Source organism: Triticum aestivum, chromosome 5A (assembly GCF_018294505.1).
Source record: "Triticum aestivum cultivar Chinese Spring chromosome 5A, IWGSC CS RefSeq v2.1, whole genome shotgun sequence".
Classification (NCBI taxonomy): domain Eukaryota; kingdom Viridiplantae; phylum Streptophyta; class Magnoliopsida; order Poales; family Poaceae; genus Triticum; species Triticum aestivum.
The window spans coordinates 615173035-615243522 of NC_057806.1; the positions used below are offsets into that span (position 1 = coordinate 615173035).

Consider the following 70488-nt stretch of genomic DNA (forward strand, 5'->3'; position numbering starts at 1 on the left):
TCATCTCAAAACCCTAGTTCATCTCTTGTATCCAATTCTTGTCTCCAAGTCCGGGATTGGTGCTAGTAGGTTGCTAGTAATGTTAATTACTCCTTGTAGTTGATGCTTGTTGGTTTAATTGGTGGAAGATCATATGTTCAGATCCTTTATGCATATTATTACCCCTCTGATTATGAACATGAATATGCTTTGTGAGTAGTTGTGTTTATTCCTGAGGACAAGGGAGAAGTCTTGCTATTAGTAGTCATGTGAATTTGGTATTCGTTCGATATTTTGATGAGATGTATGTTGTCTAGCCTCTAGTGGTGTTATGTGAACGTCGACTACATAACAATTCACCATTATTTGGGCCTAGAGGAAGGCATTGGGAAGTAATAAGTAGATGATGGTTTGCTAGAGTGATAGAAGCTTAAACCCTAGTTTATGCATTGCTTCGTAAGGGGCTGATTTGGATCCATGTGTTTCATGCTATGGTTAGGTTTACCTTAATACTTTTGTTGTAGTTGTGGATGCTTGCAACAGAGGTTAATCATAAGTGGGATGCTTGTTCAAGTAAGAACAACACCCAAGCACCGGTCCACCCACATGTCAAATTATCAAAGTACCGAACGTGAATCATATGAACGTGATGAAAACTAGCTTCACAATATTCCCATGTGTCCTCGGGAGCACTTTTCCTTATATAAGAGTTTGTCCAGGCTTATCCTTTGCTACAAAAAGGATTGGGCCACCTTGCTGCACTTTATTTACTTTTGTTACTTGTTGCTCGTTACAAATTATCTTATCACAAAACTATCTGTTACCACTTATTTGAGTACTTGCAGAGAATACCTTGCTGAAAACCGCTTATCATTTCCTTCTGCTCCTCATTGGGTTCGACACTCTAACTTATCGAAAGGACTACGATAGATCCCCTATACTTGTGGGTCATCAATGTGCAAGGGAAATCAAGTCATCACAATTTTTGGACACGATTCGATCATGAAACAATTTGCATTTGATATTTAAATGACCATGTTCATTGCAAAGTTCACAAGTATGGCTAAGAAATTTTAAATTTTTAGCACTAACATTTAGCCTTTCTTGCAACCATTTAGTTTCTAAATGCTTATGCCTCTTGCAATATCTATCTTCCCTATTTGGTGTGTGCTTGCAAACCCAATGCACTTCACAAAAATTTACATGTTTATAGGAGACATTTTCATCATAACTAGTGCAATTATCATTAGTACTATGGTTATTCAAGGAGTTCAAACTAACAACATTGCAATAATGCTCATCATTCATAGATTTAGTGCCAAACACTTTAATGCATTCTTCTTCTAACACTTTGGCACAATTTTCCTTCCCATCATACTCACGAAAGATATTAAAAAGATGAAGCGTATCAGGCAAACTCAATTCCATTTTTTGTAGTTTTCTTTTATAAACTAAACTACTGATAAAACAAGAAACAAAAAGATTCGGTTGCAAGATCTAAAGATATACCTTCAAGCGCTAACCTCCCTGGCAACGGCGCTAGAAAAGAGCTTGATGTCTACTGCACAACCTTATTCTTGTAGACGTTGTTGGGTCTCCAAGTGTAGAGGTTTGTAGGACAGTAGCAAATTTCCCTCAAGTGGATGACCTAAGGTTTATCAAGCCGTGGGAGGCGTAGGATGAAGATGGTCTCTCTCAAGCAACCCTGCAACCAAATAGCAAAGAGTCTCATGTGTCCCCAACACACCCAATACAATGGTAAATTGTATAGGTGCACTAGTTCAGCGAAGAGATGGTGATACAAGTGCAATATGGATTTTAGATAAAGGTTTTTGTAATCTGAAAATATAAAAACAGCAAGGTAATTAATGACAAAAGTGAGCGTAAACGGTATTGCAATGCGTTGAAACAAGGCCTAGGGTTCATACTTTCACTAGTGCAAGTCCTCTCAACAATAATAACATAATTGGATCATATAACTATCCCTCAACATGCAACAAAGAGTCACTCCAAAGTCACTAATAGCGGAGAACAAACGAAGAGATTATGGTAGGGTACGAAATCACCTCAAAGTTATCCTTTCCGATCGATCTATTCAAGAGTCCGTAGTAAAATAACATGAAGCTATTCTTACCGTTCAATCTATCATAGAGTTCATACTAGAATAACACCTTAAGACACAAATCAACCAAAACCCTAATGTCACCTAGATACTCCAATGTCACCTCAAGTATCTGTGGGTATGATTATACGATAAGCATCACACAATCTCAGATTCATCTATTCAAACCAACACAAAGAACTTCAAAGAGTGCCCAGAGTTTCTATGGGAGAGTCAAGACGAAAACGTGTGCCAACCCCTATGCATAGGTTCATGGGAGGAACCCGCAAGTTGATCATCAAAACATACATCAAGTGGATCAATAGAATACCCCATTGTCACCACGGGTATCCCACACAAGACATACATCAAGTGTTCTCAAATCCTTAAAGACTCAATCCGATAAGATAACTTCAAAGGAAAACTCAATCCATTACAAGAGAGTAGAGGGGGAGAAACATCACAAGATCCAACTATAATAGCAAAGCTCGCGATACATCAAGATCGTATCACCTTAAGAACATGAGAGAGGGAGATCAAACACATAGCTACTGGTACATACCCTCGGCCCCGAGGGTGAACTACTCCCTCCTCGTCATGGAGAGCGCCAGGATGATGAAGATCGCCACCAGAGAGGGATTCCCCCCTCTGGTAGGGTGCCGGAACGGGTCTAGATTGGTTTTCGGTGGCTATAGAGGCTTCTGGCGGCGGAACTCCCGATCTATTGTGCTCCCCGATGGTTTTAGGGTTTATTGGTATATATAGGAGGAAGAAATACGTCGGGGGGGCACGAGGGTGGAGGGCGCGCCCAGGGGGGTGGGCGCGCCCCCTGCCTCGTGCCTTCCTCATTGCTTCCCTTACGTACACCCCAAGTCTTATGGATTGCTTCTGTTCGAAAAATAAGTTCCGTGAAGTTTCAGGTCAATTGGACTCCGTTTGATTTTCCTTTTCTGCGGTACTCTAAAACAAGGAAAAAACAGAAACTGGCACTGGGCTCTGGGTTAATAGGTTAGTCCCAAAAATAATATGAAAGTGCATAATAAAGCCCATAAACATCCAAAACAGATAATATAATAGCATGGAACAATCAAAAATTATAGATACGTTGGAGACATATCAATCCGCACTCCAATGACCCAGTAGTGACAAAGACCCTAAGAACGCTCATAATTGACCTGCCTTACATGTTTGAAGGATCTATGTTTTTTTGCAGGGAACTATGGTTATATATGTATCCTACAAAAAACAAAAGAGTTATAAACATAATTGTCGGTGTACTAGAGTAGGGGTACCCTAGTATCCCGAACTTGTGCACGGGCAGTTGCAGCGCCGCGCGGCAAGGCTTGCCGGACGACCGCCAGAGTCCTCTGTGGGTTCCTTTGGAGCCATTCAAGAACAAAGCATTCAAGATGAAGAGACAAGGCCCCGGCAAGAGGATCTTGCCGGGAAGAGACAAGGCCCCGGCAAGAGGAGCTTGCCGGGAAGGCCAACCACGGCACTTCAAGAAACTTGCCGCGATGCACCGCACGTCCCGGCAAGGTCCGGTGAGCGACAAGCTTCTGGACTCGACAAGACGACGACCCCGACAAGGTACTCGCCGGGGGCCCGCTGCCACTCTGTACCCACGCTCCAGCGCACCCACCCGCGTGTCGCCATGAGGCTTCCTCAGGGGCGCGTGGCGGGAGCCTGTGCAGCCAGGGGTACGCGGTGGCAAGCGGAGATGAAGAGAAGGCCATCGTGGCAAACGGTGGCGCTCCTAACGGTCACTTTTTGCACTGTTTAGGCAACTCAGACGGGCATTCAATGACCTTGTCCCCTGCCGTCAGAGTTAGGTAGGGTGCACTGTGTCCACAGTAGCGGTAGCTGCACCTACCGCATCCTTTTCCATTTTTACCCTTCTAGTCTACGTTGCCACCTGTCGGTGACCCCTTGAAAGTATAAAAGGAGGCCCAAGCGCAACGTAGAAGGGGTTCGGCTCATTCGAAACATCAGGAACACTCTCACGCTCGGTCTGGCAGCGTCCATCGCTCCTGAGCAAGAATTCAATACACACAAACAAGCAGCAGTAGGGTTTTACGCATCCGTGCGGCCCGAAGCTGGGTAAAACTGCTCGCGTGTACTGCCTCGATCCGCTCTTTGTGCGGCCTCCGCCCCCCTCCGAACCGAAAGGGGCCCGGTCCCCATAGGTGTTGGTGGATCAGTTTCCCCGACATCTTTGGCGCGCCAGGTAGGGGGCGTCGAGATTGTGCGAACCCGATCCGGCATGCACGCGAGCTAAATCTTCATCGTCTTCATCGACATGCCACCGAAGAAGAAGGATTCGGAGGCAGCTGTTCCGTCTGCGTCGCTTTCACCGCCTCCGGAGCAAACGGGTGGTGGAGTGGACGCCGGCGGAAGAATGGGCGTCGACGAGGGAGCCCTCAGTGCGGCCAAGTCCAAGGACAAGGCGGCACAGACCTCGGCGTCCATGCGCGCACCGCGCCCCTCTCAGGAGGCGCGGGACCAGCAGCGTCATGGCGTTCGCAGCGCCATACGTCCGCTGGGCCAAGATCAAGCTGGTGGTTCTCGTGGCGCTCAAGACCAACATGCACGTCAACATGCTGGCTCGAGCGAAGTACGGTCGCCTGGACGGGGCACTGCTCCTTCTAACGTGGTTAGGAGTCCGAGCACGCCCCACTCCTCGCACCGTTCACCTCCGCCGCCCACCACTCCAGCAGAAGCCTTGGCGCGAGCTCAACTGCTCCTAGACTATCCTCCGACGGCGGACAAGACCGACGAATGGAGGGCCACTATCCAGAGCCTCATCGGCTTCGCCAACGGCGACACTGCGCGGCAACCAAGCACCTCGCTGCCGCGGCAGGACAGCCGGACGCGAGCCGATGGCAACAAGACCGGGGGAGGTGCGACTTCCATGCACTCTCCACTACGAAGGCCAAAATCGCCGACTCGCCGGGTCCACCCCGACAGCGGCTCCACCGCGTCGTCGGACCCACGAGCTCGTCGCGACCAGCGCCAAGTTCTCCATGAACGACAACAAGAAGACGCTCGAACCCGCATCGAGCGCCGAAGAGAAGCGCGACGTCAATCCGACAAGCGCGCTGGGCCCTCTGTTGACATGCATGCGCCAGGGGAACCAGGCGATCTGCCGTACGCGGTAGGTTGTCCTGCGTTCACCCGTGAGCTGCGGCAAGTCCAGTGGCCCAGCACAAAGAATTTCAAACCAGACGTACCAGAGAAGTACGACGGCAAGACGCATCCGTCGGAGTTTCTCAGCATCTACACCATCGCGGTGCAGGCTGCCGGGGGACGGGACGACAAGATCCTTGCCAACTACTTCCCGCTGGTACTCAAGCCCAACGTCAGGTCCTGGCTCATGCACTTGCCGGACAATTCCATCTCCTCTTGGGCAGATTTATGCCATCAGTTTGTCGGCGCCTTTACAGGCGGCCACAAGCCACATGGCCAAGAGAGCGATCTTCATCTGCTCGCCCAGAAGGAAGGAGAGCCACTGCGCAAGTACATTCAGAGATTCAGCCGTGTACAGCACAACATCCCAGACGTCCACCCCGCCGCGATCATCAGCGCGTTCCATCAGAACGTGCGAAACCGAAGGATGAGGGAGGAGATGGCGATGTGTAAGATCAGAGACGTCAGCGAGCTTTACGCCCTGGCCGACAAGTGTGCACGCGCTGAAGAGGGGAGGAGGCTCCCCGGAGAGAGTACAGGAGCAGGAGGATCCGACAGTGAGGATGCCGCCCCGACAAGGAAAGGCCGGCGGCGGAACAACAGAAGGAAAAAGGGCAAGGAAGTGTGAGCTGTCGAGCAGACCGGCAACGGAGGTGGCGCCAAGGAAGCTAAAGCTGGTGGCTCCGACAAGGAGGCCCAGCCTGTGGCGGCCGCCGACAAGCAGGACAGCTCCGGCAAGCAGTATTGTAAGATTCACCGCACCAAAGGTCACGATCTCCAGAACTGCAAGAAAGTCGAACAGCTTGTTGAGCAACAGAAAGCTGAGTACGAGCGGCGCGACAAGGAGAAGGCCCAGGAAGGAACTGGTGGATCCGGCAAGAAATGTCCCGGCCGAGGAGGACGCCGCGGCAAGGAGACAGACCTCCCCGCGGCCGTGACAAGGATGAAGATGACGACGACGACGAAGACATGGATGATGACGAGGCCGACGAGCAGGAATTTCAGAAAGCCACAGAGGTCCTGTGCATTAACGGTGGCGCCTCTCTGCATACTTCGCACCGCCAACTCAAGCAGTGGATGCGGGAAGTGAATGCAGCAGAGCCATCCATAGAGTCACGCAAGCCCCTGAAATGGTCCAGCACGCCTATCATCTTCGACATTGAGGATCACCCTGATCGCGTAACTGCGGTCGGGTGCTTGCCGATGTTGGTTTCACCAACTATCCGCAACCTCAAGGTCACGAAGATGCTAGTTGACGGCGGGGCCGGCTTGAATCTGATATCCTCTGCGGTCCTCAGAAACTCCAGATCCCTGACAGCGAGCTCGAAGAGACCGGCACATTCCAAGGAATCAGCCCGGGAAGAAGCAAGCCGAAGGGAAAGATCACGCTGCCGGTCACATTTGGCAGCAAACTGAACTTCAGGACTAAGAGGGTCACGTTTGACGTTGCCGACTTTCCATTACCTTACAATGGAATCCTTGGCCGTCCGGCACTCGCCAAGTTCATGGCAGCATCTCACTATGCGTACAACATACTGAAAATGCCAGGCCCAATAAGTGTCATCTCTGTCCCTGGCGACAAGAAGGATGCTCTTATCTGTGCCGACAAGATCTACCGGGAAGCGGCAGCCGCAGCAGAGCGCAAGACACTTGCCGCTGAAGCTCCGGGAGGGAAGAAGAATACCAAGTCCGGCAAGAGCTTTGATGCCTACTCCGGCAAGCGCACCTCTTCGGAGTGCTGCGCTACCGTCGAGGACGCACCATCGAGCTCCACCGGCAAGTGTAAGAAGGCAATGGCAGCTCCACCTGAGACTAAGAAGGTGTCCGCCAAGGAGGATGGCACTGGTGGTACCTTCACCATCAGCGCCACTCTTGACCCCAAATAGGAAAGCGCGCTCGTTGCTTTCCTGCGGGCGAATGTCGACGTGTTTGCATGGCAACCGTCTGATATCCCCGGTGTTCCCAGGAAAGTAATCGAGCACCACCTTGCCGTCTGTCCTCATGCGCGGCCCGTCAAGCAGAGAGTCAGGAAGCAGGCAGTGGAGCGCCAAGAATTCGTCGCAGAAGAAATCAAGAAGTTGGAAGCAGCAGGCCTTGTCAGAGGAGTGCTCCATCCCACGTGGTTGGCCAATCCTGTTGTTGTGCGCAAGGCTAACGGAAAATGGAGACTTTGTATTGACTTCACTGATGTTAATAAAGCTTGTCCCAAAGACCCATTTCCCTTGCCGCGTATTGACCAGATTGTTGACTCCACAGCCGGATGTGATTTGCTTTCATTTCTTGATGCATACTCAGGATACCATCAGATCTTCATGGCAGAAGAGGATGAAGAGAAAACCGCATTTATCACCCCATGTGGCACGTACTGCTTCATACGGATGCCTTTCGGTTTGAAGAATGCTGGATCAACATTCGCAAGGGTAGTCCACCGTGCTTTTGAGCCGCAAATGCACAGAAATGTGGAAGCCTACATGGATGATATAGTGGTCAAGAGCAAAAACAAGGCTACTCTGATTCAAGATCTAGATGAAACTTTTGCAAATCTGCGCAGGATCAACCTCAAGCTCAATCCCGAGAAGTGCGTGTTCGGAGTCCCTTCCGGCAAGCTTCTCGGGTTCTTTGTGTCACAGCGGGGGATTGAAGCCAATCCCGACAAGATCAAAGCCATCGAGCAGATTGAAGCACCAAAGCGCGTCAAGGATGTACGAAAGCTTGCCGGTTGCGTGGCTGCTCTCAGCAGATTTATCTCTAAGTCCGCAGAGCGCGCCTTGCCGTTTTTCAAAATATTGAAAAAGGCAGGTCCGATGAAATGGACTCCAGAAGCGGAGGCCGCGCTACAGGACTTGAAGAGGTACCTGTCCTCCACTCCAATACTTGTCGCACCTAAGCCACAAGAGAAGTTGCTGCTATATCTGGCAGCAACCAATCAAGTGGTTAGTGCTGCGTTAGTAGCAGAGAGGGAGGCGGACGATGAGCCAGCAACCGCGGCAAGTGAATCCAGCGACAAGCAGGGGGCTTCTCCGACAAGCTCTGGCCCCGACAAAGTTGAGTCTGCGCAGGCATGCAAGGAGGTGCAGAGGAAAATGGTGCAGCGCCCAGTTTACTTTGTCAGTTCCCTTCTACAGGGGGCTAGATCAAGGTATTCTGGCGTACAGAAATTGCTTTTCGGCCTTCTCATGGCCTCGAGAAAGCTGCGCCATTACTTCCAGGCACATGAGATAACAGTTGTCACTCGCTTTCCGTTGAAGAGGATACTGCAAAATCCAGAAGCAACCGGCAGGATTGTCGAGTGGGCACTGGAACTGTCAAGCTTTGGCCTCAAGTTTGAGAGTACTTCCACTATACAGAGCAGAGCATTGGCAGAATTCATAGCGGAATGGACGCCGACACCAGACGAAGAAACTCCAGAAACAAGCATCCCCGTCAAAGAGGCAAGCAAAGAGTGGCTGATGTACTTTGATGGTGCCTTCTCGCTGCAAGGCGCCGGCGCAGGCGTGCTGCTTATCGCACCCACCGGAGAGCACCTCAAGTACGTAGTTCAGATGCATTTTCCCAAGGAGCAAGCAACGAACAATACCGCAGAGTATGAAGGTTTGCTTGCCGGACTCAGAATCGCGGCAGACCTTGGGATCAACAAGCTCATTGTCAGGGGTGACTCGCAGTTGGTAGTCCGCCAAGTAAACAAAAGCTATCAGAGTCCGTTGATGGAAGCATATGTTGATGAAGTAAGGAAGCTAGAAGCACACTTTGACGGCCTGCAAATGGAACACGTTCCACGAGCTCAGAACGATATTGCTGACGGCCTGTCAAAGTGCGCAGCACTAAAGTTACCTGTGGAACCAGGGATTTTTGTGCTCAAGCTGACTCAACCATCCGTAACACCGTCGACTGGACAGAGAAAGAAGAGGAAGTTGGTTTCTGATGACTACTTTCCGGCAGAGCTTCCCGAAGCCGCCGCCAAGAAGGTCCCCAAGATCGACGCCAAGAGTGCTGAGGAGCAGTCTGCTCCGGCGAACCTCTTGGTTTGTTCCGTTGAAGCAGACGCTCCCGACAAGTTTTGCTCCGGCAAGCTTGCCGGGGAATATCACGCTCCGGCCGAACCGCAGGTTCTTGCCGTAGAAGCGGATGTTCCCACAGCAACAGATATGCCTTTAGCCCTTGTTGTCGAGCCGCAAGCTCCAGCATGGGCGCAGCAGATCGTCCGTTTCCTTCAGACAGGAGAGCTTCCCGAAGAGCAAGAAGAAGCGGAAAGAGTAGCCCGGCAGTCAAGTATGTACAAGTTTGTCGACAACACACTGTACAGAATAAGACTCAACGGTGTGAAATTGAAGTGCATTCGCCGGGAAGATGGACAACAGCTGTTGGCAGAGATACATGGAGGCATATGTGGTCACCACATTGGCGCAAGAGCACTTGCCGGCAAAGCATTCCGACAAGGTTTCTTCTGGCCGACAGCCCTCCAGGATGCAACTGCACAAGTAACCAAGTGTGAAGCGTGCCAGTTCCATTCCAAACAGATACACCAGCCAGCTCAAGCTCTCCAGACGATCCCTTTATCCTGGCCATTTTCGGTCTGGGGGCTCGACATCCTCGGCCCCTTTCCCCGAGCTGTCGGGGGCTTTGAGTTCTTGTACGTCGCCATCGACAAGTTCACAAAGTGGCCGGAAGTGGAACCAGTGAGGAAGGTGACAGCACAGTCAGCAGCCAAGTTCTTCAGGTCGATTGTTTGCCGTTTCGGGATCCCTAACAGGATCATCACCGACAACGGCACGCAATTTACGAGCCGCACCTTCATGCAGTACGTCCAAGATCTTGGCGCCAAGGTCTGCTTCGCTTCTGTTGCTCATCCGAGAAGCAACGGTCAAGCGGAGAGGGCAAATGCTGAAGTGCTGCGAGGCCTCAAGACCAGAACTTTCGACAGGCTGCACAAGTGCGGAAGAAACTGGATCGAGGAGCTGCCGGTGGTTCTTTGGTCGATCAGGACGACGCCAAATCGAGCCACTGGCCAGACACCCTTCGCTCTAGTCTACGGAGCAGAGGCAGTTCTCCCCACGGAACTCGTTTACGGGTCACCTCGAGTGCTCGCTTATGATGAGCTCGAGCAAGAGCAGTTGCGCCAAGATGACGCGCTGCTCCTTGAGGAAGACCGTCTTCAGGCTGCTGTGCGAGCCGCTCGCTACCAGCAAGCTTTGCGTCGCTACCATAGCCGCAAAGTTAAAGCCAGGAGCTTCGAGGAAGGCGACCTTGTTCTTCGGCGTGTTCAGTCCGCCAAGAATTCCAACAAGTTGACGCCGAAGTGGGAAGGCCCTTATCGGGTGAAACGAGTCACTAGGCCCGGCGCTGTCCGCCTTGAGACCGAAGATGGCATTCCGGTGAGCAACTCCTGGAACATTGAACATCTTCGTAAGTTTTACCCGTAGGGCGCGGTTGCCGGAAGCTTTTCCGGCAACCACCTTTTGTACAAGTCTTGCCGCTGTTGCATGTAATCCTTTGTACAAAGCCGGGCGCAGACCCCGTGCACCAGTAAAGTTCATGTGCCCCGCACATCTTGTCAGTTTTTTTATGCTATAATCCTTTTTCGCATATGTTATCTGACACTTTGTGCAGCACCAGACCCCGGTAAGCGATAACGAGCCCAAGGCTCCATATCATTACTTTATTTCTCTGTTTCTTTCTCAAAAGAAGGAAGGTTCCCTCGCCCACAAGGTTTACCGGGGGGGGAAGGAGAAGATAATGGTGTGGACCAGGCCGTTCAAGAAAGTTTCTCCTTGCCGGGAAGCAGACGACAGAAAAGCTAAGTTGCTAAAGTTTGAGCAATCAGTTTTTTAAGTTTTTGAGTTATTTTCCTTGAACGACCGTGCTTTGTATGGAAAACCTGTGCGCGGAGGAACCAACTCGTAGCTAGCTGCGCCCTTACTTTGTTTCGAGTCCGCTCAACAACTTAAGTGAGCTGCAACTAGTTGCGACAAGGTTGCTTGTCGGTAGCGACCCCGCCAGCAGGCTGCTGAAGTTCCGCACTCGGCGCTCGCGGCAAGGGTGCCTGCACCGGCAAGTTTCCCTAGAAAGCGTAGGGCAGAACCATACAAAGCCAAGAGTCGAGTAAAGGAAGTAACACAACAATTTTTTGCCTAAGATAGAGTTATATTACAAAAATAACTTGTCGCGCCTCTAATAAAGTGTTCCCATGACATGACTGGCAGCGACAAGAAAAGAAGAAAACGGACGGCCTAATCTACGCGACCGCCGTCAACCCTTTTGACCTCGTTCACCCTGTCCACAATGGGTGCGACGAGGGCCTTAAGTGCGTCAAGATCAGCGTCCGCCGGCAGCCTCTTGAGGACGTTGGTGAGGTTGAGGCCCGGATTGCGGAAGGCCACCTTCACCAGCACCTTCTCCAGAACTCCGGCACAAATCGAGCGTGACTCGTCGGCCAACTGCTTTGGGATCCGTTCCCGGAGTTGCTGGAGCGCCGCCGCCACGCCTTTGAAGAACAGAGTGAGCTTGGCGCTGGGTTGGAGGTTCTCGTCGGAGGAGTACCCGAAGCCTTCCACCCCCAATTGCACCAGCTCCTCTTCGATGACTGCAGCAATGTTCACGAGGCCCTCCGTCCAGAGCGCCACAGTATCTCTGAGAAGATTCTGGGTTTCGGCGGCCCTCGCTAGCAGCGCCTCGTTGGCCTTGATGTCCTTCTTCAAGTCCGCCTCCCGTTTCTTGGCGCCGTCCAACGTCTCCGTCAGGGTGGCCAGCTTCAGCTCCAGATCAGCATTGGAATTCTTGGCGGCGCGCAGCTCTTTGCCCTTCTCGGAGAGTTGGCCCTGCAGCTCACCGTGGGCAAGGGCGTCCTTCTCGCGCTCCAGCTTGAGCGCGGCAAGCTCTTCGCCACCCACCTTCAGATCAGCCTCCAGCTGCGCCACCTTTACTTCCAATTCCTTCTTGGCGGTCTCGGCAGCCGCAGCCGCATCCTTTGCCTCTTGGAGCGACCCGCCAAGTGCCCGTTCGCGCGCGGCAAGCTCCTCCTCGTGGCTGTCGAGGTTCACTTTCCGCTGAGCCAGCTCGCCTTCTCGCGCGTACAGCTTCTCGCCGGTGAGCCGCTGCTGCTCTTCAGCTTCGGCCTTCTCGAGGAGGAAGGCCTTCCGCTCTTCAGCAAGCTGCTCCCGCTCCTCCGCCAAGGCCCGGAGAGCTTCCTGGCGAAAACCCCGGAGCTCCTCCGCGCGCTTCTCTATATCCACGCTCGCTTTCGCGACGAGCGCTTCCCGGGACTCCAACTTGACTTGACGGGCGCGATAGAGCGCCAGCAGCCTCCGCAGCAGCCGCTCCTCCTCGGGCTCGTCACTGCTGCTTCCCGGCGCGTCAACGATCGACAACCCGGCGGAGGCGAGCACCTCCCCATCCAAAACTTCTCCTTCCACCGGCGCCTTGGAGCTTGACGCCCAAGGGAGCTTGATGAAGATGCCCTCGCCAGCCTTCAGATAGGCGCCGGGCTGGGGCTCCTCGGAGCCTGACGCTGCGGCAGCGGCGGAGGGATCGGCGGTCGGTGCAGCGCCTGACGCTCCTGCGGCCTCAGGGCCGTCAGTGCGATCGCCAGATCCCCCGCCAGCTTCCTCGGCGGCAGCCTTGGCGGCCTCTTCACCGGCAGGCACATCGGCACCAGCTCCGTCTTCGGCGGCCGCGGCATCATCAGTGTTGCCGCGCGCGTCCTCTCCGCCGCCCGCCTCGGTCTCCATCGGATCCGCGGAGGGTGGACCTGACGACCGGAGAAGAATGAGAAGTCAAACAAGCACTCAAGAAGAAAAATCAGCAGAAGAATACAAAGAAAGTTTCGGGCAGGAAGGATTACCTGTGCTGGGATCCGCTGTCATAAGCTCCACCACCGGCGGATCGTTAGCGTTGTCCCTTGCCGGAGACTCCTCCCTTGCCGGAGGCTCCTCCCTTACCGGAGAACGCTCCCTTGCCGGGGAGTCCGCCCTTGGCGGCGTAGTCGAAGCAGACGACGAGTCGGAGGAGATCACCACGCCCTCCTGATGAAGCTGTTCTGCTCCTGCACAAACAAACCAGTGATCAGATGTCAACAAAGGAAAAGAGCAACCACGCGCACCCAGAAGCAGAAAGTAAACCATATGCTTACGCTGGGGGCTGCGCTGGGGGCTGCTCTGCGAAGTGATGGCCGGATCCGGCAAGGTGGTCTCGGGCGCGCCTCCTGTCGTCGCAGTGGGCTCGTCCTCGATGACCACCACCTGAGCCTTGGCCCTCTTCGCCGCCCTCTGGGCCAGAGTCCTGAAAAGGGAGAGTCCAGGGTGGGTCAGATCAGATGCAAGACAGGAATGGCAAGTTGAAGAACTACAAGAACAACAAGGGAATCTTACTCTTCTTCCTCTTCCTCGTCGGAGCTGAGCGCGGAGAGGTCGAAGTTCGGCCCACCTCCGGCGCGACGAGGTGGAGGGGTGGGATCCCTTGGCCGCTTGGCGGGGACTGCGGCGCCAGCCCGAGATGACCCCGCCCCAGTTGCCACTGCGGCGGGAGGCGCACCCGCGGCAACCGTACTTGCCGCGGCGGAGCGCGTCGCGCGGCGCTGCGGCTGTTGACCAGCTTGCCGCCCTGCTGCGTCCCCGATCCTGCGGAGGCGCCTTCTTGGCTGCACTGGGGGCTGCGTTCCGGGCCCTGTTCCCGGCAAGCTCCCCGGAGATGGCGGGCCGCTCGCACCCTCGGCGGGCTCACTCAACTCGGCGTCGGGCGCGGCAAGCTCTTCTTCGTCTTCGGGCCACTCCCGCTCAGCAAGACTCATCGCCGATGCCGCGTCCGCTTCCTCCACCGTGAACCCAAATTCACCCGCGGCTGCGGCTGCCGCCGCCTCTTCCGCCCTGGTGGCGATGCGTTCCATCTCTTGATCGGTGGTGTCGCGGGTGAGGAGCTTCTTGTCGTCAGCATTGACCGCTACTTCCACTAGGCTGTCGAAGAACTGCTGCACAACGTCTCCGGCAGGCTCTTGCCAAGTTGGAGCGATCCCGTGCGAATCACACAACGGCATCATGGCGCAGATGCGGTCGCGCGAGGAGTTGTTGCACAGAGGAACGACGCCTGCCGGCAACCTGAACCACTCGGGATGCTGTGGGTCGTGCTTGAATATCTCCTTGAGTATCCCGTCCAACTCTATGACGGTGAAATTGAAGTTGAGGCCTGGGCGCAACCTCATGATATCTGCCGGGCCTCCAAATTCCCAGGCGGGTCTCCCCCTCGCCTGCAGAGGGGCGATGCGCCGGCGAAGGAAATCTGCGCCGACAGCTCCTACAGTCAGCCCGGCAAGCCTGAGACGCAAGATCCGAGTGGTGGCGATCTTCAGCTTGTCGTCGTCCACGGACAGAGCGCTCCAGTCATTGCCACGCACTGCTGGGGCTTGGCGCAGGGCGGTGAACGGCTGCGGGCTCTCTTCTACAACCCAGCACCAATCTGCTCTCCACTCGTCCCACTTGCTGCGGAGCTCCCCCTCCAGATAGGTCTCCTTCTTGCCGGCCCGCGAGATCCAGGCGATCCCGCCGGCAAGAGGTTCCCCTCTCTCGACACGAGGCATAAAGAAATGGCGGAAGAGAGCTACGTTGGGGTGGACTCCGACAAAGTTTTCGCATAGATGGGCGAAAACTGCCATGGTCAGAACGGCGTTGGGGGTGAAGTCAAGGAGGTGGAGTCCATAGGTGTTCATGACGTCGCAAAAGAAATCAGAGAATGGCGGGCAGAGCCCGCAGTAGAAGAACACGGCGAAGAAAGGATATCCGCCAACTGGAGCTGCTTGCGAGGCGACGGCGGAGAGTACCTTCGTGCGCGGATGCGCCCGCGTCTCCGTCGACCAGAAGAGATAGTACCACTCCCTCAGCTCCTTCGCGGAGAGCTCGGGGGGGGGAAAGTGGCCCGCTCCTTCCGCAGCGCCTCAAGCCGCTGCGCTTCGGTCGACTTCACAGCTTTCGCGGCCGCGGCCTTCGTGGCCTTCCCCTTCCCGGGCTTCGGAGGCATGGCGGAGGCGGTGGGGGAGATCGACGGCGCTGGTGGTGGCGGCAGCGACGGGGGCGGAGCGCTGCCCTCTTTCAACTCTGCAAGCGGAGGAGGGCGGCGGAGATTTCTGAGATTGCAGCAGCGAAGGGCGAAGGTGGGGGAAATGCCCCTGTTTCCCCTGCTTATAAAGAGGGACGGGGCGGACATTTCGGCCTTCCAAATAAACAACCACCCACGATCTCTCCCACGACTCCGCGATTGACGCGTGCCGTTACGGGGGGCGCGGTGGATACGGAGTTAGATTCGGCATAACCCAGGCTCCGCGCGTGCCCGTGCCCTGTTTTGGGCCTGGCCCAACAGCGCTCGGCACCGTGTGTGGCCCAGGCCCGGGGGCTCCTGTCGGTGTACTAGAGTAGGGGTACCCTAGTATCCCGAACTTGTGCACGGGCAGTTGCAGCGCCGCGCGGCAAGGCTTGCCGGACGACCGCCAGAGTCCTCCGTGGGTTCCTTTGGAGCCATTCAAGAACAAAGCATTCAAGATGAAGAGACAAGGCCCCGGCAAGAGGATCTTGCCGGGAAGAGACAAGGCCCCGGCAAGAGGAGCTTGCCGGGAAGGCCAACCACGGCACTTCAAGAAACTTGCCGCGATGCACCGCACGTCCCGGCAAGGTCCGGTGAGCGACAAGCTTCTGGACTCGACAAGACGACGACCCCGACAAGGTACTCGCCGGGGGCCCGCTGCCACTCTGTACCCACGCTCCAGCGCACCCACCCGCGTGTCGCCATGAGGCTTCCTCAGGGGCGCGTGGCGGGAGCCTATGCAGCCAGGGGTACGCGGTGGCAAGCGGAGATGAAGAGAAGGCCATCGTGGCAAATGGTGGCGCTCCTAACGGTCACTTTTTGCACTGTTTAGGCAACTCAGACGGGCATTCAATGACCTTGTCCCCTGCCGTCAGAGTTAGGTAGGGTGCACTGTGTCCACAGTAGCGGTAGCTACACCTACACCATCCTTTTCCATTTTTACCCTTCTAGTCTACGTTGCCACCTGTCGGTGACCCCTTGAAAGTATAAAAGGAGGCCCAAGCGCAACGTAGAAGGGTTTCGACTCATTCGAAACATCAGAAACACTCTCACGCTCGGTCTGGCAGCGTCCATCGCTCCTGAGCAAGAATTCAATACACACAAACAAGCAGCGGTAGGGTTTTACGCATCCGTGCGGCCCGAAGCTGGGTAAAACTGCTCGCGTGTACTGCCTCGATCCGCTCTTTGTGCGGCCTCCGCCCCCCTCCGAACCAAAAGGGGCCCGGTCCCCATAGGTGTTGGTGGATCAGTTTCCCCGACAATAATCCACGGGAATTTCTTTATATATTATTTTCAAAGACAATACACATCTCATTCATATAATAAAGAGAAAAGTACAAGCCACATAGACACCAACCTGACAAAGTGGAAAGACAACATAATGATTTCTTTAGCCCAAAGGACCCCTAAACAAGAAGGAAAATTACAATCAATACCGAATAATCCGCTGTGCATGTTACCAACATCTATCATCCGCCTCTGGCACCACCACGGGGACCCCCCTAAGAAAAAGGGGATAGAGCACCTCTTCAGCCGAGCTCGAGGCAGCTCCATTGTTGATCTGTAGCCCTGTGGACCTCCAAAGTAGCTCGCCGAAGGTGAAGCCCTGCCTTGAAAGAATCTGGCTGGGACAACACCCAAGACACGCCATAGAACTCTAGATTTGGGACCCCCGTGACACAACCTCAAAGGAGGAAACCTGACCCGCTAGCCTTCAATTATGAATTGAATGTCTTCGAGCTGTTGCAGACATAGACCACCACTGACACCTATTCCTAAACAACCTCTCATACTTCGTGCCAATGCCAGAGCGAACGACGCTGCAACGGCTGAGCCTGAGGACACAAGTCCACCACAAGGATGTTGTCCCCGTCACGCCATCCCCGCTTGAACAATCTTGCACTCGGATCCATCATTGACCACATAGCAGAACACCACATCGGAAAAGGATTTGGAACTCCTTTATTTAGTGTTGTTGTCACCGTCGTCAGAGCGAAGATGTGGTGCGGCAACAAACCTAACATACGAAGACCCTAAACCTAGAGCTACATAGGTCTGCAAGTGTGAGATCCGGTGACCATGTCATCACCGACGATCAAGAAGTCCTCATAGGGCCGGGCCCATAGGTGTGCAAACTGTGTGGCTAGCACAGGGCCCATAAATTTTGGGGGACCCTAAAATTTTATACAGGCCTATTATATTTCTTCCGAGCGTTGGGCCGCGCATGGCGCTGGGCCATGGCACGTTCTGACTCCATGTAGTCAAGCATCCCGGCCTCCTAGGCCGCCTGCTCGATGCTTCATGGATCAGAAACCGAACGGGATCGTCGGATAGATCGCATCCAAAGGAAGGCTTCCTTCAAATTAAAATCCATAGGAAGGCAGGCAAGACGGCGCATCAAGGGAAAGGCAGGGCGCAGGCGAGACGACGCATCCAGAACTTATCAAAATCGATCGCATCCAGCTCCAAATTCACGACGGGCGACACGGTGACAAGCGGGGCAACGAGCCTACCACTTCTGATTTACTTCATATACTCAACACGTTTCTCTCGCCAAAACAGTTAGCCGGCCGCAGTCCCACTGATTAACTTTGGCTCCTCGAGTCCTACACCTAATTTCTGAATTCTAATTAACTTTTGGCAAGGATTGTTACTTCATTAAGATCGGTTCTTGCCTCCTTAGTTACAGATCACGCTAGTGAGATAGGGCCTCATTTTTTAGTTTCGAACAGGGCCTCGGATTTTGCCGGCCCGCCCTTGTGTCCTTGGTGGAGGGGAGCCGCCAGAGGATGGGCCGAAAGGCTGTAGGTCGCACTAGGTAAAACAAGATCTTCACCCCCATCGTCCGGTCATTGCTTCTGACGCTAAACAGGTGATTGCGGACATTCAGAAAGGTGGGCGAGGAAACATTGGAGCAATTATTAGCGAGAACAAGCTACATGTGTTGTCTTTTGACTGTATTTTTAATTTTGAAGGTTGTGATGTCAATGTTGAAGCACATAGTTTAGCCAAGTTTCCACTTTCGTTAGGTCTGGGACGTCATGTCTGGCTTGGCCAATCCCATGACCAAAACTATCCCAATTTATTTCCTGCAAATAAAAAAATATCCCAATTTCTATGGTGTTTGATGAATAAAACTTGGTTTACCCCTAAAAAAAGTAAAACAAGATCGTCTTTCTTCTTCCACGAAAGGAAAGAAAACGATAGCCCTAATTGCGCGCTTGCGTACGTGTCTGCCTCTAATTCACGAAGAAAGGAAACGATAGCCCAAACTCGTACGTGTGTCTGCCCTAGTTTCCTTATATAGGCGACAACTGATGAAACTTCCTTGTAGTATCTTTGTAATCCTTAGGGCACCTGATCTCAAACGGCATAAGAGCGCACGCTACCGAGTGAGTGTAAAAAAAGAGAAACTATGCCGACCGACGTAGACCGTACTTCCGCCGCTAACCCGTCTTGCCTTGTTGCGTTGCACTGACGCTCGGTTCAGTGTTATTATCGTGCCGACACCGGGAGCCGTACGTGTTGCTTGGCCGCTTCGGGCACTGATGCGAGTCCTGCCAGGACTATGATCAGCACCGCGCGCGTCGGTCACACGGTCGCCCGTATTATAAAGGTTCCACACCCACGCGCAACCCAGCCCATCAATCAAACGCAACCAACCCCGATCGCACGCAGATCTCGGCGCCCCGATACACACACGCGGACGTGTCGTGTTACTGGAGTAAGTAAGCTAGCAATGGCGCACGACGCATCGGCGGCGACGACGGCGCAGAAGCGCAAGTACACCGAGGAGGAGGAGACGGCCGGCCTGTGCGCCAACGGCTGCGGCTTCTTCGGCGCCGCCGCCACCGGCAACATGTGCTCCAAGTGCTACCGCGACCACGTCCACGCCGCCACCGCCGACACCGCGGCCGCGGGGAGCGTCTACTTCATCGACCCTGCTGGCTCGACCGCGCCGCCGCCGGCGAAGAAGGCCAGGATGACCGTCGCCGTCCCGTCCTCTGATGGTGCGGCCGCCCCCTCCGCCGCCGTGGCGGTTGACCCCGCCGTGACGCCCGCGAAGCAGCCGGCGGTGCCGGCGAACCGGTGCGCGGCGTGCGGCAAGAAGGTGGGGCTGCTGGGGTTCCGCTGCCGCTGCGAGGGCACCTTCTGCAGCGTGCACCGCTACTCGGAGAAGCACGACTGTGGATTCGACTACAAGGCCGCCGGCCAGGAGCAGATCGCCAAGCACAACCCGCTCGTGGTTGCGGACAAGATGACCGGAAGGATCTGAAGCCCACAGGAAACCACCAGATCAACAATGAACCGACCAAGCAGTTAGTCATGGCGTCTTCGAGGATAGAATCGATCAAACTTCTTTGTATTTGCTATAGGCCTTGGAACGTGTAAATATTAGTTTAGGCTTCGGAGATATCGAAATTTTGTAAATATTAGTTTAGAGTTTAGATTTCGGAGATATAGGAATTTGTACCGCGAGTCTTGAAACATTTGTTCACCTCGATTTTACATATATAGCAAACCACCACACAACAAGTTCCAGCATAACATAAAAATATAATAAGTTTGCTTTAAAGTCGTATTAAAGTTAATACATTTATTTTGAGATGGAGGAAGTATCACAAATATGCCTAAAAGGAAAAGAAAAGGTTAATACAATAGCTACGCGGAGCCGCCCAAGCACCAGCTAAAGCCTTGTACAATGTAAAGTGTTTAGGGGAGATGCTTGGTAAACTAAACCATGTTTTTTTCTCAAATATCCATGCTTATCTTTACAGCAGGGGTGCTTAATTAAGCGTCTGCCGTCTACAAATAAGCACTGGTGTTTAAGAAAATATGGTTTATATTTTTCTAAGCACCTTGCATTGTATAATGCCTAAAAGATATGCAATATGGAGCCCGCACTGATAATCCCGCCAAGTCACTCGATGTTCCGCTGTCTAGTAAGCGAGTGCCAGTGCACGTCGCAAAAAGACACCCTCAATCATCATTTTGTTACGCGTTGTTCATAGGGTCTAGACCATCGCTGCGAACACTCGCTTGAAGAGACGTCTCCTCCTACCGGTACGGTTGGACTGGGTTTACAGGAACTATCCATGATTTGAGGCCTGCCATTTAGGCCTAGAGCCTTATGGACAAAACTCCTAGAAAACGGGCTGCGGACATGAGAAGACAATGTGGGTCCAAAACTCAGACACTACACACAGAAAATTACCATCGCCCGGCCCATGCCGCTTGGAGACCTCCATCCCCGAGGGGAAGTTACGGCGCAACAACTGCCAAACAAAGATCTTAATCTCTAGCAAAAGCGGCACTTTCCACAAAGGAGTGGCCCATGCCAGCATCGGCACACGACATAGGCCGCCAAGTCCCCAACGAGGCTAGGTGCCCAAAGATAGTATCCGGAGAGTTTGTCAGAACCGGAGGGGGAGCCTCACTCAATTCAGCCCAAGCAAGGAGCTCGTTAGACCCAAATGTTTGTCAGAACGAGATGTTTCAATTTTCATTATGGGCAGTTGAGGGAACCAAAAGCATTGAGTTCGAGGAAATCGCAAAAAAAGCAAGGGAATAAGCGTGCGGGACCATACCAAGCTATGGGTCCAGCCAGAAGAGGGAAGGCGAATCTCATGCTTGATTGACTGTAGGGACTTCCAAAACTAGGAGCCCTCCCTATGATCTCAGCATAAGGGTCACATTCATACGTCCGAATGCAAGAATACCTGTTATCTTTGACTGCAAAATCAGGACAAACCGGACCATATTCTTATCTGATGCATTAATGCTCGATACATTTGGTGGGCCTGTATTGCATAGCTTTTTCCTATGGCGGGAGTGTCTAGCACTCTCGATAGGATGCTAGACTGGGGATCCATGTATGTGGCGTCTGTTCGAAAGCAACGAGAAGGGAGTTTGACTCTCTCTTTATGTTGGCCTCCTCGAGCCTATGGAAATAATAGAATGTCCATGTGTTCGCCAACACAGCACAGCAGGCCAATGAAACTTCTCTGGTCATATGATGTGTATGGAGGCGCATGGGAGATCATTATATAGCAGTAGAGAGAACTCCCCTCTTATTGTATGGGTGTTGTGTTGGCACAAACAATCATCTTGTGATTATTTTGTTGCCATCTTGTAAAACTCATTTGCTTCCTTATATAGCAGTATAGTGTGCTTAAGCGCACTCTTAAGAGAAATATATGCCGAGATGCAAGAATACCTGGATCACGTTGGTCCCTAGGAAAGAAGATATCAACCCACTTGCTCATATGGTACATCTAGCAACCATCGTCCACCTGCCATAAGAAGCGATAGATTCCGCACGAAAACCCCAGCAAGCAGCATGGGGAGTGCGGCACGTGTCACGTGTTAGGCGCTCCCGTGGGAGCACAGTTTTTTTTTAAGTTGCACGCGTTTTTGATTTTGGGGGATTTTTAGTTTTACTTGGTTTTTCTTATGTTTCCTCAAAAAGAAAATTTATTTTTCTAATTTTCTCGTGTGAAGCACACCGTGTGAAAAACACAGGTGTGCTTCATAGTGAAGCACAAGTGTTCTTCCGTTCATAGATGTACTTTTACATGAATTGCACTGTGCTCGTCGAAAGTGAAAAAGCACAATTATGCTTCACGGTGAAGCACAACCGTGTTTCCCGAAAAATGGAAAGAAGCACAACTGCGATTCCGTGAGAAGCACAAGTGCACTTTCTGAAAGCTTCACGGTGAAACATAATCGTGTTTTCGTGTGAAATACACATGTGCTTTCTTAAAAGTGAAAAGCGTGTGTATACTTTAAGGTGAAGCATAGTTGTGCTTCCGTAAAAAAGGTGAAAAGCAAACTGTGCTTCCTTGCTTTTGGTTTTGCGTTGTTTTTTGTTCCTCTTTTTTGTTTTTGCTTTTTTCCGGTGTCTGGTCTTTTCTTGATTCAGTTTTTTTATTTCAGGTTTTTTTGGGAAAAAAGGTCTAAACCTGTTAATATAGGGATAGGGTCTAGTTTCGAAGATCTCAACGTAAAAAACCCAATAGTAACAATGGTTTGTGATTTGGATATAGACACACGGTTATACCTGGCCATGGGCAGCCCGGCCCGGTCGGCCCGACCCAACCCGGCCTGAAAAAGCCCGACCCGGCCTGGCCCGACCTTGTCCATGGGCCGGGCTCGGGCCTAGGTTTTGAGCCCGAAGCCCGGGCTGGGCCGGGCCCGGGCCCGTCGATTTCGCCATTTAAGGAAGAGGCCCGGCCCGAGGCCCGAGGCCCGACGGGCTTTTAGTGTGATGGGCCGGATTTTTAGGCCCGACGGCCGGGCTGAGCCGGGCTTGGGCCTGGGTTTTTTGCGTCGGGCTTTGGTTGGCCCGGCCCGGCCCGAGGAATGGCCAGGTATACACACGGTTATATTTCTGTTATAAGACTCTTATATTTCTCTATAGTGGGAGTACAACTTTTTGCACTAGACTATTTTTTTATCAACTTGCCCCCCCCCCCACCCCCCGGAGAGTTTAGTTCATAGGCTGGTTAAACTGTGATGCGTACGTATAAACTTAATTTAGTTGAGTACAAAATGTGGTACACATGAATGTAAAACAACGAACATCTAAGGCCAATCGACTGCGTCTGGTTATTCTAAAAAGTAATCAATTGCTTGTGTTGGACAGCAGTCCAATTATTATGTGGGAATGGAGAAAAATTGCACGAACCGAACAGTGGGACGGATCACACCGTGCACGACGTGACTAGCAAAAGCACGAACAACATAGTCGGCACTTGGTACAGGGGCGCCGGCAGGTCATCACCACTTGGTAACAAAGGGCCGCCTGGACTTGTGAGCAGCCCAGGACTTCGCCGGTGCAGGGGCAAGCCAAGGAGCGTCGGCGGCGAGGATTGTATTGTGAGAAGACGAGGACGGTGCCGGCGCAGGGGCAAGCCAAGGAGCGTCGGCGGCGAGGATTGTATCGTGAGCAGACGAGGACGGTGCCGGTGCAGGGGCAAGCCAAGGAGCGTCGGCGGCGAGGATTGTATTGTGAGAAGACGAGGACGGTGCCGGTGCAGGGGCAAGCCAAGGCGCGTCGGCGGCGAGGACTGTATTGTGAGCAGACGAGGACGGTGCCGGTGCAGGGGCAAGCCAAGGAGCGTCGGCGGCGAGGATTGTATTGTGAGCAGACGAGGACGGTGCCGGCGCAGGGGCAAGCGAAGGCGCGTCGGCGGCGAGGATGGTAACGTTGAGCTTCATGCCCATAGCGCAGTGGCTGCCTACAGCGCAGACGAACCACCTCCGCCCGGCGCTGGCGAGTTGGACCTGATCGCTGCCGGAGTTCCAGGCGCCGAGGCCCTTGGCGCTGTTGCACGCCCTGAAGTCCGGCCCGCTCACCTCCACCACGTTATGGTTGGCCTTGTTGTACTTGAACACTGCAAGAGCGTGGCAACCCTTGGTCATGACATGATCAAGAAACTGAAAGATTTCGTGGGCAAACAGAGCATGAATCCGAAGGAGATGTGGAGTTGATTGAGCACCTAGTACGTCGCCGACCCTGAACTGGTTGCTCTCGGACCAGGCGGTGTAGTCGAACCCGAGGGTCCACCCACTACCGTCACCTACGACGTGGACGGTGGCGGAGGCGAGCAAGGGGAGGAAGGCGATCGCCGCCGCCGCCGCCATGACAAACATCGCATTGGAAGCCATGGAGTCGAGCACTCTAACTCAAACTGAAACTAGCTCTTTGGTTCCTTGTAGGTACAGTACTGAACTGAGCGATGGGTGTGAGGAGAACGAGTGCTCGAACATGGTTATATAGAGAGACGGATCTTGCCCGATTTCACGTACTACGTACGTACGTGCGGGAGAAATAGTCAAAACGGCATCGTGGGATCTCTGCATTGGAGCGACCAATGGAAGGAATGGATGCATCGATCGATAACAAAGGAGAGAAAGTTTAGTTTAGTCTGACGCGGTCTCTGGCTGGCTTCGTTTCCAGCTCTTTGTCCACCTGTGCTCTTGCTTGTGTACATGACGTGCCTGCCTGGTGCCGGCGTACACCGCCGCTCCCTACTCGATCGGCCGGAGCCGCACTACATGTTGAGCATAATCTCCGTGGTTATCATCTCTGTTTTTTCTTTACACAATAACTAGACGTAAGTTGCGTGAATTTATAATTTGGGTCAGTCGAATTTCGAGTGAAGGAATTAACATCCAAAGAGATTGAAGGGGCTCGCCGGAGGAAAGGAAGGAGCTCGCCGGAGAAGCCTCTGGGTCTATCTTAGGGTGGCAGGAGACTCCATCATCTATCTTAGGGGTGTGAGCGTGGTGCAAGTTCGTCGAAAAAAACCTAACCATTGCCGAGGCTAGAGGGATGGTTGGGGGCAGCGGAAGCACGGTGGTGGGTGGCGGTTGAGGGGAGGGTGGGGGACGGCGAGGCTGGCACAGGAGCACCGCCGACCGCAGGCAGCAGTGGCTGGTGGTCCGGCCGGTGATCCGTCGGGACAGTTGAGGAATAAGCCGTTGGGTGGTTGAAAGAAGGCCGAGAGGCTGAAAAGAGGATCCGGCTGTTCATTTTGCATCCGGCGGCTGGAAATAAACGACTAACCCAATTTAAGTTTCCAGCCGACTTACACCTAGCCATTCCCTTTTCTTTAAAAAACTGAGACCAAATGTCTCAATCCATTAATTATGATAATAATATTTGTTTAATTGATGAAAAGAAAACAGACCAGAACTATTGCATAATGTGAACAACAGTGCATCACCGTCTGCCTTGGCTACACATCCAAGAGGACTCAACACCAACGAAGGGAGAAGAGCCATCAAGGTTGTTTGTAACTGTTCGTCATTACTTTTCTCTGCGCAAATGACTCCTACTACATTACAGCAACAACAAAGTCATCACCGCAACAATTGCACCTCATCGTCGTTGTTACTTCTCTCCACGCAAATGGACTGTAACTCCATATTACCGCAACAACAAAATCATCACCGCAACAATTGTATATATGGGAGCGTGCGTGACTTTCCTAACGATGTCATACCCCGTGATGGTAGGATCAGGCCCAACTGGGCGTTTTAGACTAAACCATTCCTTGAAACCATGTAAGTATCACTTGATTGCACTGTTGAAGTTGATGTATGATTTTTTTCCTACAAATCAAATATATGTACTTCCAATGCGATAACATCTTATTATTTCTCGTTATTGGCCTATATAATGTATGGTTTCAATATTATACATTGGAAACTTATTAGTTTTCATTTTACACAAGATTTCCAAATGCAGGCGGTCAAGAGTGTCAACATACATTATAGCAAACTGAAAAGCATGCTAAGTCACTCATAAAAAGATCAACCATTTTTGTAACCTATTACACACTCTCCACCCCAAATTAGGGCATAATTTCTTTGTGAGGCAGCCTAAATATCATAGCCCTTGCATACATTGGAGGCATGTCATGCACAACTCTCAGGCCACCCCTGTAGTAAAACATTTATGAAATGATGATAAATTGTCATGCCAACGTCGTTTATCTTGATTATCGTAAGTCAGAAAAATGCAACGACACAAGTTCACATAATAAAAACTTGTTTCTGAGTGGCATCTTAAGCTACCATACATATTTAGAGCGAAATCTATCATGTATCTCCAATGGCTGAGCGCTTACACTCGACACTGAATGTACCCATCTTATTTGAGTGAAATCTATCATGTATCTCCAATGTTCCCGTGATAGGGTGATTTTGTTGACTCTAAGCACAGTCTCATGCCAATTCGTCAAATGTTGTCTCATTGTGGTTTGTGGAAAATAGACACTGAAACTACTCTTGATGAGAAGTTGTGCTTATTTTAATTGAAAAGTGGAAATATGCCTGAGTATATAGATATATGGTTAGCTATGCAGAGGCCGGGTGTATACATATGGTACTTGTATCCACTTGATGCTTTATTTTGAGTCAATAAAATTCACCCTTTATCGAAAATATAGATATATGGTTGTTTCTTGATATTTTATTCTGATTGTCTTCAAGATATTTTGTATGCACATATTTGATTGAATGACTATGAATATTAATTATAGTGTTCTTTACACGATAGACACAATAGTTGAATAAGAGAACCAGAGCAAGTAGTATTCTCTATCTTGATTGTCCATAAGGAAACAGCTAATGCCATATGGCATTGTCTGAATAGCACATCCTTCTTGTTCGAACGTTTCTCGTCCGGCGTTTCATATCCTAAGGCAATTGCATACAAAGGCGGACAATATCTTAAGATCACTGACTAACTTCATTAATAACCAAATGAAACAAATCTTTGATTGAAGAAAATTTCGAGGGGCACAAACACAAATTCACAACAATGTACTACCATCAAGAATAACAGCACACACACAACACACGAAACAACTCTCTCGATCGCTCATATAAAAAAAATTGCTCGGCTATATGTAAAGAGGATAAAATGGGACTGTGCCACCGTGGGCCCTAGAGCACGAGCACGGCCATGGCGAGCGCGGTGACCACGGCGGCTGCCTCACCGAAGCGCGCCTGCAGCTTGCCAGCAGGGTTGGTCGGGGGCGGGGCTGGCTGGGGAGTCGGCGGGGCGGTCTCGAGGATGGTGATCTTGAGCTTCATGCCGTTCTCGCAGTGCTGGCCGACGCCGCAGAAGAACCACTTGCGTCCGGCCTTGTCGAGCGTGACCCGGTCCTCGCCGGTGGCCAAGACGACGGCGTTGGCCGGCTGGTTGCACTTGAGGAAGTCCGGCCCGCCCACCTCCACCACATTGTGGGCGGCGCTGCTGTACTTGAACACTGCAATATAGGTAACACGAGAGCGCGCGGCGAGCAGTTTAATTTCCGACGAAAACCAAGACAGAGAGCGTGGCGAGATGCATGCGCGGCGCGTGGTTGGATTAATGGTTGTGTGGTTACCTAGCGTGTCGCCGAGGACGAACTGCTTGGTCTCGGCCCAGGCGGTGTAGTTGAAGTTGAGGGTCCAGCCCTTGTCGTCGCCGACCATGTGCTCCGTGGCGACGGCGAGCCCCGGGAGGAAGGCCACTGCGAGGGCGGCCGCGGCGACCACGGCGACGAGCATCTGCTTGGACGCCATCGATCACTGACTGAGTAAGCAGCAAAGCTAGCGAGATGGCTGGCTTGTGGCTAAAGGGGGAGGGTCCTGTGATGGGATGGATGCAGGTCGATCGTGTGTTGTGCTTCTAGCTCTGGCCTTGCATGTATATATAGGGAGTGGCAGAGCAGTACAGTACGTATGTACACGTACAGTACGTAGTTATCACCGTTGCCACTCGAACGCGTCTTCTTGTCTTTGACCGGGGCAGAGGCAGCAGCTGGCCAATGGCGGCAATGGTGTGGCTACGGGAGTTGAATGCGTCCGTGTGGCGCCAAATGTAGAATTGCCTTGGTATCACCGGAAGAACAGAGGGATACGCAGCATCAGTGTCACAGATGCTAATTTTTTGGTACTCCAGTGTAAAAGAAAAGACGTGCTCTTGATTTGCCACATGTTATTCGTGTAGTTGGGCATTTGAGCCGGCCATGTTCGTCGTCCATGTTAAGAAGATCCTCCAATTTCCTCCCCGTGCCAGAAGAACAACATCGCAAAGACTAACCGGCACTACAGGAAAAAAAATGTTGCCTAGTCCTTGACAAATGACCCTCACAGCGTGTTTGGTTCGATGGAATTAGAGATGGGGAATAGGAGTTGAGAGGTGAGGAGATTAAAACTCCACTGTTTGATTAGAGGGAATGGGAGTTTAAATGGGAAGGGGAATGGGAGTTGAGGAAGCCAATTCCCACCGATTTCTTCCTAGGGGTTATCCTGTTAATTCGTCGGCAGAGTTTTATCCCACGTCAATTCCCACCATATACCCAACAAGGGAATGGAGTAAAATTCTACTTCCCATGACTAATCCATCCATAAACACCCATGTGCAAACTTCCATTCCCCTGCCCGAGTGTTTACCAAACAGGCTCTCAGTTTATGTTCGTATTCTGATCGGGTATATGCCAAGTGCGCATGGTCGAGTGCACATTCAGCGTAGCTTTTGCCGAGGTGAATTTAGCCTTCGCCGAGTGGTTTGCACACTCGGCTTTAAAGCTTTTTCCTGCAGTGCAGATCCGCCTAACAAAAACATTTTTCCAATCGAGAAAGAAGAACAAGAGTAGTTCGAGTAGCAAGGAAGCTTTGTTCAAGATGTTCCCTATGAAGGCACCAGGCCCCCGACAGCGTCCCTGCGCATTTTTCCTCAAAAGAACTAGGGCGTGTGTGGTGATGAGGTCGCTAAGGTAGTCTTAACTGTTCATCATTTTAATTCCTTAGATGTCGAATCCAACCCCATTTTTTCAATTCCGGACAAGCAGCTTGTGCAACACAATGTTTAAGATCATACCAAAAGTACACACTTATCGATTGTGTAGGATTTTGCCGAAGATAGAAGATAATCTTGCTTGATCAGCATGCGTCTGTCCCATGAAGACTTATCACTGACAATGTAAGAGTAGCATCTGAGTGTTTGCATTTTATGATGAGATGTAGAAGTAAGAAAAATTTGCATTGCCCTTTCAAGGTTGATACAATGAAAACTTATACCCATGTGAAGTGGAATTATTTGGAGTCTGTTATCTAGAAGATGGGTTTTGTGCAGAGTTGGATAACAAAAATTATGAAGCGTGTTTCGGGAGTGTCTTTCTAGTGTACTTTAATGAAAGGAAGTTAGAATAATCCAGGCCATCACAAGGATAAGACAAGAAGACCCTATTTCACCTTAACTATTTTTATTAGCAGCCGAGGGGTTGTCATGTTTACTGAAAGCAAGGTCCACTTACGAGAATGTAAGACTGGTAGTTGTTGCACCCTCTCATTCATGTTGTAAACCACCTCCTCTTCGCTAGTGACAGCCTTCTCGTGTTCAGAGCAAATGAGGGAGGTGCAACCGTTATAAAGGATATGATCCAGGCATATTGTGATGCTTCGGGCAGCGGGTCAACTTATCAAAATTGAGCGTTTTCTTTGGAAAAAGGTGCCTAGATTTTTTTCAACTATATATTCCTTGTTGTGGGTAAGGAACTACTCATAGATTTTGTTATCCAAGCAATACCAACATATTCCATGATATGCGTCTTGTTATCCTGAGGGTTATGCCAACAAATTGATGTGGTGCGCTATGAATTTTGTTGGGGAAGTAAGGATGGAGAGAGAAAAACTGCGGGGGTTTATTGAGGGTTATGACCATGCCCAAATATATGGGAGGATTGGGTTTCTGAGATACACAACTTTTAATCTCGCAATGCTAGAAAAATAGTCATGGAGGACACATCAGGATCCAAACTCTTTGAGTGCTAGACTATTGAATGCATCATACCTTCCATATTGTGATCTTCTACACACAAAGATTGGTAATCATCCATCTCAAGTGTGGATGGTGATATGCGAAGGCACTTCTGTTTTGGAGCAAGGTCTTATCCGTCGTGTTGGGAACGGGAGAATGATGAGTAGTTTTTACACTCGTTTAAATCAGATATTTTCATAGTTTATGTGTTTATGACTTCAACTTGCGCGTACTAATGAATGCAAAGATGTGCAAATCTCCTTTAATCTAGTCCTTGTAGATATGGAAGATTTTAGGTGAAAATCAAGTCATGTATGGATGCACCGAAGGAAGGATAATTTCCGTAGAATTTGGCACGCCACATAGGAAACAGAAGAGAAGGCGACCCATGGCGCTCGTACCGACAATCATACTACGTGACGCTGCCTCCGTGAAGCAGTGGCGGAGCCAGGAATTTGCTCCTGGGTATTCATTGCAAATTTGTTTTTGTAATTCAATAGAAACTGGTAGTGATGTCCGATTTTTTTTTTTGTAAATGCAATAGAAAGTGGCGGAGCCAGATTTTTTTTCAATGCAATAGAAAACAAACACAAATGTCCGAAATGATGCAAATTCTTACATTACAAGAACATAAGAAAAAAAATCAGATACATTCTAGAATTTCATCAAAGTTGCAATCAGTAGCTGATGCACACACGTACAAAGCCTGACAATGAACTATCCAGCAAAGCTCCAAGTGGTCACATTCAATAGCACTTTTGGAGTTTTGGTCTTGCCAATAAATAATTTCTTGGTTTTTTTTCTTTTGAAAATAGAACAATACACAGCTGCATTGCATGCAGTAAGCTTGCTGGACAATATATTCTTATAACAGTAAAATCTCCTGCTCTTAAAGTTGTTTGCATAGTTGATATGTCTGAAAATTTCTAAATGATTACTTGATCATGATTTTTATTTTAATAGTTGGCAGATGGAAAGGATTCATGAACCATCAACATAATGCCAGAATTATACTATTACTATGGCTGATTCTTGACCTTTCTATTCCGTTCTAAATCAGAGAATAAATTTAAGGCTGCGTTCTGTTCGGAGGATTTATGGAGGAAAAGTACAGGAATAAAGAAACAGAGGAAAGATCCCCTGATGCAGCGTTCGGTCTGCAGGGATGAAGTACTAGAATTCCATAGGAAAGTTTATGTAGCCTGCAGTTTCACGGGAAACCAAACATCCAGTGCGAGCTCTTTTTCTGCACGGAGTCCTGAGGTGAGGCTGACGAAAAGCAAGTTGAGACCCACACCATGAGAGGCTTCAGTCTTGCATGGCAATAATTTAGGATGTGGAGGGATCCACGTCCTTGTTTTCATTTCCTTTGTACCGAACGCTCCAGATATTTTTAGTTTCGTTGTCTCTAGTTTCATACGTTCCAACTGTTACTTCAACCCGATTCCTACAAAGCTTTTTATTCATTTGTTTTCTATACATCCATTCCGAACGAAGCCTAACTGGGCGGATGGATCTCGTGGAGCTTTTGCAATGGCGGGCGCCGAGAGCAGAGCTGCGGAGGGCAGTGACCTGGGACCGGCGGAGACCAGAGGGCCGGACCCGGAGTGGCAGTTCGCGGACTTGCTTGCTTGCCGCGCCGCCGCCACCACTTTCCTGCGGGTGCCATCCACCGCCGCCTCGGCCGGCTGCAGCCTGCAGGCAGCTAGGTCGTGGGGAGAAGAGGAGAATAGATGATGCGTACTGGACTGGAGTCGGCCAGTTTGAGGCCTTGAGTTGTTGCGTGGGCTGGACCTGGACATGTGTCGAGTGGGTTTTGGCTATTTCAGTCTATATATGTATATATAATTTTTTTGGCCCCAAAATCCTTGGTATTCCATGGAATACCCCTGGCTCCGCCATTGCCGTGAAGCCATTTGAACAACTTCCATCAAAGGGCTCAAACCTAATTCTCAACAGAGAGCCTCGGGACCCTATTCAATTGTCTGCACTGTATAAAGGAGAAGGAAGTCCCCTGAAAGGCACCAACCTTCATTCGCCTTCACCAGATGCCACACAAGCTTCATCAACCTCTCTTCCCATATCCATATCCATAGCCATGTCCATCACCATAGCCACCATCTCCTTTAGATAATTTACTTGTGATCAATATTCTATCGCGATCAGCGACACTATAAGACTAGCAAGCATCCATCTCCAAGTACACAATTATACAATGTAATTTGCTTGTCATTCGATCGTGATTTGTGGGTAATCCCTCGAGCTAAGGGCTGCGGAGTAGACTCGTAGCTTGTGTATGTGGAGCACGGGATCCTAGGACTCACCAGTACCCGAGGCACAGAATATTGGTACAAGGAGAGGCAATGAGCAGTGAGAGTGGAAGAACACAACGAAGAGCGGTGCCTCCTCGGAATGGGATTTTACAATCACTTTTATTTGTATAAACCCAGAAATCTCTCACTTTAGTTAGAGTAAAACCTAATGATTGCCATTTCTGGAAGGATTCAATGAGGGTGAAAGATGCATTCCTCCAATTTGTGTAATTTTAGGCCAGTTCTTTTTGGGTAGGACAATTGGCGGACACATGCCACTCTATTTGCAATAAGCCTTTTTTAAAGTTATATGTTTGTAACTTTGATCAAGGAAACATATATGTACATATAAAATACTAAATGCATATCACGCGCCTCCCCTCAAAAGAAGTTTAGGATTCTCTGCCTCCCGCCGGCCAAACGAAACTAATATTTTACTAGAAAAATGGAACATATCTTTGATTGAATAAAATTTGAGGGGCACAAATGCACAAGGTTGTAACATAAAAAATAACAGCACGATCGACCGCGCGCAAAAACCAACCCACAACGCAACACTCTCGATCGCTGAGCTAGCTATGTGTAAAGAGGATGGAGTGGGACTGTGGTGGCCTAGAGCACGAGCACGGCCATGGCGACCGCAGTGACCGCGGCCGCTGCCTCACCGAAGCGCGCCTGCAGCTTGCCAGCAGGGTTGGTCGGGGGCGGGGCTGGCTGGGGAGTCGGCGGGGCGGTCTCGAGGATGGTGATCTTGAGCTTCATGCCGTTCTCGCAGTGCTGCCCGACGCCGCAGAAGAACCACTTGCGTCCGGCCTTGTCGAGCGTGACCCGGTCCTCGCCGGTGGTCAAGACGACGGCGTTGGCCGGCTGGCTGCACTTGAGGAAGTCCGGCCCGCCCACCTCCACCACGTTGTGGGCGGGGCTGTTGTACTTGAACACTGCGATCGATATAATTCGCATGAAATTAGTTTCGCGTCCCAAAGAAAATGGAGCGATCAAGCGTACGCGTGGCCCGAAAGGATTAATGGAGGTATGTACCTAGCGTGTCGCCGGCGACGAACTGCTTGGTCTCAGCCCAGGCCGAGTAGTTGAAATTGAGGGTCCAGCCCTTGTCGTCACCGACCATGTGCTCCGTGGCGACGGCGAGCCCCGGGAGGAAGGCCACGGCGAGGGCGGCCGCAGCGAACACGGCGACGAGCATCTGCTTGGACGCCATTACTGACTGAGTAAGCAGCAAAGCTAGAGAGATGACTGGCTTGTGGCTAAAGGGGAAGGGTCCTGTGATGATGGGATGGATGCAGGTCGATCGTGTGTTGTGCTGCTAGCTCTGGCTTTGCATGTATGTATAGAGACGGAGCTCAGTAATCAGGTACGGAGTACGTAGTATGTATACGTCGTAATCACCGTTGGCACTCGAGCCCGTCTTGTCCCTGACCGGAGGCAGCGGCAGCAGCTGGCCAATGGCGGCAATGGTATGGCTATGGGAGTTGAATTCGTCCGTGTGGCGCCAAATGTGATCTGTGTCGCATTGCCTTGGTTTCATCGGAACAGAGGATACGCTGCAGCATGCATGACATAGATGCTAATTGTTTTGTCGTGTAAAACGAAATTTTGTCATCCACGGGCTGTTTCGCTTTCATGTGTGAGAGAGAGAGAGGGGTCTTGATCTGACACATGTTATCAGCTTAGTTTCCCGGGACAAAAAACTATTCTAGTTGGGCCGGCCAGGTCCGTCGGTGATGTGACAGTATCCTCCCCGTGGCCGAAGAACGACTAATGGCATTGCTAATGCAAATTATTAAGTTTATGATAAATAAAGTAATGCATTAAGCAAGATAACATAATGTAGACAAAGTAATATCAATCAGTGTGATCGAACCCCCTCGTTTTATCCTTAATAGCAACAGTACAAGTACGTGCATTTGCCCCTTCTGTCACAGGGCAAGATCACCGCAAGATTGAAACCTACTACAAAGCACATCTCTTGCTGAACATAAATCAATCTAACTTTGCCAAGATGGATAGATAGGAGAGAAATACAAAGCTATAAAATTACGCGGCAAATAGATCTCAAGAGACTCAAATAGTTTCAATGAATAATCTGATTGTAATCACAATTCATCGGATCCCAACAAACACACCCCAAAAGATTACATCGGACTGATCTCAGAGGAGATCATTGTATTGAAGATCAAGCGATAGAGAGAGAGAGAGAAAGCCATCTAACTACTACTATGGACCTGTAGGTCCTGGAGGAACTACTTACACTCATCGTGGAGGTAGCAAGGTTGATGAAGATAGCCTCCTCGGGCAGAGTACCGGGACATGGCTCCATATGGGATCTCTTCGGAACAGAGGCTTGCTGCGAAGGAAGAATTATTTCAGGTCTCGCTCCGAGAGTTTTAGAATATATGGGAATTTATAGGCCAGAAATTAGGGTAAACGAAGCTACGACGGGCCCACAAGTCAGGGGGCGCACCACCCCCTGGGCGTGCCACCCTGGCTTGTGGGGTTCTCATAGATCCTCTTGTCCTCCGCTGAAGCTTCTAGGGTATCTTGTTGTTCAAAAAAATCATCGTAAAGTCTCATCGTGTTTGGACTTCTGTAGGTATGGTTTTTTTGCGAAACAAAAAACAAGCAATCTTTCCTTGGCATTACAGAATGATTTCGTGATTCGACGGTCTTCACTTCCAAGACGACCCAATTCCATTCAACATTCAAGATTTTCTATAATGTTAGATGGGAAACTCAACGGACTCTCTAAATTCTCTATGGGTATGTATGAGTGGTGGTGTCACCACTCCGGTATAATTGCAATGTCTTTGTTGAAGCGTAGGTAGAATTTCTTCTTTCAAAAAAATTATTACCATGGAGAAAATGTATTTGAGATGTAAGCATTGTACATCTAATGGTTTTCACATATGAATAAAGTTTAAAGGTTTCCTTAAAAGAAAAAAGGACTTGATCCATTAGTGGTTATAGTTTCCTGGTCTTGAGTCTCGTAATTGTTTGGAAGGTGTGGTGGAAGAGATTATACCCAATAATTGCGGGCAAAAAGAAGAGGACGGGATGATCGATTCTTCACCATTCATTGGTCACAAATAATCATTCCTATGAATTTCATCTGGACTTTGCAAGAAATCAAAGTATCCCATCAATAATTGGGAAGGATTAGAGTTCTTGTCCTCGCAGAAACGATCTTCGCATATGTTCACTTATAGTGTGTCTTGGTGCTTTTGCTTGTATGATTTTTTTTAGAGATAGAATTTTTCCTTGGCACCACGGTGAACATCTTGTAGGACAACCGTCTGCACTTCCAGGGGATCATCACCGGCCCAAGCCCATTTATCGCTCAAGACTTTCCATATTTTAGATGGTCAACTCATGGGCTCGTTAAAATTTCTATCAATAATCAAGTTCGTGCAACTGTATAGGTGGTGTCGTTGCCACTCTAGTCTAATTGTAGTGTCATTGTTGAAGCGTGGATAGAATTTATTTTTAAAAAAAATTATTACCACGAAGAAGACGTATCTAAGAGATTTCGATGTAATTTTTATTTTCAGTAATTACTTGGTCTACTTTTGGGGGTCTTTGATCATAAGCACTACACAAGTAATGTTTGTCACATTTGAATAAAGTTGCATGGTTTTCTCAAAAGAAAAAAATACTAGTTTCATTAGTGGTTACTTGCCTCATCTAAAATCTTGACATTGTTTGGAAGGTGTGGTGGAAGAGATTATATGCAATAATTGCAGGCAACAAAGGACGGTAAGATCGATGCTTCACCATTCAACGATCATGAATAATCATATGCATGAATAATCTGCACTTTGCAAGAAATGCAAAGAATCCCACCAATAATTGGGAAGGATTTTAAGTTCTTGTTCTTGCAGAACCGATTTTTTGGGATCGGTTGATTTTTTGTTAGTGTGTCTCGGTGCTTTTGCTAGTATTGTGTTCTTGTAGAGTTGGAATCTTTCCTTGGGTAAGGATCTTGTGGTTCGATAGCCTGCACTTCGAGGGGGTCATCACCGGCCCAAGCCCATTCATCGTTCAAGACTTCCCATCATTTTAGATGGGCAACTCAAGGGGCACTTTGAAATTTCTATCGTTAATCAAGTTTATGTGCAGATGTATGAGTGCTGGTGTTGTCACTCCGACCAAATTTCAATGTCTTTTCTGAAGTGTTGGTACAATTTCTTCTTTAATAAATTATTACCATGGAGAAGATGTATGTAAGAAATTCATTGTATTTTTTAGTTTTAGTAGTTACTTTGTCTACTTTTTGGATCTTTGATCATAAGCTTTGTACCTTTAATGATTGTTTTAGTTAAACAAAGTTACTGGGGTTTCTCGAAAGAAAAGAAAAGGACTAGTTCCATTAGTGGTAGTTTCCTGATCTTGAGTCTTGCCGTGTCTGGAAGGTGTAGTGCAAGAAATTATACCCAATAATTGCAGGCGACAAGAAGAGGACAAGATGATTGATGCTTCACCTTTCACGGATCTCCAATAATCATTCATACGAATTTCATCTGGACATTGCAAGAAATTGAAAAAGGATTTAGAGTTCTTGTCCACGCAGAACCGATCTTCAGGATATGTTCCCTTTTCGTTAGTGCGTCTCACTGCTTTGGTTGTTAGGGTTTTTTTTAGAGTTGGAATCTTTCTTTAGCACTAAGGTGAAGATCTTATGCTTCAACATCTACACTTCCAGGGGATCATCATCGTCCCAAGTCCATTCATCGATTAAAACTTTCCATTTTTTATATGGGCTACTCAAGGGGCTCTCTGAAATCTCTATTAGTAATCAATTTCGTGCAAATGTAGGATTGGTGGCTTCGCCACTCCTGTCTAATCTAAGTGTATTTGTTGAAGCGTTGGTAGAATTTCTCCTCTTAAAAATTATTACCATGGAGAAGACGTATCTGAGAGATTTCATTGTAATTTATAGTTTTACCGGTTACTTTGTCTACGTTTTTGGGTCTTTGATCATAAGCATTGAACCTTTAATGGTTGTTGCATTTGAACAAAGTTGCGGGGTTTTCTCAAAAGAAAAAAAACTAGTTCCATTAGTGGTTAGTTGCCTGATCTAGAGTCTCGTCGTGTTTGGAATGTGTGGTGGAAGAGATTATACCCAATAATTGCAGGCAACAAGAGGATGAGATGGTCGATGCTTCACCATTCACCGATCACCAATAATCATTCGTACGAATTTCATCTGGACTTTGCAATAAATGGAAGGAATCTCATCAATAATTGTGAAAGATTTAGAGTTCTTGCCCTCGTAGAACCGATCTTTTGGATTTGTTGACTTCTTGTTAGTGCACCTCCGTGCTTTTGCTGGTATGGTTTTTTCTTTAGAACTGGAATCTTTCTTTGGAAGTACGACGAAGATTGTGATTCGAGAGTCTACACTTCCAGGGGGGGTCATCACCAGCCCAAGTGCATTCATTGCTCAATACTTTCCATCTCTTTAGATGGGCAAGCGAAGGAGCTCATTGAAATCTCTATTGATAGTCAAGTTCATGCCAATGTACGAGCGGTGGCGTCGCCGCTCCGGTCTGACTGCATTATCTTAGTTGAACCCTTGGCAAAATTTCATCTTTCAAAAAGTTATTACCGTGGAGAAGGCGTATCTGAAAGATTTGATTGCAATTTTTAGTTTCAACAGCTACTTTGTCTACTTGTCTTAAAAAAAAGACTTTTCCATTCGTAGTACGTATTACTCACTCCGTTTCAAAATAGATGACTCGACTTTATACTAACTTTAGTATAAAGTTAGTATAAAGTTGGGTCATCTATTTTGAATCGGATGGAGTACTAGTTAGCTGCCCAATCTCGAGTCTCGCCATTGTTTGTTTGGAAGGTACGGTGGAAGAAATAATGCCCAATAATTGCAGGCAACAGGAAGAGGACATGATGATCGATGCTTCACCGTCCGCCGATCGCCAATAATCAGTCGTACTGCCAATTCCATGGGGAGTTTGCAGGAAACGGAAAGAATCGCGTCGATAATGGGGACGGATTTCGTGTCCGTGCGTCGTCGCTGTCAGGCAAGGCACGCCAAGCCCGCAAGTGAAAAGGGGGAGCGTCCGCCCTTCCCTTCCCTTCCCCGCACCCACCCCAACCAAAGCCCACTTCTTTGCCCCCACTTGGCCTTCTTCTCCTTCCCCGCGAGGCGACCGACGCGGAGGGTAGGAGGATGTGCGAGGGGCGGCGCCCCGGGCACGCGAGCCGGCCGCCGTGGGCGCTGGCGGCGGAGCTGCGGCGGAGGGAGGCCGCGGCGGACGCGCGGCTGGCGGCGGCGCGGGCGCGGCTGGCCGAGGCGCTGGCGGAGCTGGAGCGGGCGCGGGCGCGCGCCGCCGAGCTGCAGCGCCGCCTGGAGGAGAACTACGGCAAGCGGCGCCGGCTCAAGCGGGTGGTGGCCGCCACCCGCTCCCGGATCCACGACACCCGCGCGCTCCTCCAGGACCACCAGGACCCGCCGCCGCCGCAGCAGCAGCAGCTCCCCGCCGAATCCGATCCCACCTCCTAGGTAGGCCTGGCCGTCTTCCTCGATTAAGCCCTCGTCGTGATCAACCGATTGATCGAAGCGTAAACAGTATCTGACATCGTCCTCTCCTCTTGATTCGTCGTCCGCAGAGAGGGAGTCGCGGCAGGGTGATGTGAAGTCCTGCTCTGAAGACCGACCGGATCGGCAGGCTGCGAGCCTACACAGCTACTGATTTCATTCCCCTTTCTTCATCTTTTTTTCGCGTCGGAAGCTAGCTAGTAGCCTAGTAGCTAGCCTCTGCAACATACGGGCGGGGCGAATGTTCCATGGGACATCAATCAGAAAAAGGCTTGTCATGTCATTCGCGTCGCATACAGTGACTGAAATGAATCGGAAGTCAGCACCTGGCAGGGACTCACTCTGTAATACAGTACACTAGTAGTAATAATCATGCCTTCGGTGACTGCACGCATACATGTGCCGAAATCTTCAGCTCCTGTCGTGTCAAACATATATGCTACCGTCACGAAACCCTGTTATGTCATTCACTTGGGTGCGCTGAAAGGAGCTGGCCGAGATGCCCGCATTCCTTTTAGATGAGTTGCCCGCGATTGCAAGGAAAGAATATCAGACGCAACGCTCACCAATGACTGTAGCATTCCTTGCCGCTGCCGTCGCAGGCTCAATAATCTCCACATACCCAATGGTATAGAGAAGATCATGCTGAGATAAGACAAGACCGATGCTAGAGTGTACCATGGCATATTATGCTGTCCAACTTTCATCGTCGCACACAAGGAAGAATGCTGTCGAACATGGCACATTATGCAGTCAAGGGCGGGAGCGATGGAGTACTGTATAGTTTCATCAGCCTGAATTCTTACATGAGTTGACACAACAAAATATAAATCGATCCCGATATCGAAAACTCGACTCTACAGAGCTCTTGTATGCACGGTTCCCAGGGTTCACAAAATCAAGTCCGCCATATGGTCTATACTACAACCAACGAATTCATTCACTTGAATAACTGCTTGTAACGAGGTGTAAAGGTGGCTTCAAACTACTCGCTTGAACGGGCAGATACGGGATACAAGTCATCGAAGCATCACTTGATCCAGAATTTCTTTCTCCAGTGTTATAACAGGCCGGCTTCCTTGTTTAGTAGAATCACCATATCTTGTTCTTGGCCCAGAACAGTATTATTACAACCCCAATCACAATGGCAACCGGAGCATACTTCCGAATGAAGGCCTGAAACCAAGAAGCAGCACAATTAACATAGAAGTCAAAACACTAAACATAATACATGATGGAACTTTTTCAGAAATACGCAGATCGTGATGCAAATTGGGGACTATATAGAAATGTGGATAATGAAGCTAATAAAGTATCACCTCCGTTCCCAATTATAAGACATTTTGGATATTTCAATATAGACTACATACATACTGAAATGAGTGAACAAACACGTCTATATACATCTGATTCAGGAAAAGTTAGAACATCTTGTACTGTAATTCGAAACGGAGGGAGTAATCATAAGACTTCCATCAAGGACACAAAGTCTTGACAGACACTGCAATTGCAAATGCTTGCCTTCTAAAAATTTATCAGATTTACCTGGGTAGTAACTAGAAACTCCATTTTGCTAACCACAGGGTATACTTGTGAACTATCAGCCTAATAACAACAGGTGTGTTGGAAGCATATAAACTTTAGTCAAACAAAAATTAGAGAGTATTTTTCATCCATGGAACATACTCCCTCTGTCCCAAAATAATCTTCTTAACTTTGTACTAACTTTAGTACAAAGTTGTACTAAGGTTGAGACACTTATTTTGAGACGGAGGGAGTACATTTCTTTGATGCTTCAAGGGCAAAACTCAAGCTAATGAAATTGATCATTATGTCAAGGTATTCAACCAAAAACAAAACAAAAATGGTATTCCTGACTACGATGGAGAAAATGCTCAAATTCATTAGAACTAACAAATGTATATATCAAAACAGCATATGCATTCAGCACATAGATTACCTGGCGATTGAGATCCTTTGCCTTATCAGCATAGATTCTCGTGTCAGATGTCAACCTACTTGACATTTCACTAACCTCTGCAAAAATAGAAACACGGAATAGTAAACAGTTACTTGCCAATTTCAAACCTTCCAATGCACTGGAATGAGGTGAAAAGGGAGATATGGGAAGCATCTTGAAAACGCAAAAAAAATACATTGTGCACCAGAAGTAAAGCTAAGGAAATAATGATATAGTATGAAGCTTTTTTAACTTAAGTAGTAAATTAAGACCTATTGGAAGGATAACTCCTCGATGATAACTTTGATGTAAGTAATCAATGATATAAACATCTACCCGTTTCTCATGCCAGGAACATTAAATGAAGCAGTAAAAGCAAGAGAGATTTTCAGACTTACGATCTAGCTTCTCACCGACACCGAGAACTTCTTGAACATTGCGAGTCATGATTTGATGCACCTCATAGAGCTCATCGTTCAATTTCGCAATGTTCCTCTGGGTTCTGGTATCCAAATACAGTTTCTTAGTCTTCTGTATGTATGTATCTAAATAGAAAGAAACATAGGTTATCAACCAGCAGAACTTGAGAGTGAGAGGGTGAGTGAGAACTTTGAGAGGGTGAATGAAAATGATGCTTGCAACTGAAGTAGAGATTTAAAAATCATACCAAACTTAATGAAAGCGTAAGGCCTTGCAGCAGTTTCAATTTGACTCCCATTGACCCTCTCAAATTCATTTTTCAGATCTTCCAAGTACTGGAATGCAAGTTTCTTTGGATAAGAACGGTCGCACATTGTTAGATAGCATACTCGGCCTTCAATGATGTAACTGCATATCTGATTAAGGTGGAACAAGAACATACCGCAACAAATGTAAAAAAATCAACACATGCTAAAAATATATGTACAATATCATAGAAGCCTCTAATAAAAAAAACTTAGCAAAGGTAGATGACCTTGCACACAAATATCAAGACCGGGTATCATATAGGTGTCGCTGGGTATCGTATCGGTGTCACTGCTTGTTTAAATGTAGTCCATGATTGGTCAACAAATATTGTCAACAAAACAATACAGATTCTGGCTAGCGAAAGCATGCAGAGTATCTACGAATCTGAATATATATATATAATAATGTCATTGCATGTCTAAATATAATACCTAGGATCAAGCATCTTCCTCGGACAGAAAATAGACTACAATTAACAAAGGATACTGGAAAAAGTATGATCCGGTCTCAATTGACATCCGTGAGGCTTCATGTTGCCCCTTTGACAAGTTCTTGAAAAGAAGTTTAGCTTGCTGCTTGTAGAAATCAGAATCCTTCTGATCCCGCCCGTCATCCAGCCCTTCTGCCAGCGGAAGGCCATCGGTGACACGTGCTATCATTGTCAGCTTCACCATTTTGCGAAGAACCCCAGAAACCACTACAAACTATACAGTTGATAGCCAATAAAGGCACCTGCAAAAAAGCAGCAAATGAGTGCTTCAGTCATAGTCCAGCTTCAGCTTTTGATTCGATATACATTAAGCACAGCACATATCAAAATTTCTAGTCAATTAATAAACAAAGTGTGGCCAACAATCAAGTAATCCATGTCATTTGACAGTAGCAATCCTAATGGAACAACTTGTTCATCATTCAAATTCACAAAAGGAATCACTAGCAAGGTGCTTCTAACTTGACTAACAAATATTTAATGGCAACTAAAAATGGCATATACAAGAAATTAAAATACCGTATGATTTAAATTCTACAAAGTTTGCATCAGAATGCTAGACATATTCATATAACTAACAGAACTGACAAGTACAATCCATTTGTGTATCCCTAAGAAAATCAAACGCATGCTAAATTACTTAGTTCACAACACATATTTCATTAGTTACATGTAAATTTAGAAGGTGCAGCTGGAACATTACCACGCTAAATTACCCAGTTCACGTACAACACATCTTCATTACTAACTTGAATTTAAAAAGTGAAGGCGCAACATCACTTAAGAGCCATACAGAGAAAAAAAAACCATGCATAAACCCCCTCCTGCTCTAAGTACCCAAAGCATTAGATACGGGCGATCACATGGACCTGTCATATGATGAACTATGCAAATGATCCACAGTCCCCATGCATAAATGCACAACTGACAGACTGCCAATCTGTTCAACACACAACTCCACGTGCTGGTCTGTTTTCAAAATGAAAACTCATTACAATTGTCCTGCATAAATCTACATCACAACAACAATACAAATACACCCATCCACCTCCTATCACTCAATCAAACAGCCCACATAGTAGCCCGAGGACTAGCTAGCTTGCCCGCCCAACCAAGCTCAACAGCAGGCACAATTTCCCCTCGAGCACGATTCGAGTCACTGCCAGCAAACTGCTAAACCAGAACACGCGATTAAACCACTACGATTGGGATAAGAAACGTCGTGATCCCCCGCAATTGGGCGCGAAGCTGTCTGTCACGCGGCCCGATCCACCCACTCGGCTTCGTCGCCAGCCAAGCAGCAAATCGTCCTAGGAGCAACCGGTAGATCGAACCCCGGACTCCGGAGGGGACGAGATCCCGCCAGATCTACCGGGCGGATCTGGACGAGCTAGATCAGAGGCCGGCACGAGACGCCTGGGCCAGGAGTAGAGGGGACGGGGGAGGGGGGTGGGGGCGTACGGTGGGAAGAGAGCGCGGCAGCTGGAGACGCGGCGGCCGTCTCCGGGGGAGTAGATCGCCGGGGTCGCCGGAGGGAGGGTTTGGCGGGGCTGCTGGCTCGGCTTCGCGTGTCGGTTGGGAGATTGGCCGGGGCGGAGGCGGAGGGGGATACCACGGGTCTCCGACCCAGAATGTTCTTATTTTTCTTTTGGAAAAAACTCTGGACCAGTTGGCGGAAAATGACGGTGTCCGGTCTGTGCACGTACAGCCTAACTTCTTTTTTCCGCGGCAGGTACAGCCTATCAACGGCCAGGTAAGCCCAGTACATTTCGAGGCCCATGTTCTCTAGCCAACTTTTTTCCCATCGAAGTTCCATTCCCATTTGGCGAGAGCCGGCCGCCGACTCCCCGCCATGGCAAAGCCCTAAACCGCAGACCTCGCCGGTGGCGGGCTTCTTGATTGGCCGCCTAAGAACTCACGCAGCCGTGAGGATCGCAGAAACTCAGGGAAAATCATAGAAAAGTCATAGGAAATGAGATGACATGCATCTCAAATTCTATGCATAGGAATAGAAAAAGAGATGCCCTTTGATTCATATCATAGGATTTTTTTCTATTGAGTCTAGGCTAATGTTTATTTTTCTATGAAATGTGGAGGATAGGAAGAGTTACTTGTTCGTTTCACCTGAAACTTCGATCGATTGTGTTCTTAGAAGCTCTTAACGGTGAGTTCTTAGAAGCTCTGAAGTTGCTTCCTTAGGTGATCGATTGTGTGTGCTTATTACAAAGTTATGTACTCCTTCCGCTCGAATATATGCTTCCTTAGGTAAGCCCAATATGCTTACTAACTTTGTACTAAACCAGCAACAAGTAATATGGATCGGAGGGAGTACGAAGTTACGGTCTTGTTTTCATGTTCCGTAACAATTGATGGCGTCTACATTGTAGGTTCAAACTTGACCATTTGTTACCTCATCATTTTCTATATATGTTACGGAAATCTCTTGTTTTACTGTTTCCATACTGTTACTAGGTTCAATTTACTGTATCTATTTGGTTGCCACTTCAAAACTGCATGGAGAATATTGCAGATTTTCCGGAAGCAACTGATTTTTTTTAGGACTTGTTAGTTCGAGCTTTGACTATAAGTTCTTGCAAACACCTATATAATATGGTTTATAATAATTTACCTTTCTTTGTTAATGTATGGTGCAATGCTTCGCTTCTGCACCCCCTTAAATGCACGAATAATGGACCATTAGTTTACATTGCTTCAGCTTGTTGATTAGCAAAGTTTGAAGCTGAACAATCAAAGTTCATACTCCCTCCATCTCAGTTTACAAGGCTTGCGCGTATATGTAGGTCGTCAATTTAACTTATATAAAATAAATTGTTTAACACAAAAATTATATCATTAGAAAATAGAATATCTAAACTTTCTAATGATATATTTTTTGTAATGTATGCCTCTTATTAAGTTGGTTAAATTAATGACCTAGGTACACGTGCAAGACTTGTAAACTGAGATAGAGGGAGTAGACGCTTGCAGTTAGGTGTACAAGTCATTTTCTGTGTTCTCCACAACGTTATCCTCCTAAACATGCTGCACTTACTTTAAATTTAGTATGGCTCGTAAAAAGGAGTAATAGATTGTTCCTGACATGACCCTGAATGTTAAGGAGCGATATTTTGTAAATTTGGAGACATTGAGTGAGTATTTAGGTAAATATTCTTCTATGGGCATCGATTTCTCTTAGTAGCCAAAAGACATTCTCCACGGCAGTTAATACTCCATCCGTCCGCGAATAAGTGTACATCTAGCTTTTGTTCTAAGTCAAAGTTTTAAAATTTTGATCAACTTTCTTGACAATAGTAGTAACATATATGACATCAAATTGGTATATTATCAAAGTACATTTCAAAACGGATTTAGTGATACTAATTTAGTGTCATAAATGCTTTTACTTTTCCCTAAAAAAATGGTCAAAGTTTTAAAAACTTTGGTTTAAGACAAAAGCTAGATGTACAATTATTCGCGAATGGAGGGAGTATGCCTTAAACTGAAGATCATTTCAGGTTTATGGACTAGTTTTGGTGTTTCGAAACAGTTGGTGACGTCTACATTGCAGGAAAACTGTTTTACCTGCAATTGAACTCGGCCATTGTTTTACCTCATCATCTTCTATGCTTTTGTAATTTCTTGTTTTACTGCCCCCATATTGTTATTGAGTTAAGAATACTGCACCTCATTGGTTGCGACCTCAAAACTGCATGGAGAGATTTGCAGATTTTCCAGAAGCAACCAAAAATAATAATAATTGCGAGGACATTTTAATTTGAGCTTATTTTTAGTGTTTGACTATAAGTTGTTGCAAACACCTACATAATCGGGTGTATAATGCTTTGCAAACACCTATATTGATCATGTCAGAAACACCTATAACCTTACTACTTAGCCTTTGTTAATGCATATTGCTTCTGCACCATCAATGTACACTACTTCAACTTGTTGATTATTAAAGCTTGAATCTGAACAATGAAGTTCATAAATATTTGCAGTTAGGTGTACAAGTCACTTTCTGTATTCTCCACAACATATGCCCCCTGAACATGTTGTGCTTATTTTGGACTGAAAAGATGTTGTTGTCCCATCTAAACCATAGATGCATCGGTATGTATTTGGCATCTATGTATTTGAAATTCTTAGCATACCAGATTTAATTGTTTGAAATTTAACTAATGGAATACAAAGGATGATTTTTAAAACCCGTAAGGTACCATAGAGTGTTTCTGACATGACCCTGGATGTCAGCAACAATGTTCTGTAAATTTGGAGATAGTGGCTGATTAAGGGTCAAATTCTTCTATGGGTGTCAATTTCTCTTAGTAATCAAAAGACATTGTTCAAAGCAGTTAATATCCCTTAAACAGAAGAACATGGCCTCTGGACTGGAAGTCAAAACGTTTTATATGCTCACCTAGTGAGGCCTTTCTACTGTGAAGTTCGCCTGTCCTGATATTCTCATGGTTCATGGACGTTTCCAGTTCTTGCCAGTGATATTCTTACCAACATATTGTTCGAACAAAGTCATGCGTCATTTCGTCATAATCATGTCAATCATCATGTTGTAGTATTGTTCTATCCGCAAAGGGATTGCAAATTTGCAGTTACTATTCTCATACCAAGCTGAATAGCTAGCTGCTTTGCCTTGGCTGGGCATAACTATCATATGATAGGACTTAATAGTATAGCTTGGTGTTTAACTAATTCACGGAAATTGAATACAACATTAGTTCTAAGTCACTTAGGGAGTATAAACTTGATGTTAGGTTCTTCCTTCCGCAATGTCCGCCCACCCTGCAGAACATCACCAAGCTCCAGAAGGCCTTCCTATGGGCGGGAACGGACAAGACAACCGGTGCCAAGTGCAAGGTTAACTGGAACACGGTGTGCAGACCACTAAAATATGGGGGCCTCGGTGTGCTTAACACGAAGAAATTTGAGAGGGCACTAAGATTGAGATGACTATGGTTCAAGTGGAAGGAGCCAACAAAAATGTGGGCGGGTTTGGGCAACTCGTGTGATGACAAGGACTACAACTTGTTCTACTCCTTCACAACCATTACCGTCGGCAATGGTGCGTGCACGTCCTTTTGGGAAGCCCCCTTGGGTGCATAATATGAAGCCCAAGGATAATGTGCCCCTCATCTATGAGGCATCGTCGAGGAAAACTTGGAAGATGAGAGAAGCTCTACGCATGGGTTTCCAAATAAAGAGATTTGCAATCTTCTCGTTCACACATTCCCACCAATTCATTCAGCTATGGGCAAGCATCCGCGACTTCCACTTCTCGACGACGTGGTGGATGACATCGTCTGGAAACATATAGATAATGGCCTCTACTCAACGGAGTCCGCCTACAAGGCACAATTCCTTGGCCTGATTTGCTCGCTGATGGAACACATGATTTGGAAGGCTTGGGCCCCGCCAAAAGTAAAATTCTTTGCTTGGCTTGCCATGCAAAACCAGATTTGGACAGCAGATAGGCTTGTCAAGAGAGGATGGACAAATTGTGGTCTTTGCCTCCTCTGCAAGCGAGAGAACGAAACCGTCGACCACCTACTCTTCAAGTGCCGGTTCACAACGAGACTCTGGGACATGCTCAAGGCCTGGCTGCAGCTTGACTGCATAGATACATCTTCATGGACCCTGCGACATTCTACAAACGAGTGGTGGATTGGACTTACCGACTGCGCCTCCCCCAACAGGAGCACAATGGCATCTCTTGTAGTGTTAACCTCTTGGATTGTTTGGGGTGAAAGAAGTGCACCGCCATCGATTCTCCTAAACATCTTCAAAGAGGAGGTGGCTCACTAGGCAACCGCCGGCGCAAAAAATTCAATTACACCTGAAGAGTAATCCGCTTTGTATTCTTGGAGTGTGTTGTAACACAAGTGAACTCTCTATTCTCCTTATTTAATAGATGGGGCAAATCTTTTGCCTTAATTTAAAAAAATGCTTTCTTAGCATGTCATTTTATCTTGTATACGTTTGTCTTTCGTGGTGGACGACAATGGCATATATTTCGGATTTGAACTTGTTGGCCACTGTTTTACCTCTCCAACTTTTTGGATGTAATTTCTTGCTTTTACTGGCACCATACCGTGACTGGATTAAGTTTACTGCACCTCACTGGCTGCCACTTCATAACTGTATGGAGCAAATTGTAGATTTTCCAGAAGCAACCGAACAAAATTGTGAGGGACTTGCTAGTTTGAGCTCAGTTTTAGACTAAAAGTTTTTGCAAACACCATGGATTTTGATTTGACAACTTTCTTTTATAGGAAATTGCGTTTTGTCATATTTTTGTAGTAGCAATCATGTTGACAAACTCATTGTAAGTTAGTGAACAGAAATGCAAGCGTATGCAGTCAAGTCATTTTTTTGTTAGTCAAGACATGTGATGGCTAATTGGCGAAAAATAATTCTTGGTGATGTAATGTCGGAGGCACATTACATACTGTGGATACTCATTTTACTGAATCTGTTTTATATTGGTATGCTTGTAGTCCTATCTGGGTGGTTTCTTTAAGCAATGCACCGATGTAGAATTAGGGCACACCGGTAAGATGCATGATAAGGGAAGAGATTATGAAAAGTAGTGTAGATTTTGAGGGTGTGAGTAGTGTGATCGATAGTGGGCTGGGGTTTAGTCGCAGTAGCTGAAGTGGCCATTCTGTGAGACCCCGTAGGCTGTAGCTATTGCCCAACAGGCGAGCCATTGCTGAAAGCCTAAGCAAATGCCAAATGCACCCTCCTGTGGCCCGGAACAGCATCTCAATAAGCTCATGTGAGCCTCGACAATTTCCTAGGGTTGGTAACAGTTATAGCCACAGCTGCTAGCTGATAAGATTCTTGGTTGGGAGTGGAAAGGACGCAGCCCCTGAGTTGTGATTCAGAGGTCGTGATTTCATCATCATGAAGATGAAGATGAGGTTGGTGCTCCTTTCCACTGCGCAATCATCGGTCGCCGTCGTCGTCGTCGTATGTAGCTTCACATGGTCCAGCCAAAGCGAGGTACTTACACTATACAGCGACATGACAGGTGCTAGCATGGTCCTACTAGCCCCTCGGACCAGCCTTGCTACAGGTACCTCGGTACGTCCGAAAAATACCCCAGATACTTACGAGTGACTGGCACTGACTTCACACTGCCGGAGACGACGTCCATTTTACTCCCGGTGGCCTCCACCGTGGTCGACTCGATCGCCGGCATTGAATGGCTGCAGCCGATGCCGATCCGATCTGGAGCGACACGGCCGGCCAGCCTGCGTGTGCGCATAGTCGCGCGCTGTGCGCCCGCGTGCTGCGTGCGCACGGCACTAAATTCTCACGGTACGGCGGCGGTTGCGCCCGTACGCGCGTCGCCCCGGCGGCGAGGTCTGTCCGGGGGCATCCATTTACTCCGGGCTCCCGGAACACATGACGCCGGCCGCTGCCGCGCGGTTCCTTGGATGCCAAGGGAGGGTCGCGGCGTCTCGGCGCGAGTAATGGCGGAGGGAAGCCGCCAGCTACCACGCTCGGATCGGATGAGCCCGAGCGAGACGCCCGGCCGGGGGTCAGTGGAGTGAAAGCATGCATGGCTTGGGTCGGTCGCGTTGGCGCTACGTCTCCGACGGCCGACAAGACAGCCATCGTCTCTGACACGCGTGCCCGTACCATGCGCACGTCGTAGTGGTACGCTGGCCCGATCTGTGATTGCTTTTGTTTGGTTGTGGTTACTCGGATTATTGATCGCTTCACAAACTTTGGTGTTGAAGGCGAGATCTAGACTTGTTTCTTCCTCACGATCTTCTTCGTGAGCCTTCGTTGTGCTGGCTACGGTTGATCGACACGTAGAGCATCCGTATCCATAGGCACGTGTAAGCGTCAGAGGACGTTGAAGGTGAGAGGAATCGATTAGCAACGGTGATGAAGACGTGAAAATAGGTGCTAGGGTCAAAAACCTTGGCACTGTCGCAAATTATCTTAGGGGGCTTCTACATTGTCATCAGACTGATTTCCAGGGAAAATCAGTCGGGTCGGTAGTCCTCCTATGGATCCCGTGTAACTGTGTGTACTTCGACAGCATCGCCAGCCTGTTCACTCACATCAGCTTGCCGTCCCCCGGCTGCTCCTTCACATGTACTCCCTCTGTTCCTTTTTGTAGTGCGCATTAGCTTTGTGCTAGAATTCTGAATTGTAGTGCGTGCATGCAGCTTCAGGCTGGTATTGGCGAATTAGCCCTCGGCTGCACCATGCGAGAAACAGCTACCCGGCGCACATGGGTGTCAGCCAGACCCTGCATGCAGGGCTAGTTTGGTATAAACCGCATCTCCACGTCATACATTGGTCTTGGTGCTAGAAACCATACGCACTATAAAATGGAATGGAGGGAGTACCTTGCAGCAGCAGCCCGTGGCCGGCAAGTGTGTTGCATCGCAGCACCGGCCGCCGCCGCCAACTGTTGCATCACAACACCCGTTGTATTGCGTCGCGCCCCATGCGGCAGCAACACCGGGGCATGCTGCATTCACTAGTAGAAAACAGAGTTTTGGTCCAGGCCGGGTCAGCCCATTAGTCCTGGTTCAGTCCGGGTGAGCCCAGGGGGTCGGCCGGGCCACGTGGGCCATTGGTCCCGGTTCATCTGGACCTTTTGGTCCCGGTTGGTGGGATGAACCGGGACCAATGGGCTGAGCTCTTGGCCCACCACCATTGGTCCCGGTTGGTGGCTTGAACCGGGACCAAAGGCCCCCCTTTAGTCCCGGCTTATGTCACCAACCGGGATCAATGAGGTGCATATATATACCCCTCGCTCGCGAGCAGAGCACCCCAGTGCTCTGTTTTTCTCTGGCCGAGGGGGAGAGGGCTTGGTGGTGCTCTAGCTCACCTCCTATGCACACAAGGTGTTCGATGGAATGCCCGAGCCACACTACTTAAGCTTTCTCCTCTCCAAGCTCGACCTCCAAACTCCATTTTCCATAATATTTGTCTAGGTTTAGCGGTCCGTCACGCCCCGTCCCCGTCTTCACCGCCGTCGATCACCCGCGCCGAGCTCATCGCCGGCACCACCGTGGTGAGCCTCTTGTTCTTATCTTCTTTCTGAAAAGAAAAAATATTCTTACTTGTATGTTTACATAGATACTTGTATTATTTTCTTACTTTTATTATTGGATCTTATATAGTGCGATGGTTTTTGGTATCCGCCCCCGTCGGCCCTCGTCCTGTCTATGATTCGGATGTGGTATATATATTATCTTTATATGTATCGACCAGACCTCAAACAGTCCGATCTCTGTGCTCAGGTGTCATCCCTGGATCAGTAATGCTGACACCACACAATACATCGAAGGATTTATAGCAGAGTGGCAATCACACACTTATTATATCGTTGTCTCAGAGAGAACTTATTACAATAAATATGGCTTAAGGCCATCTAGTGTCGAAAACAGCGGAAGACTTGGAAGGTAAATGGGTCCATCAACTCCAACGGCATCACTGAGTATAGGGCCACGACATAAAGCACTTTACTCGTCGTGTGAAAAGTCTGCAACATAAGAAGTTGCAGCCCGAATACGGGTCAGCACATGGAATATGCTGGCAAAGTAACACATAGAGAGTAATGGAATGAAACAGCTATAATATATGCATATATGGCTGGTGGAAAGCTCTATGGTTACAGTTTTTGCGTAAAGCCAGTTTTTCCCTACTGCAAAGGAATAAATTTATTTAACTATCATGGTGGTTGTGAAACATTGAGAACGGTTGACAGCATTCTCAATCCCAATTAAAAGTAATTAAAACCCAACAACATTAATTAGAAGTAACATGTTGAGATTCACAATGATATTCAAGTACTAGATACTCAAGTTGTCCATAACCGGGGACACGGCTAATCATGATTAGTTTGTACACTCTGCAGAGGTTTGCGCACTTTTCCCCACATGACTCGATCGCCTCCGTTTGTTTTCTCGCACTACATGGTGTTTGAGAAACGGATGACCAAGACATAGTCTTTCAGAAGCGCTAGCACCTTACATGTGGGGTAGACCGTACCACCTACAACCCCTACATCTGCTAGTCCACCCCGTAAGAGTTCGCACAACTTAGTCAACTATGCCAGAGCCCATAGTAGCATGTGGATGCACATGGAAGTTTCTAGCATGAAATATCTTATGATCCCTTTGAGCCTGGGTGGCGGTCCGAAAAAAAACAGGCAAGTCATGATAGACATCAGGTGCCTCAATCCACCCAGATGTGTGTTTAAGTTGCCACCTTAGATAAACCATTAAAATTATCAACTCACATCTGTCATGGATTTCACTCACCCAATCCACGTCTACTAGCATAGCATGGCATAATAAGCAAACGCAGAAGTAACTCCCAAAGGTTTAATAATAAACAGGTAATAGGTACTACCTCATCTACTTCCCATCCCACAAATTAATTAGATCCTAATCATGCAATGTGAAAGGATTGATCTAATGCAATAAAACTGGGTTGTAGAAAAGGTATGATCAAAGTGTTACTTACCTTGCTGATGATCCGCGAGTCCTAGGGTTTCGAAGTAACAAGCGGCACAATCCGGGTGATCTATCGCAGACAAACAACAAGCATACAATAAGCACTCATCTAATGCACAGGTAAAACTCGAACAAGAGAACGAACCAGAAAGTTCAATTTAAGAACTCCGGTTGCAAAGAAAGAAAGAACCGAACAGACGACGGAAAAACAAACGGCGGAAGAAAACAACTCGGTTCTAGCAAGTTGAAACTAGGTCAAATTTTACCAGGGCAAAAACTTGTTTAAGTTGATTAGACGGAACGGCGGTTTCGGAACGAAACTCCAGGCGCTTGAATCACCTGATTCCGATAAACGAGCGAGAAGAAAGACTAGAACGAAGATCGGATCTGAGATCGCGATCGCGGAATAAATCCGACGAAAAGAAAAAGAAAAACGGTTAAACAAACGGGCGTCGTTAACCTAGAAGAATCCGGTGATCACGTTCGTTAGGACAAACGGTCCGGCGAACGGTCCAAGGCAACTAAAACGGAAAAGAAAACGAATCCGATCTAGGGTTTCGGAGAAGAAAACCGAACGAAAAACCGATCTAGAAAACCGGAACGGTTTAGAAAAGAACCGGAAAGAAAACGAATCGGAAGAGAAGAAAAGAATCGGAACGATTAGAAGAAAACGATCCGAGGAAAAGAGACGCGGGGCAACCTCCGGCGAGGTCTCCGGCGAGGGGCTCCGGCGAATGGCGGCGTTGGGCGGCGGCGGCGATGCACAAGGGCGGCGGCGTGGGTGAGGGGTGGCGCGGCTAAGGCGGCGGTGGTGAGGGGCGCGGGGTGGTGCGGGGCTTGGGGAGGCGCGGGGTGGTGTGGGGCTTGGGGAGGAGAGGGCTTTTGATTTGATGTTTTAGAGGGGGGGTGTGGGGGTATTTATATAGGTGAGAGGAGAGGTGACTTGGGGTAGGGGACAAGAAATAGACTAGGAATAGGAATCCTAGAAGAAAAGAAAACGGAACAAAGGAAAGAGCCGGCCTAGAATCCTAAAAGGATTCGGCCTGAGGCAAGAGGCGAGGCGGCGGCCTGGGCACTTGGCGCCTGGCGCACGCGCGCTGCGCACGGGAGGCTGGGGCGGCTGGCTGGCTGGGCCTTGGCCCGGCTGGCCGGCGGAAGGCTCCTTTTTTTTTTAAATCGGTTCCGCGCAGAAAAACAAAAAGAAAATCTAAACGAACTCCAAAAAATCTAAAGTAAATTTTCTCCGACTCCTAAAAATGAGCCGAACAAAATGAACTTTACTCCGGACCTAAAATGCAATTTTTAAAAACGCGCATTTTTCCCTGTCCAAATAAAACGCAAATAAAACTCCGGCAAAACCCAAAATTGATCTATTTATTAAATCTTCATTTTTCCTAAATTTGGGAAAGTCATATTATTCCCTCTCTCATATATTTTGACACCGGAAAATAATTGAAGATAAAATGAATAAATCAAATGATCCTCTTTTCAAAATTTGAGAGAACTCAAATATGAAAATAACGAAATCTCCAACTCTCTCCGAGGGTCCTTGAGTTGCGTGAAATCTCTAGGATCAGCCAAAATGCAAGAAAATATGGTATACATGATGATCTATGTATAACATTCCAAATTGCAAATTTGGGATGTTACAAACCTACCCCCCTTAAGATGAATCTCGCCCTCGAGATTCGGGTTGGCTAGAAAATAGGTGAGGGTGGTCCTTGAGCAAATCTTCTTCTCTCTCCCAGGTGGCTTCATCCTCTGAGTGGTGGTTCCACTGAACTTTGCAAAACTTGATAACCTTGCTACGGGTGACTCTGCTGGCAAAATCGAGAATCTTTACTGGCTTCTCCTCATACGTTAAGTCGTTATCCAACTGAATCGCTTCGAGTGGCACTATATCTCTTAGCGGTACTTCCGCCATTTCGGCATGACATTTCTTCAGCTGAGAAACATGGAATACATCATGAACTCCTGACAGTCCTTCTGGTAATTCCAACTTATAAGCGACTTCTCCCATACGTTGCAAGATCTTGTACGGTCCAACGAAACGCGGTGCTAATTTTCCCTTAACTCCAAAGCGCTTAACTCCTCGAAGTGGGGATACTCGATGATAAACTCTGTCTCCGGTTTCGTAAACTGTCTCCTTGCGTTTAGAATCTGCGTAGCTCTTCTGCCTGGACTGGGCTACCTTGAGCCTATCATGAATCAACTTAACTTTCTGTTCAGACTCCTTAATCAAATCTGGTCCAAAGAATTGACGGTCTCCAACTTCGTCCCATGACAACGGTGTCCTGCACCTCCTTCCATATAAAGCTTCGAAAGGTGCCATCCTCAAACTGGTTTGGTAACTATTGTTATAAGAAAACTCCGCATACGGCAAGTTATCGTCCCAACTAGATCCATAATCTAGTGCACAAGCTCTAAGCATATCTTCCAAAATCTGATTGACTCTCTCGGTCTGTCCATCTGTCTGCGGATGAAAAGCTGTGCTGAACTCTAGTCTGGTTCCTAAAGTTTCATGCAACTGATTCCAAAACTTTGAGGTAAATTGGGTTCCTCTATCTGATACGATACTCCTCGGAACTCCATGCAAGCAAATGATCCTAGTCATGTAGATCTTCGCCAACTTAGCACTGGTGTAAGTGGTCTTAACTGGGATAAAATGTGCTACCTTCGTCAAACGATCAACTACTACCCATATCGAGTCATAGCCTGCTTTCATCCTGGGTAGTCCTGTGATAAAATCCATGCCTATCTTATCCCACTTCCATTCGGGTATCGGCAATGGTTGCAACAATCCTGCTGGCTTCTGATGCTCTGCCTTTACTCTCTGACATACGTCACAAACTGCTACATATGCTGCAATATCCTTCTTCATTCCGATCCACCAGAATGTTTCCTTCAAATCCAAATACATCTTGGTATTCCCTGGGTGAATCGAATACGGTGAATCATGTGCCTCTTGCAAAATCAACTTCCTGATCTCCGGGTCTTTTGGCACATAAACACGGTCCTCAAACCATAGGGTATTGTGCTCATCCTCACGAAATCCCTTTGCTTTTCCTTTGCTCAATTTCTCTTTTATAGCAGCAATCTCCTTGTCGGATTTTTGAGCCTCTCTGATTTTATCCATCAATGTTGACTGAATCTCCAATGCTGCTACATAGCCTCTCGGAACTATTTCCAAACATAGCTCACGAAGGTTTTCTGCTAACTCCTTGGGTATTTTCCCCGTCACTAGGGTGTTGACATGGCTCTTACGGCTCAATGCGTCAGCTACTACATTAGCTTTTCCGGGATGGTAATGCAATCTCATGTCATAATCCTTGATGAGCTCCAACCATCTCCTTTGTCGGAGGTTCAACTCCTTCTGAGTGAAAATGTACTCCAAACTCTTGTGATCCGTATACACTTCACAATGATTTCCAATAAGGAAATGTCTCCACGTCTTTAATGCATGCACTACGGCTGCTAACTCTAAATCATGCGTGGCATAATTCAACTCATGAGGCTTCAGTTGCCGTGAAGCATACGAAACAACTCTTCCTTCCTGCATAAGCACTGCTCCAAGTCCTCCACGTGAAGCGTCGCAATACACCTCATAATCCTTGGTCTGATCTGGTAAGATTAATACTGGTGAGGTGACCAAACGTTTCTTCAACTCCTGGAAACTAGCCTCACACTCCTCAGTCCATTTGAACTTAGTATCCTTCTTCAACAACTCCGTCATAGGCTTCGCAATCTTTGAAAAGTTCTCAATAAATCTCCGGTAGTATCCTGCGAGTCCAAGAAAACTCCGGATCTCTCCAACTGTCGTCGGTGATTCCCATTCGGTTACGGTCTCAACCTTAGTGGGGTCAACTGCTATACCTTCTCCGGATATAACGTGTCCTAGGAATCCAACTTCCTTCAACCAAAACTCACATTTGCTGAATTTAGCGTATAATTGGTGTTCCCTTAGTTTCTCCAAAACCAAACGCAAATGTTCCTTATGCTCCTCTTCATTCTTTGAATAAACCAGGATGTCATCAATGAACACTACGACGAACTTATCCAGAAACTCCATAAACACTTTGTTCATCAGGTTCATGAAATAGGCAGGTGCGTTAGTCAATCCAAATGACATAACGGTATACTCATACAGTCCATATCTTGTGGTGAACGTTGTCTTAGGTATGTCCTGCTCTCGAATCTTCAACTGATGGTACCCTGATCGCAAATCGATCTTGGAAAACACTTTAGCTCCTTGCAACCGATCAAACAGATCGTTGATCATTGGCAATGGGTACTTATTCTTGATGGTTACTTCATTCAATCCCCGATAATCTACAACCATCCTTAATGATCCATCCTTCTTTTCCACTAGAAGCACGGGTGATCCCCAAGGCGAAGAACTTGGGCGTATGTAACCTTTATCCAATAACTCCTTAATCTGATTCTTAATTTCTACCAAATCCTTTGCTGGCATCCGGTACGGTCGCTTCAATATTGGGCCTGTACCTGGCAATAACTCAATCAAAAACTCAATGTCTCTATCCGGTGGCATGCCTGGCAACTCTTCGGGAAATACATCAGGAAAATCCTTTACCACTGGTACATCCTCTTGCACAACTCCTGTTAGGCAGTTTACTTGTGTCCTGTTTGGCATATGCCGGGATACATACTTGATCCTTCTTCCTTCTGGTGTGGTAAGCAAAATTGACTTACTAGCACACTTAATATTCCCTTTATACTTTGATAACCAATCCATGCCTAATATTACATCCAATCCTTGAGATTCCAATACTATTAGGTCTAAGGGAAACACATAGTTACCAATCCTTAATGGTAACCAATCACACCATCGTCTAGCCATAAACTCCGCTCCTGGTGAGCTTACTAACATGGGTGACCTAAGGGCTTGGGTAGGCAGGTTATATTTATCCACAAATCCCCTTGATATGTATGAATGCGATGCTCCAGTATCAAAAAGAACGAGTGCAGTAAATGACTTAACCAAAAACTTACCTATTACTGCATCGGGCTGATCTTCAACCTCCTCCACATTAATGTGGTTCACCTGTCCCCTATTGAAAGGGTTCGGCTTCTTCCCAGAGCTTCCATTGCCATTTCCATTCTGGCCTTCGGGACATTCATTGGCATAATGTCCGGTCTTGGAACACTTGAAACAAGTGACTTGACTCAGGTCTCTCTTGGTTGGGGTCGATGGGGTGGTCCGGTTCTGGCCGTTGCTTCCTCCATTCCCATTACCATTCTTGTGGCCATTATGGTTGTGCGAGCTACCTCCTCCATGGGTGTGCTGAAACTTAAATCCCGGTTTAGGGGTAAAACGGGGCTTCTGCTGGGCTCCAGAGTTATACTTCCCCTGTCCATACTTCCTCTTACGGTTTTCAATCTGCTGTTGCTTCCCTTCAATCATGATGACACGATCTACCAACTCCTGGTAGTTGTTGAAACTCGCTACCATCAACTGCATACTCAACTCATCATTCAGTCCTTCCAGAAACTTCTCCTGCTTAGCTGCATCCGTAGCAACGTCATCTGGGGCATAACGTGCTAACTTGCTGAAGTCGTCAACGTACTGGCCAACTGTCCTTCCTCCTTGGTGTAAGTTGCGAAACTCACGCTTCTTTATGGCCATAGCTCCTGCTGAAACATGGGCAGTGCGGAAAGCTTGCTGAAACTGATCCCATGTGACAGTGTCAACTGGGTAGGTGGCTGTGAAATTCTCCCACCATGCTGCCGCGGGTCCGTCAAGTTGGTGAGCGGCAAACTTCACTTTCTCACCATCCGTGCATCCTGCAGTGGTCAACTCCCTTCCTATCTAACGGAGCCAATCATCTGCTACAATCGGCTCGGTGCTACTGGAAAACACCGGCGGATTCAGCCTAAGGAAACAGGCTAAGTGGTCAACAGGTGGTGGTGGTGGTGGGTTGTTGTTGTTCTGCTGGTTCTGAACTAACATCTGCATCAATTGATTCTGCTGCTGGATCAACTGAGTGAGCTCAGGTGGAAATCCGTTGTCACGTCTCGGAGGCATCTGAGGGTTTAGAGAAGACGAGAATTAAGAATAGAGAGAGGTCTAAAGGGAAACACTACCCCAATGCACATGAGCAAATGCACGCAAAAATCACTTCATTCAATCAAACAAGGGCTTACAACGGTCTAACTATCGCAAAAGTGCTCGAACTATTGTGTTTATAGGGGGAATACTACTACTATCTGGTGGTCTTCTAGAAATTTGAACCGGTGGAAGACTCCATGATATCCGCTCCAACTTCGTCTTCAAAGTCGGGTTCACTTGGATCCGAATCGGTGTCGTTGATGATGATGTAGTCGTCCGGACATGCGACGTACTCATCTTCCTCCTTGGATCCTAACTTCCTCTTGAGTTCTTCAATCTCCTGCTTAAGATCGACATTGTGTCTTGCTAGAGCTACGATCTCGTCCATGTAGTCCTTGCGCGTAGTCTTCAGTTCTCCTTCTAGCTCGATGATCCTTGCCTTCGCATTCTTCAACTCTATCATATCATTGCACATCTGGTTCTCGTGGCGTCGAATGTGCTGGTTTAACTCTTGGATGAAAGATGCAATGGATCTATCTTTCTTGGTGCTGACTAACTCCCATTGTTCATCTCGGCGTCCGCAAATCTGGTAGATAGTGTCCTTGAGGTCTTCTTGGTAAACTTCTCCAATGCGTCCTATGGTGATATGAGCTGCCATGCTCCTTCCCAGACTCCAGGTTGGTGCATTGAAAACACTATCTATAGGCTTCATGATTGGCACGAATGTTCTTCCCGGAACGTGAGCTTGAATCTTCCAGCGCTCCTCTTCAGGCAGAGTGGCGTTGAAAGTTCCCGTGAAGCTTGGTAATCCAATGTTCAGGTACTTGGTGACTTCTGGATTTCGCTTGAAGGAAGTCTAAAAGGTGTGCCTTCATCTGGTTGGGCGTACTTAATCTTCGCGTTCGTATCCTAAAAGAGTAGAAAAGATGAGGAGTTAGAAAATGAGAAGAGAGTGATGTTCTATGGCTTTAACTTAGTGGTCGTGTCCTACAGTCAGCGTGTGCTCTGATACCATCTCTGTAGTGACCAGACCTCAAACAGTCTGATCTCTGTGCTCAGGTGTCATCCCTGGATCAGTAATGCTGACACAACACAGTACATCGAAGGATTTATAGCAGAGTGGCAATCACACACTTATTACATCGTTGTCTTAGAGAGAACTTATTACAATAAATATGGCTTAAGGCCATCTAGTGTCGAAAACAGCGGAAGACTTGGAAGGTAAATGGGTCCATCAACTCCAACGGCATCACTGAGTATAGGGCCACGACCTAAAAGCACTTTACTCGTCGTCTGAAAAGTCTGCAACATAAGAAGTTGCAGCCCGAATACGGGTCAGCACATGGAATATGCTGGCAAAGTAACACATAGAGAGTAATGGAATGAAACAGCTATACTATATGCATATATGGCTGGTGGAAAGCTCTATGGTTACAGTTTTTGCGTAAAGCCAGTTTTTCCCTACTGCAAAGGAATAAATTTATTTAACTATCATGGTGGTTGTGAAACATTGAGAATGGTTGACAGCATTCTCAATCCCAATTAAAAGTAATTAAAACCCAACAACATTAATTAGAAGTAACATGTTGAGATTCACAATGATATTCAAGTACTAGATACTCAAGTTGTCCATAACCGGGGACACGGCTAATCATGATTAGTTTGTACACTCTGCAGAGGTTTGCGCACTTTTCCCCACATGACTCGATCGCCTCCGTTTGTTTTCTTGCACTACATGGTGTTTGAGAAATGGATGACCGAGACATAGTCTTTCAGAAGCGCTAGCACCTTACATGTGGGGTAGACCGTACCACCTACAACCCCTACATCTGCTAGTCCACCCCGTAAGAGTTCGCACAACTTAGTCAACTATGCCAGAGCCCATAGTAGCATGTGGCTGCACATGGAAGTTTCTAGCATGAAAGATCTTATGATCCCTTTGAGCCTGGGTGGCGGTCCGAAAAAAACAGGCAAGTCCTGATAGACATCAGGTGCCTCAATCCACCCAGATGTGTGTTTAAGTTGCCACCTTAGATAAACCATTAAAATTATCAACTCACATTTGTCATGGATTTCACTCACCCAATCCACGTCTACTAGCATAGCATGGCATAATAAGCAAACGCAGAAGTAACTCCCAAAGGTTTGATAATAAACAGGTAATAGGTACTACCTCATCTACTTCCCATCCCACAAATTAATTAGATCCTAATCATTCAATGTGAAAGGATTGATCTAATGCAATAAAACTGGGTTGTAGAAAAGGTATGATCAAAGTGTTACTTACCTTGCTGATGATCCGCGAGTCCTAGGGTTTCGAAGTAACAAGCGGCGCAATCCGGGTGATCTATCGCAGACAAACAACAAGCATACAATAAGCACTCATCTAATGCACAAGTAAAACTCGAACAAGAGAACGAACCAGAAAGTTCAATTTAAGAACTCCGGTTGCAAAGAAAGAAAGAACCGAACAGACGACGGAAAAACAAACGGCGGAAGAAAACAACTCGGTTCTAGCAAGTTGAAACTAGGTCAAATTTTACCGGGGCAAAAACTTGTTTAAGTTGATTAGACGGAACGGCGGTTTCGCAACGAAACTCCAGGCGCTTGAATCACCTGATTCCGATAAACGAGCGAGAAGAAAGACTAGAACGAAGATCGAATCTGAGATCGCAATCGCGGAATAAATCCGACGAAAAGAAAAAGAAAAACGGTTAAACGAACGGGCGTCGTTAACCTAGAAGAATCCGGTGATCACGTTCGTTAGGACGAACGGTCCGGCGAACGGTCCAAGGCAACTAAATCAGAAAAGAAAATGAATCCGATCTAGGGTTTCGGAGAAGAAAACCGAATGAAAAACCGATCTAGAAAACCGGAACGGTTTAGAAAAGAACCGGAAAGAAAACGAATCAGAAGAGAAGAAAAGAATCAGAATGATTAGAAGAAAACGATCCGAGGAAAAGAGACGCGGGGCAACCTCCGGCGAGGTCTTCGGCGAGGGGCTCCGGCGAATGGCGGCGTTGGGCGGCGGCGGCGATGCACAAGGGCGGCGACGTGGGTGAGGGGCGGCGCGGCTAAGGCGGCGGTGGTGAGGGGCGCAGGGTGGTGCGGGGCTTGGGTAGGCGCGGGGTGGTGTGGGGCTTGGGGAGGAGAGGGCTTTTGATTTGATGTTTTAGAGGGGGGGTGTGGGGGTATTTATATAGGTGAGGGGAGAGGTGACTTGGGGTAAGGGACAAGAAATAGACTAGGAATAGGAATCCTAGAAGAAAAGAAAACGGAACAAAGGAAAGAGCCGGCCTAGAATCCTAAAAGGATTCAGCCTGAGGCAAGAGGCGAGGCGGCGGCCTGGGCACTTGGCGCCTGGCGCACGCGCGCTGCGCACGGGAGGCTGGGGCGGCTGGCTGGCTGGGCCTTGGCCCGGCTGGCCGGCGGAAGGCTCCTTTTTTTTAAATCGGTTCCGTGCAGAAAAACAAAAAGAAAATCTAAACGAACTCCGAAAAATCTAAAGTAAATTTTCCCCGACTCCTAAAAATGAGCCGAACAAAATGAACTTTACTCCGGACCTAAAATGCAATTTTTGAAAACGCGCATTTTTCCCTATCCAAATAAAACGCAAATAAAACTCTGGCAAAACCCAAAATTGATCTATTTATTAAATCTTCATTTTTCCTAAATTTAGGAAAGTCATATTATTCCCTCTCTCATATATTTTGACACCGGAAAATAATTGAAGATAAAATAAATAAATCAAATGATCATCTTTTCAAAATTTGAGAGAACTCAAATATGAAAATAACGAAATCTCTAACTCTCTCCGAGGGTCCTTGAGTTGCGTGAAATCTCTAGGATCAACCAAAATGCAAGAAAATATGGTATGCATGATAATCTATGTATAACATTCCAAATTGCAAATTTGGGATGTTACATTATAACTATTGATTCATTTATTGTTTATGAAAATTATGCCGACCAATGTGACATGGATTTTATTTATGTAGGATGTATGTGAATCGGAAATGCCAACCGACCCTATTGTCGAGAGGTTAAATTTAGTTGAAGAAGAAAACAATTTGTTGAAGGAAAAAATAAAAAAAATTAAGGAGGAGAAGATGATACTGGAGTTGTATGTTGCGGATGTCGTCGATGATCACAAGATCAAGATGGATGCAAAGCGCTTGAAGATTAGAAAGATTAGAAAATATGCCATTCATACCGAGGCTTGGTATCATTATGTCGTTGGATCAATTGTTACCTTAGTTGCGATTATGATCGCATTTGTTTTTGCATTGAAATGTTTTACATAGTTTCAATGTATGATTTAATTAATTAGATGCTCTGGAGAGCTATGTTGTTAGATGAGAACTATGTATGCACTTTGGTTTTAATGTGATGATGAACTTGTATTAATTTGGACACTTAATTATATATAATGCACGCAGATGAACCGGCAATGGATGTACGGTGACAGACACACACACGGGTACATTAAGGGCGTGCATGAGTTTCTCGATGCGGCTGAGGCAAACAAGCAGAATGGTTTTATGTGTTGTCCATGCACTGAATGTGGGAATACGAGGTCTTACTCTAAGCGGAAAATCCTTCACTCCCACCTGCTTTACAAGGGTTTCATGCTACACTATAATGTTTGGACGAGGCACAGAGAAATAGGGGTTATGATGGAAGACGGCGAAGAAGAAGAGTACGATGATAACTATGTGCCCCCTGAATACGGTGATGCTGCAACGGGGGGAGCTGGTGAAGATCAAGAGGAACCAGACGATGTGCCCAATGATGCTGCAACGGGTGAAGCTGCTGAAGATCAAGAGGAACCAGACGATGTGCCCGATGATGATGATCTCCGCCGGGTCATTGTCGATGCAAGGACGCAATGCGAAAGTCAAAAGGAGAAGCTGAAGTTCGATCGCATGTTAGAGGATCACAAAAAAGGGTTATACCCCAATTGTGAAGATGGCAACACAAAGCTCGGTACCATACTGGAATTGCTGCAGTGGAAGGCAGAGAATGCTGTGGCTGACAAAGGATTTGAGAAGCTACTGAAAATATTGAAGAAGAAGTTTCCAAAGGATAATGAATTGCCTGACAGTACATACACAACAAAGAAGGTCATATGCCCTTTAGGATTGGAGGTGGAGAAGATACATGCATGCCCTAATGACTGCACCCTCTACCGCGGTGCATACAAGGATCTGAACGCATGCCCGGTATGCGGTGCATTGCGGTATAAGATCAGACAAGATGACACTGGTGATGTTGACGGCGAGCCCCCCAGGAAGAGGGTTCCTGCGAAGGTGATGTGGTATGCTCCTATAATACCACGGTTGAAACGTCTGTTCAGAAATGAAGAGCATGCCAAGTTGATGCGATGGCACAGTGAGAACCAAAAGAAAGATGGGAAGTTGAGAGCACCCGCTGACGGGTCGTAGTGGAGAAAAATCGAGAGAAAGTACTGGGATGAGTTTGCAAAGGACCCAAGGAATGTATGGTTTGCTTTAAGCGCGGATGGCATTAATCCTTTCGGGGAGCAGAGCAGCAATAACAGCACCTGGCCCGTGACTCTATGTATGTATAACCTTCCTCCTTGGATGTGCATGAAGCGAAAGTTCATTATGATGCCAGTTCTCATCCAAGGCCCTAAGCAACCCGGCAACTAAATTGATGTGTACCTAAGGCCATTAGTTGAAGAACTTTTACAGCTGTGGAATAGAAACGGTGTACGTACGTGGGATGAGCACAAACAGGAGGAATTTAACCTTAAGGCGTTGCTGTTCGTGACCATCAATGATTGGCCCGCTCCCAGTAACCTTTCAGGACAGACAAACAAAGGATACCACGCATGCACACACTGTTTAGATGACACTGAAAGTATATACCTGGACAAATGCAGGAAGAATGTGTACCTGGGCCATCGTCGATTTCTTCCGACCAACCATCAATGTCGAAAGAAAGGCAAGCATTTCAAAGGCGAGGCGGATCACCGGAAGAAGCCCGCCATGCGCACCGGTGATCACGTGCTTGCTATGGTCAATGATTTACACTACGTAATCTTTGGAAAGGGTCCCGGTGGACTAGCTGTTCCGAATGACGCTGAGGGACATGCACCCATGTGGAAGAAGAAATCTATATTTTGGGACCTACCCTACTGGAAAGACCTAGAGGTCCGCTCCTCAATCGACGTGATGCACGTGACGAAGAACCTTTGCGTGAACCTGCTAGGCTTCTTGGGCGTGTATGGGAAGACAAAAGATACACCTGAGGCATGGGAGGACCTGTGACATTTGCACGAAAAAGACGACATGCCTTCGAAGCAGTATAAAGGTCCTGCCAGCTACGCTCTTACGAAAGAAGAGAAAGAAATCTTCTTTGAATGCCTGCTCAGTATGAAGGTCGCGACTGGCTTCTCGTTGAATATAAAGGGAATAATAAATATGCTAGAGAAAAAGTTTCAGAACCTAAAGTCTCATGACTGCCACGTGATTATGACGCAACTGATTCCGGTTGCATTGAGGGGGCTTCTACCGGAAAACGTCCGATTAGCCATTGTGAAGCTATGTGCATTCCTCAATGCAATCTCCTAGAAGGTGATCGATCCAGAAATCGTACCAAGGCTAAGGAGTGATGTGGCGCAATGTCTTGTCAGTTTCGAGCTGGTGTTCCCACCATCCTTCTTCAATATCATGACGCACGTCCTAGTTCATCTAGTCGACGAGATTGTCATCTTGGGGCCCGTATTTCTACACAATATGTTCCCCTTTGAGAGGTTCATGGGAGTCATAAAGAAATATGTCCGTAACCGCGCTAGGCCAGAAGGAAGCATCTCCATGGGCCATCAAACCGAGGATGTTATCGGGTTTTGTGTTGACTTCATTCCTGGCCTTAAGAAGATAGGTCTCCCTAAATCGCGGTATGAGGGGAGACTGACTGGAAAAGGCACTCTTGGAAGTGACTCAATAATATGCAGGGACGGATATTCTTGGTCTCAAGCAAACTACACAGTTCTACAGAACTCTACCTTGGTGACCCCCTATGTCGATGAACACAAGAACAATCTGCGCTCCAAACACCCGGAGCAGTGCGACGACTGGATTACATGTGAACACATCAGGACTTTCAGCAGTTGGTTGGAAACACGTCTCAGAGGTGACAACACTGTTTGTGATAAGTTGTACTTGTTGTCCAGGGAACCATCTTTGACTGTATTGACTTACAAAGGATACGAGATAAATGGGAATACATTTTACACGATCGCCCAAGATCAAAAGAGCACCAACCAAAACAGCGGTGTCCGCTTTGATGCAGCAACCGAGAGCGGAAAGGACACATATTATGGTTACATAGTGGACATATGGGAACTTGACTACGAACCTGATTTTAAGGTCCCCTTGTTTAAGTGCAAATGGGTCAATCTGTTAGGCGGCGGGGTACAGGTAGACCCACAGTACGGAATGACAACAGTGGATCTGAAAAATCTTGGGTACACTGACGAACCGTTCGTCCTAGCCAATGATGTGGCACAGGTTATCTATGTGAAGGACATGTCTACCAAACCGAGAAAAAGAAAAGATAAGGAAGTGAATACATCATACGATGAGCCAAAGCGCCACATAGTTCTTTCAGGAAAAAGGGACATCCTGAGAGTGGACGGCAAGACAGACATGTCTGAAGATTATGAAAAGTTTCATGAAATTCCTCCCTTCAATGTCAAGGCTGACCCAAGCATCCTGATAAACAATGAAGATTATCCATGGTTACGGCGCAATAAGCAAATGACACAAGCGAAGAAAACGTGAAGACTTTCTCCCGCAACTATTATGATGATACCATGCCAACTTTGTAACACACGAACATGCTATCATTGTCTGTTTTGTACATGCACATGCTATGTGGGTGAAATTATGGTACCATCCCAACTTTCAACTTTTTCAGAGTTCATTTGAAATGCTTTCATGTCTTATGGTTCGGCCCTCGTAATACCATGACCATTAGTCCCTGGCCCATGCCAACTTTCAACTTTCAATTTTCTAAAACTAATGGCACTAACAAAAAGTTTATAATTTTGCTCCTCGCCCCTGTCCCATGACCATTAGTCCCGGTTTGTGCCACAAACCGGGACTAAAGGGTTGGTCCTCGTTGCGGGTAGAGTTTAGTCCCACCTCGCCAACCGAAGGGAGCTCACACCGATTTATAAGCCCTTCCCTCTCTGCCTTGTTGAGCTCCTCTCAAAGTGAAAATAGATGCCCTAATAGAGAAAAGTTTAACCTAAATTCATAGTGAATTTCTCTGAAATTCATAGAAATTTATTAGGAATTTAGGTTGAATTTTCTCTATAAGCGCATCTATTCTCATTTTTTAGTAAGTTAATCACAAACTTGTGATTCAAACAATTTTCAAAGAATTCAAATTTTAACTATTCAAATTTGAAAACTAATGGCACTAACAGAAAGTTTATAATTTTTCTAAAACTAATGGCACTAACAGAAAGTTTATAATTTTTCTAAAACTAATGGCACTAACAGAAAGTTTATAATTTTGCTAACCTAAAAGCAAACAGAATTAAAAATTAAAGCAAAAAACAAAAGAAAATAAATAATGCAAAAAACAAATCAAAAAATAGGAAAAAAAACTATTTTTATAGTAAAGTTAATCACAAAATAAAATAAATAAAGCAACAAAGAAAACTAAAAAACTAAAAAAGTGTTTTCAAATTTGAAAACTAATGGCACTAACAGAAAGTTTATAATTTTTATAAAACTAAAAGCAAAAAAGAATAAAAAAATAAATCAAAAAACAAAAGAAAATAAATAATGCAGAAAACAAAACAAAAAAACTAGAAAAAAATAGCAACAATAAGTATTTTGTTGTAAGTAGAAACAAAATAAAATAAATAAAGCAACAAAAAGTTTATAATTTTGCTGACCTAAAAGCAAAAAGAATTAAAAAAGAAAGCAAAAAACAAAAGAAAATAAATAATACAGAAAACAAAACAAAAAAACTGGAAAAAAATAGCAACAATAAGTATTTTGTTGTAAGTAGAAACAAAATAAAATAAATAAAGCAACAAAGAAAACAAAAAAAGTGCCACCTACTGGGCACCCACAGTCTGAATACGACTAGAAACCCTATCAATGGGCCAGGATTCAGGCCCGCGGGAAGCCCAGTAGGCCCACAGGCACACATTGCACGGTTAGGCCCGAAAGCCTACTTTAGAGAGGAGCTCGAGTGAGAAGGCGCACCGCACCTTATAAACAGGTGCGGCTCCCTCTCAACTAGCAAGGTGGGACTAAATATTTGGGCGCGGGGCAGTACAAGGCCTTTGGTCCCGGTTGGTGCCACCAACCGGGACCAAAGGCCGCCGCTTCCCGCCCTTTGGGCTGCTGAAAAGAGGCCTTTGGTCCCGGTTGGTATCACCATCCGGGACTAAAGGGGGGCATTGGTCATGGTTTGTGCCACGAACCGTGACCAATGCCTTAGCAATATAAGCAACACTTAGGACATTTTCACCATTTCCCTCGCTAGTTGCCCCGACGACGCCGAGCTCATCGACGTCGCCAGGCTGCCCCGACGCCGTCCGCCGCCCCTGCCGTCGCCCGTGCCTCGCCGTCGCGTCTCCGTCACCGTCGCCGAGCCCGCGCACCTCTGCCCTCGCCCCCGAGCGGGCCTCCGCCATCCCCGAGCCTAGCTTCTTCCTCGTCGCCGACGCCACCTCGCGGTGAGCGCCGCCCCGTTCCCTGCTCCTCCCCCTGTAATGGCAGCCGTCGCCGCCGCGCGCTGGCATCGCGCCGCCGCCCCTGCCCTTCGTTGCCGCCTCGCGCCACCCCTGCCTTTCGCGGCCGCCGCGCGCCGCCCCTGCCCTTCGCTGCCGCCGCACTGTATAGAAAATTTTGTATAATGTATATGTGTATGTATAATGTATATATGTATGTATATGTGTATGTATAATGTTCATATACAATGTATAATGTATATGTGTATGTATATGTGTATGTTAGTTTAATTTTTTGTTCATAGAATTTTTTTTCATATATATATAGAAAGTTTTTTGTTCATAGAAAGTTTTTGGTTCATATATAGAAAGTTAGAAGAAAATTTAGAATATGCTAAAATTTATAAGAAAAAGAAGGATAGGAAAGAAGAAAATAAGAAGAGGAAAGAAAGAAGAAGAGGAGAGGAAAAGAAAAGGAGAAATAAATAAGGAGAAGAAAAAAGAAGAAAAAGAAGAGGAGAAGAAGAAAGGAATAGTGGAGAGGAAGAGAAAATAGAATATTCTATTTTCTCTTCCTCTCCACTACTTTCTTCTTCTCCTCTTTTTTTCTTCTTTTTTTTTTCTTCGATCTTCTCCTCTAGCTATTCATTTCTTCTTCTCCTCTTTTCTTCTTCTTCTTCTTCTTCTTCTTAATTTTTATCGGGAACGAGGGTGTCGAGGATCGTCGAGGGGTCGAGGGTCGGGAACTAGGGTAGAGGGTCGAGGGTCGTTAAGGGGTCGAGGGTCGAGGGTTTCAGGGTCGAGAGTTCGAGGGTTCTATAGGGTCGAGGGATCTAGGGTCGAGGTTTCCAGGATCGTCTAGGGGTTGACGGTTCCAGGATCGTCGAGGGTTCGAGGGGTCGAGGATCGTCGAGGGGTCGAGAGAAGTTTCCTAGTGTCAAAGTATTGAAGAAATCCATGGCTTCATCATTAGCCGGAAGTAATCAGGGCATGACGAAGTCCTCCAAAGTTATTTTGGAATGGTGTCCCGGATAGGATAATTTGACTTTTTGTATGAATTTCAGCAAAGGCCTTCCAAATAACGATATTTGGAAGGTTCTTGCTGAACTTTGTACCAAAAAGCGAATTATCCTATCTAGGACTCCGTTCCAAAATAACTTTGGAGAGCTTCGTACCATCATGCACCTGTTACTTTCGCCTAATGATGAAGACATGGTTTTGTTGAATCCTTTGACACTAGGCAACCTCCCGACCCCTCGGCGATCCTCTCGAACATGAGAGGAAGAAGATGATAAAAAAGAAGAGGAAGAAGAAAAAAAAGAGGACAAGAAAGAATAGAGGAGTTCTTCTCCTCTATTCTTTCTTCTCCTCTTTTTTTTCTTCTTCTTCCTCTTTTTTTATCGGGAACGAGGATCGTCGAGGGACATATATGTAGTGTCATCGTTGTCGATATACCCCCTCCCGGTAGCTTCAACATGTGGGGGGGGGTCGATATTACCCCCTCCTTGAAGCGTTCTCGAGGCCACCCCAAACCCTTGAAGCGTTGTTGAGGCCACCCCAAACCCTAGAGAAGCAGCGTCGAGGCCACTAATTAATATATATGATTCCTTACTATGATTAAGTAGCCAGTTCTACGTTTGCCACTAATATATCCATCTGTCATGTTTAAATAATAATTGCCATGTTGTAAATATTTGTAGAAACTATGGACACCGCCCGAGACGAAGCAAAAGAAGCGTTGTTGAGGGACATAATCGCAGAAGGAAGTGATGCCGTCTCGTTGTTTCTCAACGACACCGATGGTCTGGAAGGAGAGGGTGAAGAAGCTGGCTACGGTGACCTAATGCCGGTGCAAGAAGAAGAACATGAGGACGGCTCCGGTGACCCAATGTCGGTGCAAGAAGGAGACCGTGATGACGGCTCCGGTGACCGAACCGAGTCTGGCCAGGTATATATATTAGTTAAGCCTGTGCTGACTAGCTAATTGATGCATTCATTGTTTGGGTATGTACACATATTAATTAAGTCTTTATTCTTTTTTCTAGCCTTCCGGATCAAGCACAACTTCGGTAAAGAGACGAGGCTCGAAGAAAAAGTTGAGCTCGGATGAAAGGTTTGAGATCATAGCAATCGCGCCCTACGGCCAACCGATTGAACCCATCCGAACAAAGAACGCATTTGTTGCTCAGTGCGGGGTTCTGGTTAGGGACAAGATCCCGATCAGCATCCAGCAATGGTTTAAGCCGGCTACAGAAGACCCTGAGGTGTCTTATGTCAATGATATGCAGAAAAATGATCTTTGGACTGAGTTGAAGTCAAATTTCACCCTACCACCAGAGGATAATCCAGAGAACCCAATTAAAGAGCAATTAATCAAGTCTTTTGCTCTTAAGAGGATGGCAGAACTATTCAGGAGGTGGAAGAAAGAGCTGAATAAGTTTGTCGAAAATAATGAGACACCAGAATTCAAGGGCAGATATGAGAAGAT

The 70488-nt window shown here is 47.5% G+C and overlaps 6 protein-coding genes across 6 annotated transcripts; 2 read left to right on the forward strand and 4 right to left on the reverse strand.

The window, feature by feature from the left end:
- Positions 1-18932: 18932 nt before the first annotated feature.
- Positions 18933-19832, forward strand: LOC123107962 (zinc finger A20 and AN1 domain-containing stress-associated protein 7). The gene has a single exon (XM_044529837.1). It carries the CDS (start codon positions 19068-19070, stop codon positions 19602-19604), a length of 537 nt encoding a protein of 178 aa, XP_044385772.1. The 5' UTR covers positions 18933-19067; the 3' UTR covers positions 19605-19832.
- Positions 19833-23107: 3275 nt separating this feature from the next.
- Positions 23108-24047, reverse strand: LOC123101636 (blue copper protein 1a). Its single transcript, XM_044522996.1, has 2 exons — positions 23830-24047; positions 23108-23724 (listed from the first exon to the last, which is right to left on the reverse strand). Exons 1-2 carry the CDS (start codon positions 23996-23998, stop codon positions 23108-23110), a joined length of 786 nt encoding a protein of 261 aa, XP_044378931.1. The 5' UTR covers positions 23999-24047.
- A 2738-nt stretch (positions 24048-26785) lies between these two features.
- LOC123107963 (blue copper protein 1a-like) lies at positions 26786-27490 on the reverse strand. Its single transcript, XM_044529839.1, has 2 exons — positions 27232-27490; positions 26786-27111 (listed from the first exon to the last, which is right to left on the reverse strand). The coding sequence occupies exons 1-2, from the start codon at positions 27407-27409 to the stop codon at positions 26786-26788; spliced, it is 504 nt and encodes a 167-aa protein (XP_044385774.1). The 5' UTR covers positions 27410-27490.
- Positions 27491-32445: 4955 nt separating this feature from the next.
- On the reverse strand, positions 32446-33259 carry LOC123107964 (blue copper protein 1a-like). Its single transcript, XM_044529840.1, has 2 exons — positions 32999-33259; positions 32446-32898 (listed from the first exon to the last, which is right to left on the reverse strand). The coding sequence occupies exons 1-2, from the start codon at positions 33174-33176 to the stop codon at positions 32573-32575; spliced, it is 504 nt and encodes a 167-aa protein (XP_044385775.1). The 5' UTR covers positions 33177-33259; the 3' UTR covers positions 32446-32572.
- A 4733-nt stretch (positions 33260-37992) lies between these two features.
- Positions 37993-38945, forward strand: LOC123105346 (uncharacterized). The gene is made up of 2 exons (XM_044527405.1): positions 37993-38495; positions 38603-38945. The coding sequence occupies exon 1, from the start codon at positions 38163-38165 to the stop codon at positions 38493-38495; it is 333 nt and encodes a 110-aa protein (XP_044383340.1). The 5' UTR covers positions 37993-38162; the 3' UTR covers positions 38603-38945.
- Positions 38946-39293: 348 nt separating this feature from the next.
- Positions 39294-43387, reverse strand: LOC123105345 (25.3 kDa vesicle transport protein). Its single transcript, XM_044527404.1, has 6 exons — positions 43172-43387; positions 41707-41952; positions 41159-41319; positions 40890-41036; positions 40492-40568; positions 39294-39707 (listed from the first exon to the last, which is right to left on the reverse strand). Exons 2-6 carry the CDS (start codon positions 41892-41894, stop codon positions 39624-39626), a joined length of 657 nt encoding a protein of 218 aa, XP_044383339.1. The 5' UTR covers positions 41895-41952; positions 43172-43387; the 3' UTR covers positions 39294-39623.
- Positions 43388-70488: the final 27101 nt, after the last annotated feature.

Bases quoted from the DNA above. Each gene is read 5' to 3' on its own strand.
- LOC123107962 (XM_044529837.1), top strand. From the start codon at position 19,068: ATGGCGCACGACGCATCGGCGGCGACGACGGCGCAGAAGCGCAAGTAC.
- LOC123101636 (XM_044522996.1), bottom strand. From the start codon at position 23,998: ATGGCTTCCAATGCGATGTTTGTCATGGCGGCGGCGGCGGCGATCGCC. The intron at 23,725-23,829 runs GTGCTCAATCAA...ACGCTCTTGCAG, and splicing joins CAGGGTCGGCGACGTACTAG to TGTTCAAGTACAACAAGGCC.
- LOC123107963 (XM_044529839.1), bottom strand. From the start codon at position 27,409: ATGGCGTCCAAGCAGATGCTCGTCGCCGTGGTCGCCGCGGCCGCCCTC. The intron at 27,112-27,231 runs GTAACCACACAA...CCTATATTGCAG, and splicing joins CGTCCTCGGCGACACGCTAG to TGTTCAAGTACAGCAGCGCC.
- LOC123107964 (XM_044529840.1), bottom strand. From the start codon at position 33,176: ATGGCGTCCAAGCAGATGCTCGTCGCCGTGTTCGCTGCGGCCGCCCTC. The intron at 32,899-32,998 runs GTACATACCTCC...TATCGATCGCAG, and splicing joins CGTCGCCGGCGACACGCTAG to TGTTCAAGTACAACAGCCCC.
- LOC123105346 (XM_044527405.1), top strand. From the start codon at position 38,163: ATGTGCGAGGGGCGGCGCCCCGGGCACGCGAGCCGGCCGCCGTGGGCG.
- LOC123105345 (XM_044527404.1), bottom strand. From the start codon at position 41,894: ATGGTGAAGCTGACAATGATAGCACGTGTCACCGATGGCCTTCCGCTG. The intron at 41,320-41,706 runs GTATCCTTTGTT...TCAGATATGCAG, and splicing joins ACCGGATCATACTTTTTCCA to TTACATCATTGAAGGCCGAG. The intron at 40,569-40,889 runs GTAAGTCTGAAA...CTATTTTTGCAG, and splicing joins TGTCGGTGAGAAGCTAGATC to AGGTTAGTGAAATGTCAAGT.